At 32.6% G+C, this 72,089-nt stretch overlaps 3 long non-coding RNA genes across 3 annotated transcripts in view; 1 reads left to right on the top strand and 2 right to left on the bottom strand.

The window, feature by feature from the left end:
* Positions 1 to 21,906: 21,906 nt before the first annotated feature.
* On the bottom strand, positions 21,907 to 22,993 carry LOC143074703 (uncharacterized). Its single transcript, XR_012978017.1, has 2 exons — positions 22,781 to 22,993; positions 21,907 to 22,008 (listed from the first exon to the last, which is right to left on the bottom strand). It is a non-coding gene; the product is annotated as an uncharacterized LOC143074703 (long non-coding RNA).
* Positions 22,994 to 27,349: 4,356 nt separating this feature from the next.
* LOC143076322 (uncharacterized) lies at positions 27,350 to 46,372 on the top strand. Its single transcript, XR_012978615.1, has 3 exons — positions 27,350 to 27,503; positions 41,840 to 41,940; positions 44,664 to 46,372. It is a non-coding gene; the product is annotated as an uncharacterized LOC143076322 (long non-coding RNA).
* A 22,497-nt stretch (positions 46,373 to 68,869) lies between these two features.
* The window catches only part of LOC143076321 (uncharacterized), a 5,791-nt gene continuing 2,571 nt past the window's right edge, over positions 68,870 to 72,089 (bottom strand). The window contains exons 2-3 of the long non-coding RNA XR_012978614.1: positions 70,595 to 70,657; positions 68,870 to 69,487 (exon numbers count right to left, since the gene is read on the bottom strand). This is a non-coding gene — a long non-coding RNA (uncharacterized LOC143076321). The remainder of the gene's footprint in view (positions 69,488 to 70,594; positions 70,658 to 72,089) is intronic.

The raw sequence follows: 72,089 nt of genomic DNA, 5'->3' as shown, positions 1-72,089 counted from the left end.
AGTCGTTCATCTTTTGGCACTTTCTTACAACGTTTTGAGTAGAAGTGTTTTAAAATTCCATCTTCTAACTCAAAGTTGTAAGATTCTGCTACGACTGCCCTTGCAAGTTCTGGATTCGGTGGTACTCTTCCTGTCTGTTTGTAGTTAATGATATCGGTAAAATCTTTACATGCCTCTTGTTCTTCGGCTAGATTTGTTAATTGAATTTCATTGATTGTCACGGTTTGTAAACTGGAAATAACTGCATCTTCGTTTTCACCCTTATATATAAATGTTACTTCGGTATATTCTTTCGGTATATCCATGGAGCCTAAATGGTCTGCAAGTTCACTAGAGTCATAAGAAGCACTATTGTTAATTTCTAAATGTTTTTGTCTGGATAAGCAGTCTGCTGGGTTTTTAGACCCTGCGCGATGTTGAATTTTAAAATTATATCCTTGTAATAGCAAACTCCACCTACCAAGTCTTTCCTGACAATCTTTGATTTTCTGAAGGTATTTTACTGAAATATTGTCTGTATACACCGTGAACTCTTGATTTGCCAAATAATGTTTAAAATGTTGAACTCCTTCTACTAATGCTAAAGCTTCTTTGTCAGTAATATGCCACTTAAGTTCTGAACCCCTTAATTGTCTTCCATCATAAGCAATCACATGTTCTAATCCATTTTGAATCTGACTTAAAATATATCCATTTGAAAACTCGGAAGAATCTGTTGCTAAGATGAAAGGTTTGTCTAAATGAGGAAATGATAAAATTGGAGCTGATGTCAAACGGTCTTTTAAATTTTCAAACGCAATATCACATTCTGGTGTCCACTTGAATCTTTGATCTTTCTTTAGAAGGTTTGTTAATGGAGCTGCTATGTGGGCATAGTCTTTTACAAATTTCCTATAGTAGTTTGCCATTCCTGAAAAACTTTTAACTTGCTTTGCAGTGGTTGGTCTTGAGAAGTCCTTAACTTTTTCTGTATTTTCAGGATTGACGCGGATGCCATCTTTTGATATAACATGTCCCAGATACTTGATTGTTCTTGTCGCGAATTTACATTTTTCAGGATTAAGTTTCAGGTTTGCTTCACGTAGGTTTGAAAACACTTGTTGAAGGTGATTAAGGTGGTCTTCAAAGTTCTTTGAGAAAATCAGAATGTCATCGATGTAAACCAATGCAATTTTGAAATTTAAATCCTTTAGCACTTTTGTCATTAAACATTGAAAAGTTAATGGAGAGTTCATCATACCAAACGGAAGTCTATTAAATTCATATACACCTTTATGTGTAATGAATGCACTTTTATGCTTTGTTGTTGGGTCTAGCGGGACCTGCCAAAATCCTGACGTTAAATCGAGAGATGAAAATAGTTCTGGTTTTGAATCTGCTAAAGTGTCAAATATATCTGTCACAGTTGGAATCACTGCTGACATGGGTTCTGTTATACGGTTTAAAGCTCTATAATCTACACATACGCGTATACTTCCATTTCTTTTCTTAACAAGTACGACTGGACTATGCCATGGTGAAGTAGATTCCTCAATAATATTATTTCTTTCCATTTCATCAAGTTGTTTGTCTAGTTCTTTGCGCATTTGTGGAGATTGTCTATATGGAGCAGCACTAATTGGTTTTGCATCACCAGTATAAATTGTGTGGTAATGCAAGTTGGTATGTCCCAGTTCACTTAAATCCTTTGCAAATATGTCCCTATTTTCAATTAGAAAATTTTGAATTTGTTGTTTTTGTTCCACTGAAAGTTCTAAATTGTCTAAATTAAATTCTAGTTCTGAAAGTTCACTACAAAGTTGATTACTAGTTGTTTCACTAAGAGAGTTTATAGGAGCAGATGATCCTTCTGTGAACTTTGTAACACGGTTCGACTGTATAGTTTCAGCTTTCGCAATTTTAGTCCTCCTGGGAATGTAAACGGTTGAATTTGTAGGATTCATAAGTCTGTATGAAGCTATGCCTCTTAACACTGTAGAAATTGTCTTCCCTCTTGCTACTTGATGTTCAATGGATAAGTTTCCTTTAGGTTCTAAAATTACTGTTGTTCCATGTTTAAACTTTCCAACATGTACTGGAATTATGATTTCAGATTGCGGTTGTATTTCGACTAAATCCACTGTGGTTGCCATGGCAATCTGAACGTTGTCATCTATGAATGTTGGAACAATAACTGTAGACACCATGTTCTCCTTTCCTTTCAGTGTAGCACTGTCTTTTACTGTTACATTAGGCACAGATATTGTCATTTTTCCAAAATCCAAATTAACCTTATGAGTTACCAAGAAGTCCAAACCAAGAATGAAGCGTTTCAAAAATGTGAAAGTTCTGTAAAATTTTGTGTTCGCCGAATCTAATTTCCAAAATAGTTTTTCCTAGCACTGGGTGTACTTCTCCGCATACTCCAACTCCACTAAAAATTGATGATCTCTGTATGTCAGCTTGAGGTTTTAGTTGTCTTAAAAGATGTTGACTTATACAACTTATAGTGGCTCCACTGTCAATTAAGCACTTTTGATTTGAATTTTCAATGTTCAGGTACATAAAGTTTCTTTCTAAAGATGATTTAAATTCTATATCTGCTTCTTTTGCTGTAACAGTTGAAAGACTTGCACATTTTGATCTTTTGCAGCACCATATATTCTTAATTCTTTTCTTTCCAATGACTTCTACTAAAAGAATTTTGGCTATATTAGATAAAATATATTTACAGAATAAAAAGGCAATATGCTATATAAAATGTGTGTAAAACTACAAAATGTCTTAAATTTATTAGCAGTCTCAAAAATTTATATATATTCACAACTTTTCTTTGAAGAAACTTTTTGCTTTGATAACTAGCAATTTAATTTCGAGAATAATTATGAATATTATTATTTCAAAAGCTACTTATCTTTAGTCTCTGTAGTAGTTCTATTTTGTTCACACACTGCAGTTGTCTTTCTTCTCAAATAGTTTGCCAACTTTGGTACAGCAACTTTTAAAGTTGAAAACTGAAACTAAGCAAGATTATAATTAGACTTCTGTAAATGGTAGACTATGAAGAAAAATTCATTTGAATACCACCAATTGCTTTTTACAGATTTAAAACTAATTTTTATTTTTAATCTATTTAGATTCAATCTTGCACAATATTTGCTGAAACTGGAAAATTAAAATATAACTGTAAAGATAGAATAATAAATAATATTTCAATAAGTTACTTAGCTTCAATAGTTGATTCTCATTCTCTGCTGTTTCTTCAGTTGAATTTTATTTATGAAATTCCTTCACAAATTTTGTAAGTAGATAATTTAAAAGTAATTTTGAAAGCTGTTGCTAATAATAATGCCATGCCAAAGCTAACTGGATCGAAATGATGCCAACGGGCCCGCCACCAAATCTGTCACCAAGAGCCAATGCACGTCGAGTTTAAGGGGGACTATCGAACATGCACAGCCCAAGGCACAGGGGGTCAGTCTTTCACAAGACTTAAGCAATGGCAGGCAAAACTATAACGCAAGCAGCAAGTTGTAACAATTTTATATAGTAACTGGTCCAAATAATAATAATGATGCCGAAACAATTTACAAATAAATAAAGTTCAAATGTTCCAAATAATAAAGTCACTAATTTCACTAATTCACAGTTAAAGTTAAGTCCAAAATATTCGTAATATTCCAAATTGATGTTGTCTGGCTTGAATAGTTACTGTTGTGTTGAGCTGTCTTTTGAGTACGGGTTTCTCCTGAGTAGCTGAGCGTGGTTGGCTTTTGAAGCACTCCTATCTGGATCACACCGACGAGACTACACGGACGAATAACTGTTTGACTCCGATATTTAAGGCGAAAGCTGAAAACTACTCATAAAATGACAGACATTGATAATTTTGATAATTGAGATAATTTGAGTATTAATAATATTGTTTACAATGTCCAAAGGTGAAATATGAATAATGTCAATTAGAGAGATACAAGTTAATTACATTTATAATCCTAATTAAAACATAATATTGCTCAGATTAATTAATGACAATTGACAAGATACCAAAGTGTTGCTCAGAGCAATTATTTACAAGCGACATGTTTAACAAAATTTACCTGATTAATTAAATTCAAATTTATGATAAAATATTTCATAATTTCATATTTTCTAAAATAATATATTTTCTCAATAAAATTCGTTTTAAAAACTTTTACCTAAAAGAACACCTATGACAAATTCCCCCCTTCTCCAATATGTTTGTCTTCAAACATGAGAAAATATACAAAAACATTAAACGTGAAACATAAATAAATATATACAATAATCATGAAGAATAAAATGATATACACAAGAAAATGCCTAGATAAAGATAGCATTTTTTTTTTGCAAGCTTTAGACAAGATGAATATTTCAGTTTTTTGATAAAATTGCTAGATTAAGAAAATTGTCAGATAAGATATGAAAAGCAAGACTAAAATTGAAAAATAAGAAAAGACATATGCAAAGAAGAATTCTAAACTCAAAATTCCATAAAAACAAATAAAATTTTATGCTGTATGCTCCTTGTATAAGGTGGTCGGCCCTATACAAGTACAGGGTGTGGAGTTGAATGACCAGTCCAACTCCAAAGGGTTTAAATCATTGATCATTAATATCCTCTTTTAAAACAAAAATGTTGCATAAAAATAAAACAAAAGATACTAGCTAGTATTACAATAAAAATATAAACATAAAACATACAAAACAATATATTTACAATACCGGTATCTATCTTTTTACAATTCTATAACTCATTATTTGCCATGTGGCTATAGTCTATAATATTTTCATTTATACCAATCTATGTGGTTTTACTCTTTCATATTTTCATTTATACCAATCTACGTGGTTTTACTCTTTCATATTTTCATTTATACCAATCTATGTGGTTTTACTCTTTCATATTTTCATTTATACCAATCTATGTGGTTTTACTCTATTATATTCTTATTACCAATCTATGTGGTTTAATTCAAAAATCTATTCTTTGCCCAAAGTAAAATTTGTAAAAATAGTAGCTACAATTCATTATTTCAATCTATAAAACACTACCTTATTTAACTATTGTACATGAACTATTCACAAATTTATCTTCTCCTCATACTTATTTCTATCTTGTATTGTTGTTCTAACACATTTATAAAGTTATTTATTGACAGACTATCAAATGTATCCCACTCTGGTGCAATGACTGGATTCCTGTATCCCGATAAATATTCCGTTGTACCATCTATGTTGTATCTAATTTCATGTATTTTACCATCGGAGGCTATTTGAAAACTGCAGTCACGTTGATTTTCTTTTCCTAATCTTTTCTCCATAGTATATTGAATGTCTTGTTGTAAAAGGGCTTGTTTGAAATGTTCCTTGTGATTTATCAAAACTTGTCGTGCGGTATTTGGTACTGAAGTCATTGATTCATATTTTGTTGTATTTCCAGATTGAATTAGAAAGTATGGTCGATTGTTAACAATTTTCACAGCCAATAACTGTTGATGTTCATCTCCTTGATTTTGTTCACTTATAGTTTCAGTTTGTGTGCTTATTTCAGATTTGACTTTAGTTGATATATATTGTACATTATTAACAGCTGTATTTGGTTTTGTGAAAAATTTATGTTTATTCTGCTGTAATGGACGTTTTCTTTTCTTACCGCTCATTGTACGTTGCGCATGAAATTCTCGTATTAATTTTGCTGGAACCTTGCATGGAAAATACCATTCTGTGTTTCTTGATTTATCGGTAAGCTTAAGTTTATAGTATAATGTTCCGTTACCTCTGACTGATGATAGAACTTGGTGAATCTCCTCTTCTTTGAATGCTTTACACTTATTGTTCTTACAATCCTGACAAGATAGCTTGTTGTCTTTAACTGGTTGATTTACGGTTGAATCTCCTGAAGGGCTTGCACTTCTCTTTTTTGTTTCACTATTTTGTGCTGGTTGTTGATTTTGTTGTCTGTTATTGATTCTATCAACAGGAAGTTGTTGTTGGTTCTGAGTTGGCCTATTGTTGTTAATTACAGGAATAGGTGGTTGTTGCCTAATAATTCCATTGTTGTTGATTGGTGGCACAGGTTGTTGACGATTGTTCGGTAAAAGTTGATCACTATCAATGATGTTGTCATCTTGTATTTCTTCTGGATTCAGTTCTTCATTGTCATTTTGAAATTCATCTGGTAAATTAGTCGGTCTGTCTTTTGGATCGTAATATGGCTTCATTCGTTGCGCGTTTACCATCGACACAACCTCTTTGTTTGTTGCACAATTCCTAAGTTTGTAAGTACTATTTGGTCCAATGCGGGTTATATAATAAGGTCCTGACCATTTTCTATGTAATTTTGGTGCTTTTCCGACAGGAACTTTGGTACAATAAAGCCAAACACGTTGAGCTGGTTGAAATTCAGGTTCTTTAAATTTTTTGTCATATTGTTGTTTATATCTTTCTTGAGCTTGCCTGATGTTTTTAGCAGCTATTTTTCTTGATATTTCCAAATTTTGTAGAATTCTGCTTAGAAATATTTTATGATCTTGTGCCAATCGATCTTTTGGAATTAGTGCGGTGTCAATGGGTAATGTCATTTCTCGTCCATAGAGTAAAAAGAATGGTGAATAATCAGTCGATTGAGTTGCAGGTGTAGCACGATAAGCCATTAAAATTCCTGGTAGCACATCATACCAATCATCTTGTTGATCTCATGTATAGGCTCTTAACGCTTGTAAAATTACAGAGTTCATTCTTTCGCATGCGCCATTTGTCTGTGGATGGTATGAGCTTGTAAGATGTCTTTTAATATTGAAGAGTTCTGAAAGAGCTTTAACTAAATTTGAAACAAAATTACGTCCGCGGTCAGATAAAAGTGTTCTCGGAGCACCATAAGCTTCACCTGCTTCTTCAGATCTTAATGGAAAAGCTTCACACCATTTTGAATAACTATCAACTACGAGTAGAACATGTTTGTATTTATCTTTGGTTGTTGGAAGGCCACTTAAAATATCCATATGCCATCGTCCGAAAATATCATTTGTTGGTTGTGGTTGTAAAGGCGATGGTTTTGAATTAAAAGCGCGTTTGGACTGCTGGCACACTTCACACGTTTTTACATATTGATTAATGTCACTATACATCGATGGCCAAAAATATTTGTGTCTAATTGCAGCATATGTTCGTTCAAATCCTTGATGTCCTCCTCCGAGAATGCAGTCATGATAGACCTTGAGTATTGAATCACGGAGATTCCTTGGAACTGCAATCTGTTTGACAAGTCGTTCATCTTTTGGCACTTTCTTACAACGTTTTGAGTAGAAGTGTTTTAAAATTCCATCTTCTAACTCAAAGTTGTAAGATTCTGCTACGACTGCCCTTGCAAGTTCTGGATTCGGTGGTACTCTTCCTGTCTGTTTGTAGTTAATGATATCGGTAAAATCTTTACATGCCTCTTGTTCTTCGGCTAGATTTGTTAATTGAATTTCATTGATTGTCACGGTTTGTAAACTGGAAATAACTGCATCTTCGTTTTCACCCTTATATATAAATGTTACTTCGGTATATTCTTTCGGTATATCCATGGAGCCTAAATGGTCTGCAAGTTCACTAGAGTCATAAGAAGCACTATTGTTAATTTCTAAATGTTTTTGTCTGGATAAGCAGTCTGCTGGGTTTTTAGACCCTGCGCGATGTTGAATCTAAAAATTATATCCTTGTAATAGAAAACTCCACCTACCAAGTCTTCCCTGACAATCTTTGATTTTCTGAAGGTATTTTACTGAAATATTGTCTGTATACACCGTGAACTCTTGATTTGCCAAATAATGTTTAAAATGTTGAACTCCTTCTACTAATGCTAAAGCTTCTTTGTCAGTAATATGCCACTTAAGTTCTGAACCCCTTAATTGTCTTCCACCATAAGCAATCACATGTTCTAATCCATTTTGAATCTGACTTAAAATATATCCATTTGAAAACTCGGAAGAATCTGTTGCTAAGATGAAAGGTTTGTCTAAATGAGGAAATGATAAAATTGGAGCTGATGTCAAACGGTCTTTTAAATTTTCAAACGCAATATCACATTCTGGTGTCCACTTGAATCTTTGATCTTTCTTTAGAAGGTTTGTTAATGGAGCTGCTATGTGGGCATAGTCTTTTACAAATTTCCTATAGTAGTTTGCCATTCCTGAAAAACTTTTAACTTGCTTTGCAGTGGTTGGTCTTGAGAAGTCCTTAACTTTTTCTGTATTTTCAGGATTGACGCGGATGCCATCTTTTGATATAACATGTCCCAGATACTTGATTGTTCTTGTCGCGAATTTACATTTTTCAGGATTAAGTTTCAGGTTTGCTTCACGTAGGTTTGAAAACACTTGTTGAAGGTGATTAAGGTGGTCTTCAAAGTTCTTTGAGAAAATCAGAATGTCATCGATGTAAACCAATGCAATTTTGAAATTTAAATCCTTTAGCACTTTTGTCATTAAACATTGAAAAGTTAATGGAGAGTTCATCATACCAAACGGAAGTCTATTAAATTCATATACACCTTTATGTGTAATTAATGCACTTTTATGCTTTGTTGTTGGGTCTAGCGGGACCTGCCAAAATCCTGACGTTAAATCGAGAGATGAAAATAGTTCTGGTTTTGAATCTGCTAAAGTGTCAAATATATCTGTCACAGTTGGAATCACTGCTGACATGGGTTCTGTTATACGGTTTAAAGCTCTATAATCTACACATACGCGTATACTTCCACTTCTTTTCTTAACAAGTACGACTGGACTATGCCATGGTGAAGTAGATTCCTCAATAATATTATTTCTTTCCATTTCATCAAGTTGTTTGTCTAGTTCTTTGCGCATTTGTGGAGATTGTCTATATTGAGCAGCACTAACTAATTGGTTTTGCATCACCAGTATAAATTGTGTGGTAATGCAAGTTGGTATGTCCCAGTTCACTTAAATCCTTTGCAAATATGTCCCTATTTTCAATTAGAAAATTTTGAATTTGTTGTTTTTGTTCCACTGAAAGTTCTAAATTGTCTAAATTAAATCCTAGTTCTGAAAGTTCACTACAAAGTTGATTACTAGTTATTTCACTAAGAGAGTTTATAGGAGCAGATGATCCTTCTGTGAACTTTGTAACACGGTTCGACTGTATATTTTCAGCTTTCGCAATTTTAGTCCTCCTGGGAATGTAAACGGTTGAATTTGTAGGATTCATAAGTCTGTATGAAGCTATGCCTCTTAACACTGTAGAAATCGTCTTCCCTCCTGCTACTTGATGTTCAATGGATAAGTTTCCTTTAGGTTCTAAAATTACTGTTGTTCCATGTTTAAACTTTCCAACATGTACTGGAATTATGATTTCAGATTGCGGTTGTATTTCGACTAAATCCACTGTGGTTGCCATGGCAATCTGAACGTTGTCATCTATGAATGTTGGAACAATAACTGTAGACACCATGTTCTCCTTTCCTTTCAGTGTAGCACTATCTTTTACTGTTACATTAGGCACAGATATTGTCATTTTTCCAAAATCCAAATTAACCTTATGAGTTACCAAGAAGTCCAAACCAAGAATGAAGCGTTTCAAAAATGTGAAAGTTCTGTAAAATTTTGTGTTCGCCGAATCTAATTTCCAAAATAGTTTTTCCTAGCACTGGGTGTACTTCTCCGCATACTCCAACTCCACTAAAAATTGATGATCTCTGTATGTCAGCTTGAGGTTTTAGTTGTCTTAAAAGATGTTGACTTATACAACTTATAGTGGCTCCACTGTCAATTAAGCACTTTTGATTTGAATTTTCAATGTTCAGGTACATAAAGTTTCTTTCTAAAGATGATTTAAATTCTATATCTGCTTCTTTTGCTGTAACAGTTGAAAGACTTGCACATTTTGATCTTTTGCAGCACCATATATTCTTAATTCTTTTCTTTCCAATGACTTCTACTAAAAGAATTTTGGCTATATTAGATAAAATATATTTACAGAATAAAAAGGCAATATGCTATATAAAATGTGTGTAAAACTACAAAATGTCTTAAATTTATTAGCAGTCTCAATAATTTATATATATTCACAACTTTTCTTTGAAGAAACTTTTTGCTTTGATAACTAGCAATTTAATTTCGAGAATAATTATGAATATTATTATTTCAAAAGCTACTTATCTTTAGTCTCTGTAGTAGTTCTATTTTGTTCACACAATGCAGTTGTCTTTCTTCTCAAATAGTTTGCCAACTTTGGTACAGCAACTTTTAAAGTTGAAAACTGAAACTAAGCAAGATTATAATTAGACTTCTGTAAATGGTAGACTATGAAGAAAAATTCATTTGAATACTACCAATTGCTTTTTACAGATTTAAAACTAATTTTTATTTTTAATCTATTTAGATTCAATCTTGCACAATATTTGCTGAAACTGGAAAATTAAAATATAACTGTAAAAATAGAATAATAAATAATATTTCAATAAGTTACTTAGCTTCACTAGTTGATTCTCATTCTCTGCTGTTTCTTCTGTTGAATTTTATTTATGAAATTCCTTCACAAATTTTGTAAGTAGATAATTTAAAAGTAATTTTGAAAGCTGTTGCTAATAATAATGCCATGCCAAAGCTAACTGGATCGAAATGATGCCAACGGGCCCGCCACCAAATCTGTCACCAAGAGCCAATGCACGTCGAGTTTAAGGGGGACTATCGAACATGCACACCCCAAGGCACAGGGGGTCAGTCTTTCACAAGACTTAAGCAATGGCAGGCAAAACTATAAAGCAAGCAGCAAGTTGTAACAATTTTATATAGTAACTGGTCCAAATAATAATAATGATGCCGAAACAATTTACAAATAAATAAAGTTCAAATGTTCCAAATAATAAAGTCACTAATTTCACTAATTCACAGTTAAATTTAAGTCCAAAATAATGCCGAAACAATTTACAAATAAATAAAGTTCAAATGTTCCAAATAATAAAGTCACTAATTTCACTAATTCACAGTTAAATTTAAGTCCAAAATATTCGTAATATTCCAAATTGATGTTGTCTGGCTTGAATAGTTACTGTTGTGTTGAGCTGTCTTTTGAGTACGGGTTTCTCCTGGGTAGCTGAGCCTGGTTGGCTTTTGAAGCACTCCTATCTGGATCACACCGACGAGACTACACTGACGAATAACTGTTTGACTCCGATATTTAAGGCGAAAGCTGAAAACTACTCATAAAATGACAGACATTGATAATTTTGATAATTGAGATAATTTGAGTATTAATAATATTGTTTACAATGTCCAAAGGTGAAATATGAATAATGTCAATTAGAGAGATACAAGTTAATTACATTTATAATCCTAATTAAAACATAATATTGCTCAGATTAATTAATGACAATTGACAAGATACCAAAGTGTTGCTCAGAGCAATTATTTACAAGCGAAATGTTTAACAAAATTTACCTGATTAATTAAATTCAAATTTATGATAAAATATTTCATAATTTCATATTTTCTAAAATAATATATTTTCTCAATAAAATTCGTTTTAAAAACTTTTACCTAAAAGAACACCTATGACATATATATGTTGTTAGGGCCCTACCTTTCATGAGAAATATTTTGTTGATTATATTGAGTTTCACTGGAGCTGGCCCCCTTAGTTGGATCAGTCACCATCCCCCCCTTTATGAAAAGTTCGGGACCCACCACTGGGACACATTCTGTCGTTCAGCTGCATACAACTGCAGTTTGACATCCAGTCTAGTGAAGTAATAACAAAACAACATTTTTCAAGGTGGTGGGTTTTTTTTTACGACGAGGAATAAACTCCATGTAGCAACCCAAAAATTTATCTTTACAAATTTAAAATCTACCTCTCTGATGGATAGTCATGTCATAGGCAATCATACAAATCTTCCACACAGTGCTATATAATTTACCTTTTTATTTTTTAATATGTTGCATTTACCATGTTGATATAGAATAGATACAAAAGAATTAAACGAGAACAAGTACATGATGTTTTTAACATATTTATTATATATACAACATCAATTTTCAAATTACAATAATTTTGATTAGAATTGATACATGTACAAGATTCTAACCTTGCCCCCCAACCCCCAACCCCCTTTTTTTCCCATGGGAACAAACAAAAAGTTTCTAAACAAATGTCTACATGTATAAACCATGTTTTTTTACAAGAATAACTTGTACATTTTATATGGACCATAATTTGGTATTCGGCCTTTGGTTTCTTTTTGTATCCTTTTTTATAAGTTCTAAAACTTTAACTTTTATTCTGTGGGTTGTGTTGGTGTAAGAATAGTATTAATGGAACTGTCAACAATTGAGTTTTTCGAGAAAAAAATAATACATTTTGATTCACCGTTTACGTGACAGGAAACCAAACAGGAAACCAATCTTTATTTTCTTTATTTTGCACAATATATTTCAAAAGACATAAATGAACACCATTACTGGTGTTACTTGCTTCATGTTAATATTTAAAATCTATTTTCTATGTTAAATTAAGTTTTTTTCTATACGTGACAGGAAACCATAAGAAACCGAAAGCATTTTTTGAGTTTTATTTTATTGCAAAATCTGCTTAAAATAATCTGAACAGTATATTTTTTCTTAAAATCCATCTTAAATGTAACAGTATTATAAAACTCCTAAATATGTGCTTGTTTTGAAAACAATTAGTACAATTTATTCAGAAATTTCCATATTTTCTTTATTGATACAGGATACCATAATCGTTGTATCTTGATGTTTTAGCCAAAAAAAATGTATTTATATTTGGTTTTGAAATTCCAGTTATACATGTTATATACAATTTATTCCAAATCATTGGCAATGTAAAATTCTTTAAATCCAGCAAAAGAAAAAAAACTTTTAACTTGGAATTAAAATCTTTAAAATAGGCACCATGTGATATTTGTGACCTGTACACCATCTACATGGTTTCCACATTTTAACCTACTTTAGTGGGCTAAAATCAATAAAGTACTTCCTTTCAAGTCATGCATGGTAAAAGTTTACTTCAAATTTGACAAGTTTATTGCATTTCTGAAAAGTGTTTGCAGAACGTGATTAAAAAAATAATTATAAATTGTGACAAAGATACCAACTTTGTACATTCCAAGTGTAACGGTATATTAACATGTATATTTTATTAAGGTGGCTCGGGACTATTCGACTGCGCATAATTTCACGCATGAATTACAAAAGTATTTGTCGTAAATTCGATATAATTTTTTCAAATATTTTGATTGATTAGAAATGTTAAATCATTGTAGTAATGTGAATATTAGAATATTTTCGTTATAATCCGTATTTGTTAAAGAGTCAAAATGACATTTCACCCATTTTCACCATTTTCCCGCCAAAATTTGGGTTTTAAGGCAAAATATATTTTTTTCCTTATCGGTGACCTATTTTTTTTTATTTGCTCATTCTTTGAAGCTATATTTCAGCTTTTTATATTACAGTTTTGGACCAAGTGTCATAGAACGTTTTTTTTTGATAATCCGATAAAATATGTCAACACCTCTAATTTCCCTATCATTTCATTGAAAAATGGTCCCTTCTACATACCTGTTTAAAAGTAAAATTTTGAGCTTAAATGGTCCGTGACCCCCTATTTTTTTTCGACCAATTTGATTCAATTTCTTTAAAGAATAAAATAACAAAAATTACGGCACTTCTGATAGAAACTTTGAATATGCCCCGAGCCACCTTAAATTATCTTTATTCACCTAAAATATCCAGTTATATTTACTGTTGAAGCAAAATCAATTCAACGAGCATCGGCACAATGATAAGAAACGTAATGTCGATTGAATTTTCCAAGGACCCTTTTTCATCGTTATACGGAAACAAAGTGTGCTATTACGTCCGTCAAATCTGAAATCGATTTTATTTTCACTCAAAATCGTATGTAACATTATGCACATAGGAAAAATAATAGACCCCCGGCGCGATCTCTTTGAAAATTGTATTTTCCTTTTTTAAACAATATGAAACAAGTCTACAGAATATGCTTGCTAACATCCCGTTGGAAACAAAACCAATATTTAGACCTAGTATTTAATATATATCCGGCCGTAAGCGCATGATCACATGTTAGTCACATGTTTCAGGTATGACCGGAAATGACATGAATGATTAGAACTTAACGACAAAAACAATTTTAATAAAAAAAGGAAATATCTGGACTTCTGTTTCTTGTGAAATGTAACGCATAATGATTACGTCATTTTCTAACTTAATTATTACTAAGAACAAAACTAGAATGTAAATCATCTCTGATTTACCTGTTTGAACATCTCGCGAGAGTTCATATTTGCATATTGTTGTAAAGAATTCTTTTACAACAAAGCAGATTACACCATCTAAAATTTGCGTTACGAAATCTGAAACCAAAGTAACGCTAGTGTTCTTACACCTGCTACAGAAATACTTATAGTTCTCGACATTTTCTTCTGACTATTCTTATTGGTCGATGTTCTTTATTATTTGAAAGCAAAAGTTACGATTATCTTTAAATTTACCAGAATTACACACTTGCGGCGAAAATAACGCTAAGAAACGACACAGAAAAGCGGCCGGATAAATTGAAACATTTGTTTATTTCAAATTCTCTCTAGGGGAGAGTAGAAAGCACCTTTATTTTAATAGAAATAATAGCATTTGATGGTGGAGCAACAACTTCTCTCACCAAAATACAATATTTTATCACTTTCCTATCGTTATCGGAAACAGTCCCAATACCAAATTATGGTCCATATATTAAAACATTGTTAGTTTGACAGTATGCACCTTTAGTTCCAATACCCCAACTATTAAAATCTTATCTAGATTAGTATGTTTTGACAGAATTTTGTTTATTTATTTGTAGACACACAAGAAAAATGTATAATATGCAGAATACTTGTCTTTAAATTTTTAGTTGGAAAAAACGTTCATGCAGATCTAGACTAATATGATGCTATGACACACACATGGATTTCTTGTATTTGTAAGGCTTTTAAAAATTTAATGTTGAAAAGACCCCAGTGTTGACATTATATCTTGTCTGTATGGTGACACATGTACTTTCTATTTCAAGAAAAAAAGAATCCAACCGGAGGGTTAACACAGACTAGAAGGAAGTAGGGGCCTTGTACACCTGCTATTCAAATTAATTGTTTATACTCATGAAAGACTTCAATTATTGAAAGTAAGCTATAATTTTGCATTTTAAATTAAATACATGTACCATGGTGTAAAAAGTGGGTCTCATTGGGGTCTAATCGTGACACGGGATTGCCGATTTTTTGTAAGCGTGACATGTGAAGGTCAAATTATTGTGTTGTGAACATGGGAAATGAGGTCTAGTGGGACCCGGGAAATGACAAAATAAGGAGAATTGCTTACGTGCATAGTGTAAGTGGGCTGTGGGAATTATATATTCATCTAACAAAATAGTAAGCATCGGAATATCTAAAAGTATTATTAAATTTGTTTATCAGATGTTGTTTCGATGGGTCTTTGTATTTATAACCAACCAAAGATTAAGGAGTAAATTTTTTTTATTTTTTTCCAATTTAACTACTAATATAAATCCATAGATCTAACAACTGGCATGGCAAATAAGCATACAGAATGACACAATGATTTAAGAAAGACCCAACAATCATGGTTATATGTCTCTAGGGTTCCAAAAAATATAGGAGCCAATGCAATCAGACATACATTGTATTTTTTTCATATTTCTATTTACTTCATATGGACCAAAGTTACAAAATGCAGTCCTGGTAATCAGTTGGGCATCACATAAACAATGATTGACATAAAGATACATTGTTGTGTACGTAAGCTTAAATTTTGATATGAATTTGATGTTCTGACTTACACTTTCAAACTGACTTATATCTGGGATAAATAGCTGCCTGTGAATTTTTATTTCTTCAAATATTGTCAAACAAAATCTATTCTTTAAATATAGAATGCAAATTTTCCGTATACTGGATGTTGATTTTACAATGGTGAAATACATATACAAAAATGATATGTAATATCATGTCCGTTTATAAAGCAAGATTAAGTTTTAGGCAGCTTCCATATAAGAAAGTAAAAAACTCCATTAACTTAATTACATGTATGTTTGGCATTAATCAACACCATCATGCAATTTTTGAACCTGATTAGGAATACACGTCTTACTGTTATAAAAAAGACTTATTCACAGTTCACAAAAGATAAATCTATACACATATAGGACATGTGCAATCATAAAAGAAAGACATACATTTTGACAAAAAATTCTTCAAGTTCTTATGTCATGTATGTTATCAACATGAACTATCCTGATAGCTTGACTTCAGTATTTTTAAGGACTACATGTATATGTTTTTCTTGATCTGTCCCAACATTACCCCAAAAAGTAAGGCATTCTAATATTACATTGTAATACACGTGTAGCTTTTAAAAAAAAGTTTATTTTGGAATTGCTATACACTTAATAATTGATAGACATATATTTGTTTGTATGGCCCCGCAAGGAAGTTGTCCGTGCCTTATAGTTTTACCCTTGTCCGAAATTCCGTCAGCTCGGCACAACACAAGTAAATACAATTTAAAAAAACAACTGTTCTGAGAGTCGGGTATGTCTGATTCCTGCATGTCTCTGGACTTTCCTATAATTAATTGTCCACTCAAATTCATACTAGTGCCTTAAATTTAATAATCATGGCCTTAAATATAAGTTTATCATGTTTTAAATAGATCAAATCAATAAAAAAAGCCCCACTTGTCCATCAGTGTTTCTGCTAATTTTTTTTTAAACAGAAGGGATTTATTGTTAGGAGATATAGCAAGTTTGGTTCTGATCTCATTGTGATTCTTGCTAACCACTGTTTGTAATCTAATATAGTGTTGTTCTATTTTCGCCTGTATTGAGGTATTATCAGGACACCGCTCACATTTTTCCTTTGCTTCAATGTATAGCTTTACATCAGATATTTCGCCTAGCAACATTTTAATTTTGTCCAGTTCTGTCATTCTTCTTTTTTTTAGCTCACGTGGCCCGAAGGGCCAAAGTGAGCTTATGCCATCACTTGGCGTCCGTCGTCGTCCGTCGTCTGTCGTCGTCTGTCGTCGTAAACTATTTCAAGAATCTTCTCCTCTGAAACTACTAGGCCAAATACTTCCAAACTTTAACTGAATGTTCCTTAGTGTATCTAGTTTATAAATTGTATCCGAAGTTTTGATCTATCAACAAACATGGTCGCCATTGCTAAAAATAGAACATAGGGGTCAAATGCAGTTTTTCGCTTATAACTCAAAAACCAAAGCATTTAGAGCAAATCTGACGGGGTAAAATTGATTATCAGGTCAAGATCTATCTGCCCTGAAATTTTCAGATGAATCGGACAACCCGTTGTTGGGTTGCTGCCCCTGAATTGGAAATTTTTAGGAAATTTTGCTGTTTTTGGTTATTATCTTGAATATAATTATAGGTAGAGATAAACTGTAAACAGCAAAAATGTTCAGCAAAGTAAGACCTAAAAATAAGTCAACGTGACTGAAATGGTCAGTTGACCCCTTTAGGAGTTATTGCCCTTTATAGTCAATTTTTAACCATTTTTCATAAATCTTAGTTATCTTTTACAAAAATCTTCTCCTCTAGAAATTAAACTAAACTTGGCCAAAACCATCATTGGGGTATCTAGTTTGAAAATTGTGTCCGGTGACCTGGCCAACCAACCAAAATGGCCGCCATGGCTAAAAATAGAACATAGGGGTAAAATGCAGTTTTTGGCTTATATCTCAAAAACCAAAGCATTTAGAGCAAATCTGACATGGGGGTTAAATTGTTTATCAGGTCAAGATCTATCTGCCCTGAAATTTTCAGATGAATTGGACAATCCATTGTTGGGTTGCTGCCCCTGAATTGGTAATTTTAAGGAAATTTTGCTGTTTTGGTTATTATCTTGAATATTATTATAGATAGAGATAAACTGTAAACAGCAATAATGTTCAGCAAAGTTAGATTTACAAATAAGTCAACATGACCGAAATGGTCAGTTGACCCCTTTAGGAGTTATTGCCCTTTATAGTCAATTTTTAACCATTTTTCGTAAATCTTAGTAATCTTTTACAAAAATCTTCTCCTCTGTAACTACTGGGCCAAATTAATCCAAACTTGGCCACAATCATCTTTGGGTATCTAGTTTAAAAAATGAGTCGGGTGACCCGGCCATCCAAACAAGATGGCTGCCACGGCTAAAAGTAGAACATAGGGGTAAAATGTCAAAAACCAAAGCATTAAGATCAAATCTGACTGTGGTTGAATTGTTTATCAGGTCAAAATCTATCTGCCCTGAAATATTCAGATGGATCGGACTTCACGTTACTAGGTTGCTGCCCCTGAATTGGTAATTTTAAGGAAATTTTGCAGTTTTTAGCTCACCTTTCCTAAAAGGAAATGTGAGCTTTTCTCATCACTTGGCGTCCGTCGTCGTCGTCTGTCGTCGTTAACAATTTTTCAAACATCTGCTCCTCTGAAACTACTGAATGGATTTGGATGAAACTTAGCATGTTTGTTCCAAAAATAGATTATCCTGCACAAAGTTTGTGCTTCGATTTTTGATCCGTCAAAAACATGGCCGCCGTTACTTAAAATAGAACATAGGGGTCAAATGCAGTTTTTGGCTTATATCTCAAAAACTAAAGCATTTAAAGCAAATCTGACATGGGGTTAAATTGTTTATCAGGTCAAGATCTATCTGCACTGAAATTTTCAGATGAATCGGACAACCCATTGTTGGGTTGCTGCCCCTGAATTGGTAATTTTAAGGAAATTTTGCTGTTTTGGTTATTATCTTGAATATTATTATAGATAGAGATAAACTGTAAACAGCAATAATGTTCAGCAAAGTTAGATTTACAAATAAGTCAACATGACCGAAATGGTCAGTTGACCCCTTTAGGAGTTATTGCCCTTTATAGTCAATTTTTAACCATTTTTCGTAAATCTTAGTAATCTTTTACAAAAATCTTCTCCTCTGTAACTACTGGGCCAAATTAATCCAAACTTGGCCACAATCATCTTTGGGTATCTAGTTTAAAAAATGAGTCGGGTGACCCGGCCATCCAAACAAGATGGCTGCCACGGCTAAAAGTAGAACATAGGGGTAAAATGTCAAAAACCAAAGCATTAAGATCAAATCTGACTGTGGTTGAATTGTTTATCAGGTCAAAATCTATCTGCCCTGAAATATTCAGATGGATCGGACTTCACGTTACTAGGTTGCTGCCCCTGAATTGGTAATTTTAAGGAAATTTTGCAGTTTTTAGCTCACCTTTCCTAAAAGGAAATGTGAGCTTTTCTCATCACTTGGCGTCCGTCGTCGTCGTCTGTCGTCGTTAACAATTTTTCAAACATCTGCTCCTCTGAAACTACTGAATGGATTTGGATGAAACTTAGCATGTTTGTTCCAAAAATAGATTATCCTGCACAAAGTTTGTGCTTCGATTTTTGATCCGTCAAAAACATGGCCGCCGTTACTTAAAATAGAACATAGGGGTCAAATGCAGTTTTTGGCTTATATCTCAAAAACTAAAGCATTTAAAGCAAATCTGACATGGGGTTAAATTGTTTATCAGGTCAAGATCTATCTGCACTGAAATTTTCAGATGAATCGGACAACCCATTGTTGGGTTGCTGCCCCTGAATTGGTAATTTTAAGGAAATTTTGCTGTTTTGGTTATTATCTTGAATATTATTATAGATAGAGATAAACTGTAAACAGCAATAATGTTCAGCAAAGTTAGATTTACAAATAAGTCAACATGACCGAAATGGTCAGTTGACCCCTTTAGGAGTTATTGCCCTTTATAGTCAATTTTTAACCATTTTTCGTAAATCTTAGTAATCTTTTACAAAAATCTTCTCCTCTGTAACTACTGGGCCAAATTAATCCAAACTTGGCCACAATCATCTTTTGGGTATCTAGTTTAAAAAATGAGTCGGGTGACCCGGCCATCCAAATAAGATGGCTGCCACGGCTAAAAGTAGAACATAGGGGTAAAATGTCAAAAACCAAAGCATTAAGATCAAATCTGACTGTGGTTGAATTGTTTATCAGGTCAAAATCTATCTGCCCTGAAATATTCAAATGGATCGGACGACACGTTGCTAGGTTGCTGCCCCTGAATTGGTAATTTTAAGGACATTTTGCAGTTTTTAGCTCACCTTTCCTAAAAGGAAATGTGAGCTTTTCTCATCACTTGGCGTCCGTCGTCGTCGTCTGTCGTCGTTAACAATTTTTCAAACATCTGCTCCTCTGAAACTACTGAATGGATTTGGATGAAACTTAGCATGTTTGTTCCAAAAATAGATTATCCTGCACAAAGTTTGTGCTTCGATTTTTGATCCGTCAAAAACATGGCCGCCGTTACTTAAAATAGAACATAGGGGTCAAATGCAGTTTTTGGCTTATATCTCAAAAACTAAAGCATTTAAAGCAAATTTGACATGGGGTAAAATGTTCAATAGGTCAAGATCTATCAGCCCTGAAATTTTCAGATGAATCAAACAACCCATTGTTGGGTTGCTGCCACTTAATTGGTAATTTTAAGGAAATTTTGCAGTTTTTGGTCATTATCTTGAATATTATTATAGATAAAGATAAACTGTAAACAGCAAAAATGATAAGCAAAGTAAGATCTACAAATAAGTTAATATGACCAAAATTGTCAATTGACCCCTTAAGGGGTTATTGTCCTTTAATGACAATTTTTCACAATTTGTTCATCATATTTGCTAACTTTAAAAAATCTTCTCCTCTAAAACTACTCAACCAAATTCAACCAAACTTCATTTGAATGATCAGTAGGGTGTATAAAATAAAGTTTGTGTTTTATTTTCTATTTCGTCAAAAAACATGGCCGAAGGCATTGTTTACCAGGTGAGCGATTCAGGCCCTTGAGAGCCTCTTGTCTAAAAGATAACAAATATCAAGTAATTCCCAGAGTTATCGATCTTTTGTGGATTGATGTGAAACTTTTGACATAAATCAATTTAAGGCTTTGGCTATAAAAGAACCCTTATTTTCTATTCAAGAAAACAATATTATTTCTTATCAGTGATACATGGAAGAGTCCATTGTCAATTAGCAACAAATATGACTGCTAATAAATCTTGAAAAAATATATTTTGGCTTGCCTTCCTGTAGCATCAGCTTAAAAAAATGTACAAAATGAGCACTTTCTTAGAGTTTATAACCATATAGGATTTAACACCTTTTAAGGAATTTATAAGTGTATGAACTTGCAAACAAATAAAAGATTTTTATGATATGTTTGTTGGTAATTGACAAAATGGGGGATGAAATTTGGTATCTTGTGAAAAAAGAAACTAGAAATAGTTGCCTATCATTGAAAGGAAATGTTGGTGATTATTATTTAAACACCAAGTGAATACATATTTTAACGTTATAGCTTATTTCCTACTGCTTGTAGCCTAAAGGTTTGGTTGACTTGCTCTGTTTGTATAAACATAAGCTCAAGCATTGTTATTAAGATTTACATCTGCAAACAATAAAGACCGGCAAAGTTAAACCTATATATATATTATATTTAAATTTGATTTAATGTTATCCCAATTACAATTGTAGAATAAGCAAGCTAACCAAAATCCTGCTCTACAATTATTTGGAAATTAGCTGTAAGTACAATTATTTTATTAACAAAAGGTGGGTTTGTGTTTCTATCACCAACATCTTTGTTAAGATTGGCTACCAGAAGTAGCTATATATGTAGTCTGTCTACTATTTAAGACTGATTTCGAGAATCAATCAGGTATATAACCTTAAAACCATCATAAATGGAATGGTTATAGTTAAGTTTATTTATTACTTTAAATAATTACCTCTAGACAAACTTACAGACTGCACATAAGATAGCATTCTTTCCATCTTGTTAACATTTTGTAATTTCTGCACATTCTGTATAGATAGCCCATGTTGTCTTGCTGCAAAAGAAAAATTCTGGTAAATATGTGCATAACATAGAAAACATTATTATATGAAAGCAAAATTCATGTAGTTGTTAAATAATTATCTTATCACTGTTATTTTGATGCACTATTTAGACAAGAACTTAATAAGTGTATGACTCTTTGAAAAAGGTCAACAATGTTGAGATTAATTTTGGGGTTATCGTCCTAACTATTCAGGAAAAAAAAGAGCAAAGAACAAGTAATTTTGATGTTTAGGACAATGTGTATACAAGGGTACGGCTCTCTGTGAAATCAATATTCAAAAGAAAGATTGGGATTGATTTAAGGAGTTTTTGTCCAAACCATTTAAGAATAATAGACTAAAGTGCGTAGTGTTATGCGTTTACTTTTCTACATTGGTCAGAGGTATAGGGAAAGGGTTGAGATCTCATAAACATGTATAACCCTGCCGCAGTTTAGTAAGACATCCATTATCACTGAACTAGTTTACATATTTTTAAGGGGCCAGCTGAAGGACACCTCCGGGTGCGGAAGTTTCTCCCTACATTGAAGACTCATTCGTGACCTTCGGCTGATGTCTGCTCTATGGTCAGCTTGTTGTCATTTTAACACATTCCCCATTTCCTTTCTCAAATTTATTTTAAGCAAGGACAGAAAAAACTTGGTTTCTTGACATTGATTGGAGTATACATACACTGTTAGTCTATGGATATCTTTAAATGGTACCTCAAGGCTCCATATGAAGGTTTAAATGGATTTTCTGTGTTATTTCCCTAAAATTTACCTGTTTCATTCTCCACAAATAATTTTCTTTTCACTTTTTCAACTGTCAAACAAGGTCTTTTCCTTGGTAAACTAGTATTCTCCTTGTCAGATACATCAACATTTAATTTTATCAGTTTTCTCTTGCTGCCTGTTGATACAGAAGAAGTTAATGTTAACGATATTTCAGTTTGAAAACATAAAACGTAAACATTACAATATTACAGTTTAATTTGGATTGAAAAACTTCAACAAATTCCTCTTGAAGAAAGTAGTTAATTTTTTTTTAATTGCTTTTTTGTAGAGTCTGCTACTTTTGTTGCAAAAGCAAGTTATAGCAATTCTACATATTTTCATTGGCATCGGCAAAAGTATGGCAAGACCTAGGTTCTTTGGAACTGTTACAATTTCTTTTATTTATGAAATTTGTAGCGGCTTTGTTTTTTAGGGTCGACACTATGGAAAAATATAATAAATAACTTGTAAAATAACGTACACATATTTTGGGGTATGTGTCACCAAGAGCCAATGCACGTCGAGTTTAAGGGGGACTATCGAACATGCACAGCCCAAGGCACAGTGGGTCAGTCTTTTGCAAGACTTAAGCAATGGCAGGCAAAACTATAAAGCAAGCAGCAAGTTTTAACAATTTTATATAGAAACTGGTCCAAATAATAATAATGATGCCGAAACAATTAACGAATAAATAAAGTTCAAATGTTCCAAATAATAAAGTCACTAATTTCACTAATCCAATTCACAGTTTAAAGTTTAAGTCCAAAATGTTCCAAATATTCTAAGTTGATGTTGTCTGGTTGAACGATTACAGTTGTGTTGAGCTGTCTTTTGAGTACAGGTTTCTCCTGAGTAGCTGAGCCTGGTTGGCTTTTGAAGCACTCCTATCTGGATCACACCGACGAGACTACACTGACGAATAACTGTTCGACTCCGATATTTAAGGCGAATCCTGAAAACTACTCATAAAATGACAGACATTGATAATTTTAATAATTGAGATAATTTGAGTATTAATAATATTGTTTACAATGTCCAAAGGTGAAATATGAATAAAGTCAATTTGAGAGATACAAGTTAATTACATTTATAATCCTAATTAAAACATAATATTGCTCAGATTAATTAATGACAATTGACAAGATACCAAAGTGTTGCTCAGAGCAATTATTCACAAGTGACATGTTTAACAAAATTTACCTGATTAATTAAATTCAAATTTATGATTATTATAAAATATTTCCTAATTTCATATTTTCTAAAATAATATATTTTCTCAATAAAATTCACTTTAAAAACTTTTACATAAAAGAACACCTATAACATATGACTATGTCGGAGTGGGCTTGTCGCCATAAAAATTGAAAAAATTGTAAAAACATTAAATTTATTTATTCACAAATAACTTAAGAGCAATTACATTTAATTAACATAATGAAAAATTTATAGTTACCTCGACTATTTCTAGTTTTTCTTGATTTCTCATCCTGTACAAATATCTTATATTTTTCTTTAATCTGAATGTTATTTTTTTCTTGCAACTGGGTATCTAAAATAAAAGTTATCTCATTTATATTTTCAGCTTATTTTCCTGCCATAAAAGCAATGCCATATGCAATTAAAAAGAAATAAGTTGTCAGGTACCTGTTTGAAGTATGAAGACTCTCAAATTTTCTTGATCAGGTATGTTCTTTTTCCTTGACCTCATTCTCATGTTTATGTGACTTCTTAATAAAAGGCTATTTTTTTTTATTGTCATTCGAAAACTCTATTATTACAAGATATCTGTACCTTAATGTTACATTAATTTAAACAGCAGAAATGTACACTTACAATTTATGGCATCCTCTTCTGTTTCAGTGCAATTTATCTCCCTTGGAAATTCATGTACAATGCTGTTTCCATAACCCGATCCTGTGTCATCGTCTGAAAAAGTAAAGAAAGAAAATTTATTATCAAAGGTACATGTATATCGTAATATTGAAATATTAAAAGAGAGATAAAAAATATCAAAAGTATACTTTAACTCCAAAAAGCAACAGACAACCCAATGGGAAAACAAATCTTCACAATACACAACATAGAAAAAACACTATGGTAATCTGGACAAAATAAAAAGAATATCTGTTTAAACGAAATTATCAAAATTGAAAAATGTAGCCCTTTCATCTGCTTAGTGTCATATGGCTATTTCAAAAGTAAAGTTAATTAAACAAAAATTAAATACCATGTGCATTGCTCAACTTTATATCAGGGCATCTACCATGTCTACTATTCTGTCTTTCTGTTATTATTTCTTCAGGTCCACTTTGAGCTTCATCCACTGAAACAAAGAATGAAGATTAAAATCTCTTGCAGGTGAATGTATTTTATATGGCATTTAAAAATAAGAATTAAAGGAGAGAATGGAGGATGATGGATTATAAGACATTTTCCATTACAATCAAATTTTGCAAAGTAAATGCATTATTGTATTGTGTGAAAACATGTTACCAACCAGTTTAATTGATTTGAGTGAAGACAAGGAATCAGTTCTTCTTTTAAAATTTAGAATGGAAATGGGGATTGTGTTAAAGAGACAACCACTCGACCATAGAACAGACAACAGGGGAAGATGACCAATAGGTTGTCAATGCAGGGAGAAATTCCTGCACTCGGAGGTGACCTTCAGCTGGCCCTTAAACAAACAAATACAAGTTCATTGATAATGAATGTCTTACTCAACTCCAAATTATCCACAAGAAACTAGAATAAGTAAAAATAATACAAGACTAACAATGACAAAAGGCTCCTGTTAAATATGTTTCATTGAACTAGTTGTACATGTATCAACATTTTTCATATAGGAGCATTATGTTTTTCGTGCAAAGCATCTGTATGTTGCGCTTCATATTAAATTTTTAGTCAATGTAGTTTTTAAAGAAGTTGAAATCCAATCATCTTAAAACTTAGTACACTTGTTTCATGACATACGATCTTTCTAATTTTAATGCCAATTTAAAGTTATGACCCCAAACTTCAGGTCCACTGAGCATAGTGTGTGGGTGTACTATTGACACAGTCTTGTTTTCTCTTATTCACATCAAACTTTGTTAAGAAAAAAGTCTTTTATTTTTTAGACTTTAATTTAAATCAATGTATTATTGTGTTATATTAATTCAAAACAGTAGAAATGTATACTTACAATTTATGGTGTCCTCTACTGTTTCAGTGCAATTTATCTCCCTCGGAAATTCATGTACAATGCTGTTTCCATAACTCGATCCTGTGTCATCTTCTGAAAAAGTAAAGAAAGAAAATTTATTATCAAAGGTACATGTATATCGTAATATTGAAATATTTAAAAAGAGATAGAAAAAATACCAAAAGGACAATTAAACTCACAAGTTATAATAAAACTGACAACCCAATGAGGAAAATTGAAAAACAATGCGCCAAAAAACTACTCAAACACAACATAGAAACACGCTCTGGAAATCTGGACATTATTTTTTGGAATTGATATTGCAAATCATTATAATTAATTAAGGTAGATTTATGGTATACCCCAACTTTGATTGTCCAATCACAGTACCAACTCTGCAAATTTGGGGACCGATTTGCAATTTAATGGTTAGATGGCTTAATTATATAAAGAAAACTTGGTGATTTATTGTATATATGTTCCGGACCGTATGAGTATTTGGACCGTACGCGTACGGTCTGGACCGTATGCGTACTTTTTCAAAATACTCATACGGTCGGACCGTACGCGTACGGTCTGATTAATATCATTAAGAAGTTGCTTAAGTTTATAAGTTACAAATGCATGTAAAGTTCATGTACAGATCAACATAACTTAACTCTCAAATTAATATGGAAAAGTTCAATTGTAATTGGAATGAAAGCTTTATTTGTTAACTAATAAAAAAATTCACGCTTATTAAATCTATTAATATCTTGTATTTAGTATGTCGATCAGTAATACATTAATTGAATTATGATCATAGAAATTTACGATATCGGAAGTAAACATGATGTGGGACGACAATTTTAGAATATTAGAAACTTTACAAAAAAATGCAAATGCAAAGGAACATGAATGAACTGCAAACATGTTAATGTAAAAACTATATCATTAATTGTGGTAGTAAGTGTCACCTTGAGCGAGAGTACCAAACTAGTATTCAGATATACAATTAAACAAATATTTAATGTCAATTGTTCAATTGTTCATTTTATCCATCTAAAAGTGATTGTAATGATAACAATTTATAAAACTAAAAATAAAGATTGTGATAAATGGTTATCTCGTACTGGACCATACGCGTATACTCATACGGTCCGACCGTACGCGTATGGTCGGACCGTACGAGTATACGTATACGGTCCGGACCGTACGCGTACGGTCCAAATACTCATATGGTCTGGAACATATATATTATGCCAAATATTTAAACACATATCATTTTAGTTTGTTTTAAGAATCATTTTTTCAAAGGAGTCTTTTAAGGGGAGATAACTCTTTTAGTAAAAAAAATATATTTGACTAATAGGTATTTTTTTTTTACTTGTAGCAAAAATATGCGACCACTACAAAAGTACAGTTAATTGGGGAAAAAAATAAATACCATGTGTATTGCTCAACTTTATATCAGGGCATCTTCTATTCTGTCTTTCTGTTATTATTGCTTCAGGTCCACTTTGAGCTTCATCCACTGAAACAAAGAATGAAGATTGAAGTCTTGCAGGTGAATGTATTTAACATGGCATTTGAAAATAAGATTTAATGGAGAGAATTTATTAATAACTTTCTTAAACTATCCTGGATTTCTACCAAACTTGGACAGTTCATTTCTGTTTTTAGCTCACCTGGCCCAGTGAGCTTTTCCCATTACTTTGCGTCCGTCGTCGTCGTCCGGCGTCGTTAACTTTTACAAAAATTTTCTCCTCTGAAACTAATGGGCCAAATTAAACCAAACTTGGCCACAATCATCATTGGGGTATCTAGTTTAAAAAAATGTGTCCGGTGACCCGGCCAACCAACCAAGATGGCCGCCATGGCTAAAAATAGAACATAGGGGTAAAATGCAGTTTTTGGCTTATAACTCAAAAATCAAGCATTTAGAGCAAATCTGACGGGGTAAAATTGTTTATCAGGTCAAGATCTATCTGCCCTGAAATTTTCAGACAAATCGGACAACCCGTTGTTGGGTTGCTGCCCCTGAATTAGTAATTTTATGGAAATTTTGCAGTTTTTGCTTATAATCTTGAATTTTATTATAGATAGAGATAAAATGTAAACAGCAATAATCTTCAGCAAAGTAAGATTTACAAATAAGTCAACATGACTGAAATGGTCAATTGGCCACTTTAGGAGTTATTGCCCTTTATAGTCAATTTTTAACCATTTTTCGTAAATCTTAGTAATCTTTTACAAAAATCTTCTCCTCTGAAACTACTGGGCCAATTTAATCCAAACTTGGCCACAATCATCATTGGGGTCTCTAGTTAAAAAAATGTGTGGCGTAACCCTGCCAACCAACCAAGATGGCCGCCATGGCTAAAATAGAACAGAGGGGTAAAATGTAGATTTTGGCTTATAACTCTTAAACCAAAGCATTTAGAGCAAATCTGACATGGGGGTTAAATAATCTATTAGGTCAAAATCTATCTGCCCTGAAATTTTCGGACAAATCGAATAACCTGTTGTTGGGTTGCTGCCCCTGAATTAGTAATTTTAAGGAAATTTTGCAGTTTTTGCTTATTATCTTGAATATTATTATAGATAGAGATAAACTGTAAACAGCAATAATGTTCAGCAAAGTAAGATCTACAAATAAGTCAACATGACCAAAATTATCAGTTGACCAATTAAGGAGTAATTGCCCTTTATAGTCAATTTTTAACCATTTTTCTAAAATTTTAGTATTCTTTTAAAAAATCTTCTCCTCTGAAACTACTGGGCCAAATTAAAACTTGGCCACAATCATCATTTGGGTATCTAGTTTTAAAAATGTGTGGCGTGACCCTGCCAACCAACCAAGATGGCCGGTGTCATATGGTATTTTGAACCCCCTAAAAAGTGAACCCGGGGTCAAAATACCATGCGGTAAAATGACCCCGGGGTCATTATACCGCATGGTATTTTGACCCCGGGGTCATTTTTCACATATGGTATTTTGAACTCCCCTGCGGTATATTGAACCCCCCTGTTTTTGATAAATAGTATTGCAGATAATCTAATTTACAATGTATTGGCTATCATTTTTTTAATTTGTGCTTTTAAGTAGGGGGTTCAATATACCGCAGGGGGGTCAAAATACCATGGCTAAGTAAAATTTTCAAAATATCTTTTCCAGTATATCAAATACATACAAACTACTTATTGGAGTATTATAACTATGTTAATAGCTTGAATTTTTGAAATTCAAGGTCTATAGTAGGGGGTTCAATATACCGCAGGGGGGTCAAAATACCATGGCTAATTAAAATTTTCAAAATATCTTTTCCAGTATATTAAATACATACAAACTACTCATTGGAGTATCATAACTATGTTAAGGAGTTAGAATAGCTTGATCTTTTGAAATTTAAGGTCTATAGTAGGGGGTTCAATATACCGCAGGGGGGTCAAAATACCATGGCTAAGTAAAATTTTCAAAATATCTTTTCCAGTATATTAAAAACATACAAACTACTCATTGGAGTATTATAACTATGTAAAGGAGTTGGAATAGCTTGAATTTTTGAAATTTTAGGTCTATAGTAGGGGGTTCAATATACCGCAGGGGGCTTCAAAATACCATGGCTAAGTAAAATTTTCAAAATATCTTTTCCAGTATATTAAATACATACAAACTACTTATTGGAGTATTATAACCATGTTAAGGAGTTGGAATAGCTTGAATTTTTGAAATTTTAGGTCTATAGTAGGGGGTTCAATATACCGCAGGGGGTCAAAATACCATGGCTAAGTAAAATTTTCAAAATATCTTTTCCAGTATATTAAATACATACAAACTACTCATTGGAGTATTATAACTATGTAAAGGAGTTAGAATACCTTTAATTTTTGAAATTCAAGGTCTATAGGGGGGTTCAATATACTGCAAGGGGGTCAAAATACCATGGCTAAGTAAAATTTTCAAAATATCTTTTCCAGTATATTAAAAACATACAAACTACTCATTAGAGTATTATAACTATGTTGAGGAGTAAGAATAGCTTGAATTTTTGAAATTCAAGGTCTATAATAGGGGGTTCAATATACCGCAGGGGGGTCAAAATACCATGGCTAAGTAAAATTTTCAAAAGATCTTTTCCAGTATATTAAATACATACAAACTACTCATTGGAGTATTATAACTATGTTGAGGAGTAAGAATAGCTTAAATTTTTGAAATTCAAGGTCTATAGTAGGGGGTTCAATATACCGCAGGGGGGTCAAAATACCATGGCTAAGTAAAATTTTCAAAAGATCTTTTCCAGTATATTAAATACATACAAACTACTCATTGGAGTATCATAACTATGTTAAGGAGTTAGAATAGCTAGAACTTTTGAAATTTAAGGTTTATAGTAGGGGGTTCAATTACTTCAATATACCGCAGGGGGGTCAAAATACCATGGCTAAGTAAAATTTTCAAAATATCTTTTCCAGTATATTAAAAACATACAAACTACTCATTGGAGTATTATAACTATGTTAAGGAGTTAGAATAGCTTCAATTTTTGAAATTCAAGGTCTATAGTAGGGGGTTCAATATACCGCAGGGGGGTCAAAATACCACGGCTAAGTAAAATTTTCAAAATATCTTTTCCAGTATATAAGATACATACAAACTACTTATTGGAGTATTATAACTATGTTATTAAGGGAGTTAGAATAACTTGAACTTTTGAAATTCAAGGTTATAGTAGGGGGTTCAATATGCTGCAAGGGGGTCAAAATACCATGGCTAAGTAAAATTTTCTAAATATCTTTTCCAGTTTATCAAATACATACAAACTACTTATTGGAGTATTATAACTATGTTAAGGAGTAAGAATAGCTTGAATTTTTGAAATTCAAGGTCTATAGTAGGGGGATAAATAATCGCAGGGGGGGGGGGGGGGCAAAATACCGTGGCTAAGTAAAATTTTCAAAATATCTTTTCCAGTATATTAAATACATACAAACTACTTATTGGAGTATTATAAATATGTTAAGGAGTTAGAATAGCTTGAACTTTTGAAATTCAAGGTCTATAGTAAGGCGTTCAATATACCCCCTTCTATACCTTGAATTGCAAAAATTCAAGCCTTCTTACTCCTTAATATAGTAATAAAACTCCAATAAGTAGTTTGTATGTACTAAACATGCTGGAAAAGATATTTTGAAAAATTTACTTTGCCATGGTATTTTGACTCTCCTGTGGTATATGGAACCCTTACTATAGACCTTTAATTAAAAAAATTCTGGCATTTCTAACTCTTTTATGTTGTATGAATACACCAATAAGTAGTTTGCATGTATCAAACTTGCTGGAAAAGTTGTTTTGAAAATTTTACTTTGCCATGGTATTTTGAACCCCCCCCCCCCCCCTGCGGTATATTGAACCCCCTACTCTAGGCCTTTAATTTCAAAATTCTGGCAATTCTAAACTCTTTTATGTAGTTAGAATACACCAATCAGTAGTTTGTATGTATTAAACTTGCTGGAAAAGATATTTTGAAAATTTTACTTTGCCATGGTATTTTGACTCTCCTGCGGTAAATGGAACCCTTACTATAGACCTTTAATTCAAAAAATTCTGGCAATTCTAACTCTTTTATGTTGTATGAATACACCAATAAGTAGTTTGCATGTATCAAACTTGCTGGAAAAGTTGTTTTGAAAATTTTACTTTGCCATGGTATTTTGAACCCCCCCTCCCCTCCTGTGGTATATTGAACCCCCTACTCTAGGCCTTTAATTTCAGAAATTCTGGCAATTCGAACTCTTTTATGTAGTAAGAATACAAATATAAGTAGTTTGTATTTATAAAACTTGCTGGAAAAAATATTTTGAAAATTTTACTTTGCCATGGTATTTTGACCCCCTTGCAGTATATTGAACCCCCTTCTCTAGGCCTTTAATTTCAGAAATCCTGGTAATTTTAACTCTTTTATGAAGTTAGAATTTATGAAGTTAGAATACAACAATAAGTAGTTTGTATTTATCAAACTTGCTGGAAAAGATATTTTGAAAATTTTACTTTGCCATGGTATTTTGACCCCCCTGCGGTATATTGAACCCTCTTCTCTAGGCCTTTAATTTCAGAAATTCTGGTAATTTTAACTCTTTCATGAACTTAGAATACAACAATAAGTAGTTTGTATGTACTAAACTTGCTGGAAAAAATATTTCGAAAATTTTACTTTGCCATGGTATTTTGACCCCCCTACGGTATAATGAACCCCTACTCTAGACCTTTAATTTAAACAAATCTGGCAATTCTAACTCTTTTATGTAGTTAGAATACACAAATAAGTAGTTTGTATGTATTTAACTTGCTGGAAAAGATATTTTGAAAATTTTACTTTTCCATGGTATTTTGACCCCCCTGCGGTATATTGAACCCCCTACTCTAGACCTTTGATTTAAAAATAATCTGGAAATTCTAACTCTTTTATGTAGTTAGAATACACCAATAAGTAGTTTGTATGTATCAAACTTGCTGGAAAAGTTATTTTGAAAATTTTACTTTGCCATGGTATTTTGACCCCCCTGCAGTATATTGAACCCCCTTCTCTAGGCCTTTAATTTCAGAAATCCTGGTAATTTTAACTCTTTTATGAAGTTAGAATTTATGAAGTTAGAATACAACAATAAGTAGTTTGTATTGATCAAACTTGATGGAAAAGATATTTTGAAAATTTTACTTTGCCATGGTATTTTGACCCCCCTGCGGTATATTGAACCCTCTTCTCTAGGCCTTTAATTTCAGAAATTCTGGTAATTTTAACTCTTTCATGAAGTTAGAATACAACAATAAGTAGTTTGTATTTATTAAACTTGCTGGAAAAAATATTTTGAAAATTTTACTTTGCTATGGTATTTTGACCCCCCTACGGTATAATGAACCCCTACTCTAGACCTTAAATTTAAACAAATCTGGCAAATCTAACTCTTTTATGTATTAAGAATACACCCATAAGTAGTTTGTATGTACTAAACTTGCTGGAAAAGTTATTTTGAAAATTTTACTTTTCCATGATATTTTGACCCCCCTGTGGTATATTGAACCCCCTACTCTAGACCTTTAATTTCCAAAAATCTGGCAATTCTAACTCTTTTATGTAGTTAGAATACACAAATAAGTAGTTTGTATGTATTTAACTTGCTGGAAAAGATATTTTGAAAATTTTACTTTTCCATGGTATTTTGACCCCCCTGCGGTATATTGAACCCCCTACTCTAGACCTTTGATTTAAAAATAATCTGGAAATTCTAACTCTTTTATGTAGTTAGAATACACCAATAAGTAGTTTGTATGTATCAAACTTGCTGGAAAACATATTTTGAAAATTTTACTTTGCCATGGTATTTTGACCCCCCTGCGGTATATTGAACCCCTACTCTAGGCCTTTAATTTTAGAAATTCTGGCAATTCGAACTCTTTTATGTAGTTAGAATACACCAATAAGTAGTTTGTATGTATCAAACTTGCTGGAAAAGTTATTTTGAAAATTCTACTTTGCCATGTTATTTTGACCCCCCTGCAGTATATTAAACCCCCTTCTCTAGGCCTTTAATTTCAGAAATCCTGGTAATTTTAACTCTTTTATGAAGTTAGAATTTATGAAGTTAGAATACAACAATAAGTAGTTTGTATTTATCAAACTTGCTGGAAAAGATATTTTGAAAATTTTACTTTGCCATGGTATTTTGACCCCCCTGCGGTATATTGAACCCTCTTCTCTAGGCCTTTAATTTCAGAAATTCTGGTAATTTTAACTCTTTCATGAAGTTAGAATACAACAATAAGTAGTTTGTATTTATTAAACTTGCTGGAAAAAATATTTTGAAAATTTTACTTTGCTATGGTATTTTGACCCCCCTACGGTATTATGAACCCCTACTCTAGACCTTCAATTTAAACAAATCTGGCAAATCTAACTCTTTTATGTATTTAGAATACACCCATAAGTAGTTTGTATGTACTAAACTTGCTGGAAAAGTTATTTTGAAAATTTTACTTTTCCATGATATTTTGACCCCCCTGTGTTATGAACCCCCTACTCTAGACCTTTAATTTCCAAAAATCTGGCAATTCTAACTCTTTTATGTAGTTAGAATACACAAATAAGTAGTTTGTATGTATTTAACTTGCTGGAAAAAATATTTCGAAAATTTTACTTTGCCATGGTATTTTGACCCCCCTACGGTATAATGAACCCCTACTTTAGACCTTTAATTTAAACAAATCTGGCAATTCTAACTCTTTTATGTAGTTAAAATACACAAATAAGTAGTTTGTATGTATTTAACTTGCTGGAAAAGATATTTTGAAAATTTTACTTTTCCATGGTATTTTGACCCCCCTGCGGTATATTGAACCCCCTACTCTAGACCTTTGATTTAAAAATAATCTGGAAATTCTAACTCTTTTATGTAGTTAGAATACACCAATAAGTAGTTTGTATGTATCAAACTTGCTGGAAAAGTTATTTTGAAAATTTTACTTTGCCATGGTATTTTGACCCCCCTGCAGTATATTGAACCCCCTTCTCCAGGCCTTTAATTTCAGAAATCCTGGTAATTTTAACTCTTTTATGAAGTTAAAATTTATGAAGTTAGAATACAACAATAAGTAGTTTGTATTGATCAAACTTGCTGGAAAAGATATTTTGAAAATTTTACTTTGCCATGGTATTTTGACCCCCCTGCGGTATATTGAACCCTCTTCTCTAGGCCTTTAATTTCAGAAATTCTGGTAATTTTAACTCTTTCATGAAGTTAGAATACAACAATAAGTAGTTTGTATTTATCAAACTTGCTGGAAAAAATATTTTGAAAATTTTACTTTGCGATGGTATTTTGACCCCCCTACGGTATAATGAACCCCTACTCTAGACCTTCAATTTAAACAAATCTGGCAAATCTAACTCTTTTATGTATTTAGAATACACCCATAAGTAGTTTGTATGTACTAAACTTGCTGGAAAAGTTATTTTGAAAATTTTACTTTTCCATGATATTTTGACCCCCCTGTGGTATATTGAACCCCCTACTCTAGACCTTTAATTTCCAAAAATCTGGCAATTCTAACTCTTTTATGTAGTTAGAATACACAAATAAGTAGTTTGTATGTATTTAACTTGCTGGAAAAGATATTTTGAAAATTTTACTTTTCCATGGTATTTTGACCCCCCTGCGGTATATTGAACCCCCTACTCTAGACCTTTGATTTAAAAATAATCTGGAAATTCTAACTCTTTTATGTAGTTAGAATACACCAATAAGTAGTTTGTATGTATCAAACTTGCTGGAAAACATATTTTGAAAATTTTACTTTTCCATGGTATTTTGACCCCCCTGCGGTATATTGAACCCCTACTCTAGGCCTTTAATTTTAGAAATTCTGGCAATTCGAACTCTTTTATGTAGTTAGAATACACCAATAAGTAGTTTTTATGTATCAAACTTGCTGGAAAAGTTATTTTGAAAATTTTACTTTGCCATGGTATTTTGACCCCCCTGCAGTATATTGAACCCCCTTCTCTAGGCCTTTAATTTCAGAAATCCTGGTAATTTTAACTCTTTTATGAAGTTAGAATTTATGAAGTTAGAATACAACAATAAGTAGTTTGTATTGATCAAACTTGCTGGAAAAGATATTTTGAAAATTTTACTTTGCCATGGTATTTTGACCCCCCTGCGGTATATTGAACCCTCTTCTCTAGGCCTTTAATTTCAGAAATTCTGGTAATTTTAACTCTTTCATGAAGTTAGAATACAACAATAAGTAGTTTGTATTTATCAAACTTGCTGGAAAAAATATTTTGAAAATTTTACTTTGCTATGGTATTTTGACCCCCCTACGGTATAATGAACCCCTACTCTAGACCTTCAATTTAAACAAATCTGGCAAATCTAACTCTTTTATGTATTTAGAATACACCCATAAGTAGTTTGTATGTACTAAACTTGCTGGAAAAGTTATTTTGAAAATTTTACTTTTCCATGATATTTTGACCCCCCCTGTGGTATATTGAACCCCCTACTCTAGACCTTTAATTTCCAAAAATCTGGCAATTCTAACTCTTTTATGTAGTTAGAATACACAAATAAGTAGTTTGTATGTATTTAACTTGCTGGAAAAGATATTTTGAAAATTTTACTTTTCCATGGTATTTTGACCCCCCTGCGGTATATTGAACCCCCTACTCTAGACCTTTGATTTAAAAATAATCTGGAAATTCTAACTCTTTTATGTAGTTAGAATACACCAATAAGTAGTTTGTATGTATCAAACTTGCTGGAAAACATATTTTGAAAATTTTACTTTGCCATGGTATTTTGACCCCCCTGCGGTATATTGAACCCCTACTCTAGGCCTTTAATTTTAGAAATTCTGGCAATTCGAACTGTTTTATGTAGTTAAAATACACCAATAAGTAGTTTGTATGTATCAAAACTTGCTGGAAAAGTTGTTTTGAAAATTTTACTTTGCCATGGTATTTTGACCCCCCCCCTGTGGTATATTGAACCCCCTACTCTAGGCCTTTAATTTCAGAAATTCTGGCAATTCGAACTCTTTTATGTATTAAGAATACAAATATAAGTAGTTTGTATTTATAAAACTTGCTGGAAAAAATATTTTGAAAATTTTACTTTGCCATGGTATTTTGACCCCCCTGCGGTTTATTGAACCCCCTTCTCTAGGCCTTTAATTTCAGAAATTCTGGCAATTTTAACTCTTTTATGAAGTTAGAATACAACAATAAGTAGTTTGTATTTATCGAACTTGCTGGAAAAGATATTTTGAAAATTTTACTTTGCCATGGTATTTTGACCCCCCTACGGTATATTGAACCCCTACTCTAGACCTTTAATTTAAACAAATCTGGCAATTCTAACTCTTTTATGTATTTAGAATACACCAATAAGTAGTTTGTATGTACTAAACTTGCTGGAAAAGAAATTTTGAAAATTTTACTTTTCCATGATATTTTGACCCCCCTGTGGTATATTGAACCCCCTACTCTAGACCTTTAATTTCCAAAAATCTGGCAATTCTAACTCTTTTATGTAGTTAGAATACACAAATAAGTAGTTTGTATGTATTTAACTTGCTGGAAAAGATATTTTAAAAATTTTACTTTGCCATGGTATTTTGACCCCCCTGCGGTATATAATTTGAACCCCCTACTCTAGACCTTTGATTTAAAAAAAATCTGGAAATTTTAACTCTTTTATGTAGTTAGAATACACCAATAAGTAGTTTGTATGTATCAAACTTGCTGGAAAAGATATTTTGAAAATTTTACTTTGCCATGGTATTTTGACCCCCCTGCGGTATATTGAACCCCTACTCTAGGCCTTTAATTTTAGAAATTCTGGCAATTCGAACTGTTTTATGTAGTTAGAATACACCAATATGTAGTTTGTATGTATTAAACTTGCTGGAAAAGATATTTTGAAAATTTTACTTTGCCATGGTATTTTGACCCCCCTGCGGTATATTAAACCCCCTTCTCTAAACCTTTAATTCAAAAAAATTTGGCAATTTTAACTCTTTGGTGTAGTTTGAATACACCAATAAGTAGTTTGTATGTATTAAACTTGCTGGAAAAAATATTTTGAAAAATTTACTTTGCCATGGTATGATGACTCTCCTGCGGTATATTGAGCCCCCTACTCCAGGCCTTTAATTTCAAAATTCTGGCAATTCTAAACTCTTTTATGTAGTTAAAATACACCAATCAGTAGTTTGTATGTATTAAACTTGCTGGAAAAGATATTTTGAAAATTTTACTTTGCCATGGTATTTTGACCCCCCTGCTGTATATTGAACCCCCTTCTCTAGGCCTTTAATTTCAGAAATTCTGGCAATTTTAACTCTTTTATGAAGTTAGAATACAACAATAAGTAGTTTGTATGTATTTAACTTGCTGGAAAAGATATTTTGAAAATTTTACTTTGCCATGGTATTTTGACCCCCTCCCCCTTTTTTACCATGAAAAATCAAAACTGCCTTTATATTTATATATACATATGTTATAATTACAAATAATTAAAGCATTCAAGCTACATATGGTCTAGTTATAATTTGTCAATAAGTATTTTGAATGACATTTTGTTGGTAAAGACTTCAGAGCACTTATACCAAGCAAAGATATTTCTTTTAATTAAGCATGGAAAATGTACCTCCCCTTCTTGTATGAATGATTTTTTAATCTATGATAAGCTTTAGAATAATGTAAAATGTTCTAATAATCATCTAGGATGAAAAAAACAGGGGGGTTCAATTTACCATGGGGGTTCAATTTTCCATACAGGGGGGGTTCAATTTACCATGGGGGGGGTTCAATTTACCATAGCGGTATTTTGACCCCGGGGTCAATTTACCATGGGGTTCAAAATACCATATGACACCGCCATGGCTAAAAATAATACATAGGGGCGAAATGTAGATTATGGCTTATATCTCTGAAACCTAAGCATTTAGAGCAAATCTGACAGGGATTAATTATTTATCAGGTCAACATCTATCTGCCCTGAAATTTTCAGACAAAACAGACAACATGTTGTTGGGTTGCGGTCCCAGAATTGGTAATTTTATGGAAATTTTGCAGTTTTTGGTTATTATCTTGAATATTATAATAGATAGAGAGAGATAAACTGTAAACAGCAATAATGTTCAGCAAAGTAAGATCTACAAATAAGTCAACATGACCAAAATTGTCAGGTTACCCCTTAAGGAGTTATTGCCCTTTATAGTCATTTTTTAACAATTTTCATGAATTTTTGTAAATTTTTGTAAATTTTTAGAATATATTTTCCACTGTTATTACTGGGCCAAGTTCATTATAGATAGAGATAATTGTAGCAAGAAGAATGTCCAGTAAACTAAGATCTACAAACACATCATAATCACCAAAACACAATTTTGTCATGAAGTTGTCTGTGTGGTTTAATATTGTCAAAGACCAAGGTGAGCGACACAGGCTCTTGAGAGCCTCTAGTTTACTACTAATATAAGTTTTCATGCCAAGAAACATTACATTCACTCTGTGGTTACTAAAATTTTAATAACTTTCTTAAACTATCCTGTATTTTTACCAAACTTGAACAGAAGCTTCTTACAATGAAAAGATAGTATCGAGAGGAATATTTTTTTTTTCTTTCCCTCATTTATGTTGAATCTTGGATTTACAGCAAAAGTAGGCGAGACACTGGCTTCTGCATAACCTTTGCAATCTCATTTTTTTAGAAAAAACTTTAAAATTTTGTATATTCAACTTTTTATTTAAATTATATATATTATTCTTTAAATCAATCAGTCAGGATTCTACTTCGTCAAAATTCTCCAAATTACGCCAGTTCATTTTCACAATCGTAGAAATGGAAGCCATTGTAGGTATGACGCGCTGCCAATTTTGCTCTTGAAAACCGATAAATTTATCCACATAGCACCATTAAGATCCTTATATGTCAGTTGTGTTTTAAAAAAACCAAATGTATCTACTAGCCAATGAGCATCAGTTAATTTTTATACGACCGCAAAAATTTTAATTTTTCGTCGTATATTGCTATCACGTTGGCGTCGTCGTCGTCCTGCGTCGTCTTGCGTCGTTGTCACAAGGTTTATGACCATAAAAGGAAGGTTGGGTTTGATTTTGGGAGTTTTGGTCCCAACAGTTTAGGAATAAGGGGCCCAAAAGGGTCCAAAATTGAACTTTGTTTGATTTCATCAAAAATTGAATAATTGGGGTTCTTTGATATACTAAATCTAACTGTGTATGTAGATTCTTAATTTTTGGTCCCGTTTTCAAATTGGTCTACATTAAGGTCCAAAGGGTCCAAAATTAAACTTAGTTTGATTTTAACAAAAATTGAATCCTTGGGGTTCTTTAACATGTTGAATCTAAAAATGTACTTAGATTTTTTATTATTGGCCCAGTTTTCAAGTTGGTCCAAATCGGGGTCCAAAATTAAACTTTGTTTGATTTCATCAAAAATTGAATAATTTGGGTTCTTTGATATGCCAAATCTAACTGTGTATGTAGATTCTTAATTTTTGGTCCCGTTTTCAAATTGGTCTACATTAAAGTCCAAAGGGTCCAAAATTAAACTAAATTTGATATTAACAAAAATTGAATTCTTGGGCTTTTTTTGATATGCTGAATCTAAACATGTACTTAGATTTTTGTTTATGGGCCCAGTTTTCAAGTTGGTTCAAAAAAAGAGGGACGAAAGATACCAAAGGGACAGTCAAACTCATAAATCTAAAACAAACTGACAACGCCATGGCTAAAAATAAAAAAGACAAACAGAAAAACAATAGTACACACGACACAACATAGAAAACTAAAGAATAAACAACACGAACCCCACCAAAAACTAGGGGTGATCTCAGGTGCTCCGGAAGGGTAAGCAGATCCTGCTCCACATGTGGCACCCGTCGTGTTGCTTAAGTGATTACAAATCCGGTAAATAGTCTAATTCGGTAGGTCATATTCATGAAAGGGAAGGGGATTGTAGTTACGACGTAAGGAACATATCCGATATCATTTGTGAAACGGTTATTCCATAACGGTCAACCAACTCGTGATGGCGTCCGTAAAATTTACGAAGGGATGATTTCAACTTCACCATTTGGAACTCTTGGTTTAATAGCTTCCTTGTGAGCAGCAAACCTCTATCAAGAAAATCATGATAGGAAATGCAAGCACGGGAATATCGTAAATCAGGATCCAAAATTATTATTTTAAGTATTGTGCAATAGCAAGAAATTTTCAATTGCACAGTATTCAGCAATAGCAAGAAATCTTCAATTGCACAGTATTGTGCAATAGCAAGAAATTTTCAATTGCTCAGTATTGCGCAATATCAAGAAATCTTCAATTGCACAGTATTGTGCAATAGCAAATATTTTCAATTGCACAGTATTGCGCAATAGCCAGAAATATCTAATTGCACAATATTGTGCAATAGCAAGAAATTTTTAATTGATTGGAGTTATCTTTCTTTGTCCAGAATAGTAGTCGAGTCAACTTAAATCATTGTTTTATACAATATACAATATATATTCACTTTTACTACCAACTGATAAATTAAAACAATCTTTACCATTCAGTGATAACAAGCACCTTTTGTTACATTTTAATATTTTATGATGTATTTAAATGAGTAGTTATTGTTGCAAACTCCATTAGAAATTTGAATTGAGATCAGTTTTGGAAAAAAGGGAAAGGGGTATGTGAAAAAAAAAATGTGGGGGGGGGTTAAATTTTTCTCATTTCAGATTTCATAAATAAAAAGAAAATTTCTTCAAACATTTTTTTGAGAGGATTAATATTCAACAGCAAAGTGAATTGCTCAAAGGCAAAAAAAATATTTTAAGTTCATTAGACCACATTCATTCTGTGTCAGAAACCTATGCTGTGTCAACTATTTAATCACAATCCAAATTAAGAGCTGTATCCAGCTTGAATGTTGTGTCCATACTTACCCAACCGTTCAGGGTTCAACCTCTGCGGTCGTATAAAGCTGCGCCCTGCGGAGCATCTGGTTGAAAATTCTTAAACATTTAAAAAAAAAATGTTATTAAATATTTCGTGGAATGGCATACAAAAAATTTTCAGTGGTTGAAGATTATAAACCCTAGTTATCATGCACAAAAAAATTAGTTTTTTCAAAGATATGCATTTTCATTATCCAACTTAAAAGACTGTCATCAAGAACTTTTAGTAAAAAGAAATAGCTATTCAAACACACCTACTCTGTTTTTGTGATTCATTAGATAGGTACTTCACTTGCAATGTATTATTGTGTTATTTTAATTCAAAACAGTAAGAAATGTATAATTACAATTTATAGTGTCTTCTGTTTCAGTGCAATTTATCTCCCTTGGAAATTCATATACAATGCTGTTTTCAACACTCGATCCTGTGTTGTCTTCTGAAAAAGTAAAGAAAGCAAATTCATCATCACAGGTAAGTCAGTTTAGGGGAGGTTATATCTCTAACACATATTTAAGCCCAGCTACATTCTTTATGTGTCTGTCCCAAGTGAGCAGTCTGTAGTTCAGTTGTTGTTGGTTCATATGCATCATATTTATTTTTTCATAAGTTTTTTTTTTTAAGCCTTTATATCTGACTATCTGGTATATTTTTCTTTATTTGACCTTTGGAAATCATACCACATCTCTTTATTGTTATATAAAAACAAGAATGATGTCCTACGTTTCTGAAATTAGGGTTAACAATCTAATTTGAAAGTAGAATTTGAAATTAGAATAAGAAAGATCATATCATACATTTTAAGCTCACCTGGCCCGAAGGGCCAAGTGAGCTTTTCTCATCACTTTGCGTCCGGCGTCTGTCGTCGTCCGTCGTCGTCGTCGTCCGTCGTCGTCCTGCGTTAACTTTTACAAAAATCTTCTCCTCTGAAACTACCAGGCCAAATTAAACCAAACTTGGCCACAATCATCATTGGGGTATCTAGTTTAAAAATTGTGTCCGGTGACCCGGTCAACCAACCAAGATGGCCGCCATGGCTAAAAATAGAACATAGGGGTAAAATGCAGTTTTTGGCTTATAACTCAAAAACCAAAGCATTTAGAGCAATTCTGACATGGGGTAAAATTGTTTATCAGGTCAAGATCTATCTGCCCTGAAAATTTCAGATGAATCGAACAACCTGTTGTTGGGTTGCTACCCCTAAATTGGTAATTTTAAGGAAATTTTGCTGTTTTTGGTTATTATCTTGAAAAATATTATAGATAGAGATAAACTGTAAACAGCAATAATGTTCAGCAAAATAAGATTTACAAATAAGTCAACATTACCGAAATGGTCAAATGACCCCTTTAGGAGTTATTGCCCTTTATAGTCAATTTTTAACCATTTTTTGTAAATCTTAATTATCTTTTACAAAAATCTTCTCCTCTGAAACTACTGCGCCATATTAAACCAAACTTGGCCACAATCATCATTGGGGTATCTAGTTTAAAAATTGTGTCCGGTGACCCGGTCAACCTACCAAGATGGCCGCCATGGCTAAAAATAGAATATAGGGGTAAAATGCATTTTTTGGCTTATAACTCAAAAACCAAAGCATTTAGAGCAATTCTGACATGGGGTAAAATTGTTTATCAGGTCAAGATCTATCTGCCCTGAAAATTTCAGATGAATCGAACAACCTGTTGTTGGGTTGCTACCCCTAAATTGGTAATTTTAAGGAAATTTTGCTGTTTTTGGTTATTATCTTGAAAAATATTATAGATAGAGATAAACTGTAAACAGCAATAATGTTCAGCAAAATAAGATTTACAAATAAGTCAATATTACCGAAATGGTCAAATGACCCCTTTAGGAGTTATTGCCCTTTATAGTCAATTTTTAACCATTTTTCGTAAATCTTAGTTATCTTTTACAAAAATCTTCTCCTCTGAAACTACTGCGCCATATTAAACCAAACTTGGCCACAATCATCATTGGGGTATCTAGTTTAAAAATTGTGTCTGTTTACCTGGTCAACTTATTAAGATGGCTGCCATGGCTAAAAATAGAACATGGGATAAAATGCAGTTTTTGGCTTATAACTCAAAAACAAAAGCATTAAGAGGAAAACTGGCATGGGTTAAATTGTTTATCAGGTCAAGATCTATCTGCCCTGAAAATTTCAGACGAATCGATAGTCAATTTTTAACAATTTTCATAAAATTTGTAAATTTTTACTAACACTTTTAACTGAAACTACTGGGCCAATCATTATAGATGGGGATATATGTACGCAGCAAGAATGTTCAGTAAAGTTAGATCTACAAACATATCACCATCACCAAAACACAATTTTGTCACGAATCCATCTGTGTCCTTTGTTGAATATTCACATATACAAATGTACCAAGGTGAGCGACACAGGCTCTTTAGAGCCTCTAGTTCATAGGTAACATGTCACAGACATGTGTTTCTAATTCTCCTGAACACCCTTTATTTAATACTAAAGAGTTTTTTAGGGATCCCCATGCAAACTTTTATATTTTTCAATTTCATAGATCATGCCATTTCCTGTTTGTTACAGACCATTCTGCAGTGTTTGAAGAAGAAAAAAACATACCTTGTGTTTTTTATTTTAGTGAAATTACTCCTGTGTATATTAATCTTTTTACCAAATGATATTGTGTTTAATTGGCATTTTAGCAATGATCAGATTAAAAATGTAATAATATCATTAGTTTTTAAGAAGGTATACCTCACTAAGGCAGCAATCTAACTTAAAAAAAACAATAACTTAATATTTAAAATCCCTTTACTGTACAGTCCAACAGTAACCCTACCTATAAAAGTCGAGCGAGTCCTATTATTAAAATATCTTCTGACCAGAGCTCTTAACTTTCAAGGAGAGTTTTTTTCTAATTCATTACAGATTTTCAATCTGGAATACTTTAAAATAGGAAAGAAAACAACAATTAATTTGTGTTGTTATAAAAATTGATAATTTGGCCATATATAAATAAGAAGACTATATATAGACATTTGAATGGATTGCCTGAATTTTTTTCAAGGTCCAGGTTTGTGTTCAGCACTGATGTTATTTTTCCATTGACATCATAGATTTTTATTTTCATGCAAGGTACTGCAAACTTGTTAGTTGTTACTTTGTCTATGATATTTTTCCATTTTTCATCTAAATATGCATACTCTTTTTTCAGATTAGATGTACTGAAATGATGTAAATTAGGTCCACAGTCTTGTGAATGATTTTCATGTGGGCCATCTAAAAATTTAACATGACCTTCTGATATCTTCCACCATACATTGATACCAACTACAAGAAAATCAGAAATTCTTTGACAGTGTGCCTGTATTAGACGGTGTCTGGAAGCAATAAACTGACCGGGAATGATAGAGTTTCCTCTAGGAGGAAGCAAACGAGATTGCTGGCTGATGGCTGAATCCTGATGTTCAAAAGAATCAATTTGGTCTTCACTGTCCTGCTTTGCTAAAAATCTCAAGACACAGTTATCAACAACATATTTGGCTTGTCGGTTACTGGTTCTGACAGCGATAGATCTAAGATCTCCAAATGTCCTTTCCTGGTTTTCTGGAAGAAGGGACCTTAAGCAAAATAGTCGATACATTTCAGGAAAATGAACTGTGAAGCTGTGGAAGTGTGAGCCATAAAATCTTCCTTTTGTAAGTTTTTTAGGGTTGATGATGACATATTTGATCAAAATGGCAAAGAGAAAGCATTGGTTATATAATCTTAAAACCTGCTTTTGTGTCCTTTCATTTGAACGACTGTAACAAATGGTAATGATTTCTACAAGGCTGTTGCAGATTGTCAGGATGTCAGCATTAACAAGACCATTTTCGTAATTCATATTAGTGAAGTGAGCTCGCTTGATAGCGTACAGGCGTGCATTGCTGGCTTTCAATTCATTTTTGTCACCCACAGTAACTTCAAAGAACCTCAGATATTCTTTTTGAATGTTGTCATCAAGGTGGGTATGGCAATTCAGTTATCAAGTTTTTAACAACATTCACAATGTCGTGAAGTGGCTCACAGTTGGAAATTTTGTATTGTTCTAAATTTTCGGTGGTACATGTATTTGTCTCAAAATTGGGACAAAACAAGGCAGGTGGTCTCTGTATTCCATGTAGTGTCTCTGTGAGAAGTGTTTTCAGTTCAGGTTTTTTTAAGTTGTAAATATCAAGGTTTCTGTAATCTAGCTCATCAGTAAGGGTTTCCTTGGTTAAATTTACAAAGGGGTTGATGTTGTTCTGCATGTTGAAAGTTTTCCACAGAGTACCACCATTAAAAAGATCAAGATGTTGCTGTAAAGATTGAGTTTTCTGGATAAAAGCCGCTTCAAAATTTGAGTGGTTCACTGCAGCTAAGCCACAGATACATCGGTAATTGCCTCCCCTTTGCTGCCCACACTCAAATTGTCGGGCAGGATTGTCCCCAGTGAAAATCCTGACTGTGTCATAAACCTTTAAACCATCGGGAGCAATTGATGGAGTGCTTAGATCTTTAAGGTCCTCCACCCTTGTAGTACTGTATGACATCTGGTCAAAATCGCTACTCTTTGACTGACCAAATATGTAGAGCTTTGGCTTTTCAACAATGCTTTGTACATCAATAGCTTTTTGATCAGGGTATTTTTCAGTGTATTCCTCATTTGTAAGATAAATATTTTCATCGAACAAACAAGAAATCATTATCAAAAAGTATGGCCTACTCAATATGCCAGAATGGTCATGCCACAATTTCAAATGACGATGGATGGTGTTGGCAGACGCCCTGAAAAAACCCATTTCAGACTGTTCATTTGTCAGCTTCTGACATAACTGGTGTAGGGGAAATTTTCTGCCATAAACTGTCACAATCTTTTCTACCAATTCACCATTGGTCATGTTGGTTGTTATATTATTTGATTTAAAGACTTTAGGAGCAACTGCTTTGATTTAAAGACTTTAGGAGCAACTGTAACACCTATATCCAAGTCGCCAGTCTGTAAGAGTTCCCTTACTTCTTTCTTAAGTTTTTTGGCTGGTCTTGGTGTTGGTGTTGATAGACCATGTAGACGTTTACATAATATGTGTTTAGCCCTACAAACTCGCCTAAAGTAATCCCTGCCACTTATTCTTTTTGTATCATTAAATTTGTTAACTTCAACTCCTTCAGATTTGGCAAATTGGTATAAAACCTGACCTGCATTGAGTGGAAATTGATGATAAGAGTTTTTGACCTCATATTTTCTGGATAATTCGGTCCAGTTTATGTTTGATTTAGCAGGAAGTGATTTGATTTCATTAATGAACTTCTTCTTGTCGAATTCATAATTGTTTATGTTTCCTATACCTTTTCTTTGTTTTTTGGGCCTCTTCTCTGAATCTTTTAGCTAGGTTTTGTTTTGCTTTGGACTTGCTAATTAAAAAAGTTCCCAATCCTTCTCTTTCATATTCACTATATGATTTTGATGATGCTAGAAAGTTTTTTATTTTATTATCTGCATTTAGTAGGTTGGACATTTCTTCTTTTTGTTTTGACAGTACAGATTTTATTTCTTTTTCTTTTTCTCCTGAAGTCAACTTTGGTGTTAGTTTATAATTTTTGCAAATTACGTCTGTAAAAATACTTCCTGTTTTCTTTTCTATGTACGGGACAATTGTTTTCACTACTTTAATCATTTTGCCATCATTGTTAGTTTTTGAAGTGTTGCAAACTGTTGTTGTAAGTTCAGTATATAATTGATCAATATCATTTGTTGTTTGTGGTGCACTGGCAGCATGCAGAGACGTGTGGAAGGCATCGGATTTACAAATATTACAATCTTGTTGCTGATGGCCTTTTCTTTCAATTTCACTGAGTTTACACCAATTTTTCAGGTTATATTTTTCAATAAAGAGAGTTTTTTCGCCTGATTTGTTACAATTTTTCCAATATTTTGTCTTTGTAAGATAAATTTGCACCCGAGGGACTCTAGATTTGAACTCGGCTAATGGTTTATACATTTTGGGATATTTGTTCATTATTACATGATAATTGTTATATCTTTGAAATACACTTATGCTTTGACTATGGTTAGGCACTGTTGTATAAATTGAGTTTTCTTTAGAATTTTCAACTTGTTTATTGTTCCACCATTTCAGATTATCTGGGTCTTTGGTTGATCTAGCCAAGATCACCTTAGCATAATTACACATATTCATGTTTGCAGGTTATTTGTCCATCAGAAAGATTGTGTCAAGTTTTAAAATGTGTTGTGTCCTCCATGATGATTTCAGCTATTTTTTTGTTTATAGATTATATTTATATATGTATTGAATCTTATAAAAAGAATGTTGTGCATTTTCACAGAAATAAAAATAAAACTGATCAATGGCATTCTTCATGTATTTTATTTCGTTAAACAAGAATTTAGAGGCTAGGAAACATCAATTTGACAGCATATTTTGGAGGAGGAAAAAACAATTTGAACCAGTCAGGACACTTATATTACAATTGTGAAACAAAAATGATGATCAAAATTAAAAAATAAAAATTATAAAAAAAATCTTTAAAAAAGAGCAGCATAAAAGAAGTGCAACATGAACCGACACAACTTTTAAACAGAACTTTACATGAACACTATACATTGTATAATTAAGGGTCTATATTGATAGATTGGTAGTCTTGTCTGTGAACGAAAAATTGTGACAAAGTATTTTGCAGTATTGTATTTATTTCAAAACCATGCAGTTTCATTCTTTTGCAAATGATTTGTTATATTTTTCATACAAGGCATTTGATAGTAAAACTTTGAAGTTGGCAAACATCATTTAAAACAAAAAGTACCAAAGACACGATAAAAATAGTGTTGGAATCTTGGTCACACTTTTTTGGAAAGAAAGCTTCAAAAGATATTGGATTTTCTTGGGTACACATTTTCTTTTGTTATTGTGTATTGGCATGTTGACAACAGTAAATGGAATAGTAGAAGTAGGATATTATATTGTAGAAGTAACTCAAATGAGTAACTGAGATTATGAAGACTTCTAGTGAGATGTCAGAAAATATTTGGTTTAATTATCAAGGAGGGTATTCATGATGTGTTGGAAGTGAAAATTAAAAAAAAACTGTCAGAAGGGTATATGATTCCAATACTAAATGTCAAATATCTGCTATTGCAAAATACAAGTGAATCACTAACTTATATGGAGAGAATTTACAAGTGGACCATGCAGAGTGTTTTGATTTACACAGGTAGGATAAAAAGAACATATAAAGGTGGGGATCTAGAAAGAAAGAAAAAAATATTGCATGTGGGTTTGGTGGAGAATTCTAAAAAGACACATGTATAAATAATGGATATCTTGATTTGTTTGAATATGTTTTGAACTAAAGAGCTTATAAATATCAGAAACCCGTCTAAATTATATTATATCATAAAAGTTTAAATAATTTTAAAATATTTCATCATAAAAGTTCATGTGTGGCCACTAAGCAATCTGCCAACTTTGCACCAGCATATCAAAACATTAATATAGCTTAGGGAGAGAATCGAACCCTCGTACATGAACTTTTATGCTGTTTTTCTTAATAATTATAAAGACATAAACCCCCCTTTTTTTCTCAAATCAAGATACCCGATTTACATGTCAATATTTTGAGTCTTCGTGGATGAAGGAAAGCAAGGTGTAAAGAATGCCCGATACCATTTGTCATAAATATTAATCGGCAAGCAAATAAATGACAAATCAGCATTTATAAAAGTAAATCGTTGTTTTGAAAAACGTGGCGTATTTACTTCATCAGGGGAAATAATCCAAATAGTCCTGATCAACTGAATGTTTTATTTGTGTAGAAACATGGATATTTGTGTGATTCGCGTATAAAAACGCATTGGCGCACCCCGTTAATGTTCGATTTCCTTTTTAAAACTTTGCACACCCCTTCTAATGATGATGATAATTAACAATATTGCTGTTTCTAATTTTAAAACTTTGCGATAAGCATTGCAAATATTCAACGACTTCAACATGTTCAATGTTTGATGCTTTTTTGGTACAACTTCAGTTTGTTTTTGTAAATAATAAACGAACCTGTTCAATTTTAAACGAAGAAACAGCAAGCATATGAAAGATGAGACTTTAATGAACAAAACACAACTTTATTTTATGAGTTGCGTGTAGGTCTTCGGGGTACAGGCTCCTGACTTGGGACAGGCACATACATAAATAATGTGGCGGAACATGTTGGCGGGATCCCAACCCTCCCCCTAACCTGGGACAGTGGTATAACAGTACAACATAAGAACGAACTATAAAAATCAGTTGAAAAAGGCTTAACTCATCAGATGGACAAAAATACAGGTAGACGTGGCCAGGTACTTATACATCCCGACAAAAAATGACTTAATGAACAGATCTGAGAGTACTCGCAGTTATCTGACAGCTAGTTCAAAGCCACTAACAACTAATAAAAAATCATGCATCTAAGACTAAACAATCAACCCGTACACATCCAACATCCAATGGATTTAGTGTAAAGACGTCATAAACAGCCAGAGAAAAACATGACCTTGTGCAATGCCAAGTTACAGGTATCGACAGATTGTAGATCCATGAATATGTATATATATATGTATATAACATACTAGTAATATTTAGTTAGCTTTTAATTTACTGATAACAAAATCAATATTTATACCAATAAAACAATATTCAATGATCTTACTACAGTGTTGAATAGGTAACCTTTTAGAATAAGTTTATTTAAAGGAGCGACAAGTTTACATGGATCATTTTTAAATTTCCGGGTACGGTTAACAACATTTCCGTAAAAATGAGGATGTGCTATCTCGGTTGAAATAAGTTTTCTACAGGTACAACCTAACTTCAAAACCAAATCTTTATATCTATGGAAAAATTTAGTATATTTGTATATAATGATACAAAATGATAAACTAACCTTTTGTTTGAACCAGTATTTCTATCTTTCATTAACATGATTTAGAAAGAATCTTACCTGGACTGTTTTCTTGGCCGTGCAATGATGAAATAACCAACCCAACGGGTAGGGTCTTTCGCCTACTTTGTGGGAAAGTGAGGTACATATGTTGGTGTAACAATACTCCAATTTATAAAAGACGCGTCCGGGTCTGCATACTTAATTGAGCTATTGTTTATTTACAAACTGTTAGAATGGAATGTACCCATGATGCTTTGTATTGTTATTAAATATGTAGTTAGACTGGTTCCCGATCGCAATATTCAGTATGTGAGAGAGTATGGCTAATAGCTAATACCTGGAACGTAGTACCGGGAACCAGGATAATATGTAGTTCAACTGTCTTTCTATCACTCGAAGCCAAACTTGATACATGGTGTCAGATGTGCCTAAAGACGATACAAATCATGGCAATTTAGAAGAAATAAAAACATTCCGTCATTTGGAATCAGGGAAGTACCCACAAAAGCAAAACACTGTCCCTAAAACATAGAAATAAACAACACATTCAAGTCCCGCTAAAAACCACGTGCGTTTACTGGGAACAATGGATAAGCTACGGGCACCGGAGAAATTTAATATTGAAGCTAGAAACCTCGCTGATGCGTGGAAAAGATGGAAAGAAGAAGAACTGTACATTGATTTGACAATGGACGCAGAAGATGAGAGAGCGAAAGTTAAAATGTTCCTTTATCTCGTAGGAAACCAAGGTAGAGAAGTTTATGAAACATTAGGGGTCATCCATAATTGTCAACCATTTTCCAAAGTGTACAAAACGTACACTTGGGGGGAGGGGGTTAAAAAATCAACATTTTTACCGTACGCTTTTTTTTTCCAGAATTTATTTCGTTTCCGTAGGGAAGGTCGATGTATAAAATCGAGAATTGGCTTGGGTGTGTTTCTCTTATTTCTTCTTTATTATTTTCACTTGATGATATTTATTTCGATATCATATTTAATTCTTCTCAATCCGGATTGAACGATTAAAAGATCAAATCATTTGAAAACTAAATCTTTCAAAAATGTAAACTTGTAAATTTTTTAAACAAAAAGTTTGCTAGCATTTCTCAGAACCCCCGATGGTCAATTTCGCCATATCGTTATCGTTTCACTCTGTTTAATAAACAAAACTGATGGAAACACTAAATTCTTTGAATGTTTTGATTTTGACAAGACACCATTTTGTGAAAAGATTTTATTTAAACTGGTCCTTCGATTAATTTCCTTGTAATGTATTCCAAAACAGTAAACCAATAAACCGGAAGTAAACTTATTTTTCTTAGTATAAGCCTCCTGTAATTAGGAGCACCCCCCTATGAAGTTTAACCTTAACCTTAAAAATTATCCAATATATGTACACGTTACAGTATATACATGTATACACAAACGATAATAGTGCCATGAATGGCATATTTACAGGGACTTTTTAAATAGAAATACAGGCGGGAAATTAAAAAACTTAAAATGTTTTAAAACATAACACTTTTATTGATTGCTGTCTTAAGCTCTGATTCCATCAACAACTGTCAGTCCATACTTTACCAATGCAATATAACCATATTTCCCTTTCTTTGATTCTTAGCAAAGTTTATGTGCCCTTTTGTTAATCTTTTGCATGTTCTAGGTGCCCTTTTTCACTGGAGTTCCCACTGTGTGATAGGGGAAACACTAATCTTTGAACTCTTTATTCTAACAAAACACAAGCATCACAGATAGATGTCATCAAATAAAACAGTCAGATATGTTTTAGTTTATTTTCAATGCAAATTTCTATATTAAACTAAAATATAATAAACAGGATCTTCTTTTTATTAAGAATGATTGATTGCTCTCTTGAAATCTGAAAATGGTTGATGTACACTTTTGAGGGAGGGTGGGGGGTCTGAAAAAGTGTACGTTTTGTACACTTTGGAAAATGGTTGACAATTATGGATGACCCCTTAAGGTTCATCATAAGGAATTTAAAAATATGGCCGTGTTTACCCCTCAAAATTTACTATGAGTACAGAGAAAATGGTACATCTAGGAAAGTTTTAAGGCATGGCAGGAACTAGATATATAAAAGTTACATAAAGTATACGTTTCAGATAATTATAAATTTTTCTAGATTTTGCTTTCCAGTTTTTTTTTCGTTCCTGCAGAAGGTGCCAAAATAAACAAAGTCGGGAAAGAGGTTTGAGAATATCCACTTATATAATACATGTTGTGAGTAGTATTGATTTAAATGGACAATAGATGGACAATTGACATCTGCAGACAACAGGTGATTTAAACTGTGTAAATGAGTGGAACGTATCAAACGAAACTCGGGTGTTTGTTTATTTTGCTATCTTCTGCAGACTGGAAAAAACTGGACATCAATATCCAGGTAAGTTTTTAATTTTCTGAAATGTATACTTCATATAACTTTTATATATCTAGTTCCTGCCATGCCTTAAAACTTTCCTAGATGTACCAGTTTCTCTGTACTCATAGTAAATTTTGAAGGGTAATCACGGCCATATTTTTAAATTCCTTATGATGAACCTTAACGTTTGAACATCCACCAAATGACAGAACATTTATACAGGTTCTTCAAGCATTTGAGAACCATTGCAACCCGAAGAAAAACGAAACTGTGGAAAGATATATGTTCAACATGAGAAACCAACGACCAGATGAAACCTTTGACAAATAGGTATCCGGTCGTTCCGGCCCCAAACCGATCCGGTCCCAAGTCAATCCGGCCCAAAGTCGATCCGGCCCAAGTCGATCCGGCCCACGTCGATCCGTCCCCAAGTCGATCCGGCCCATAATAAAATATGAATTAACTAGATTTTGGAGGAATTTGTCTCAAACTTTAACAGTATAAATAGAATTTGAAAAAAGTGTCCGATCGATGATGGATGACAACAGGTCAGTGAAGTATTGGAGTACCAGTTAACGAACTATTTTAAATCCATACGAAAATTAGTGTTATTGTGTCTGTTTGTATCGCAGTTTCTACATTTTTAAATTATGAAGTTATTTTCCATGATAACTTTTACTTTGAATTTCATGGCAATTTTTATTTTATTCAGTTCACACACAGAATAGCTAAATAAATATTTACAGTCCAATGGACCTATAAAATTTATCGCATAATAATGACTTGTTTAATCAAATCATTAGTCTATAATTGGTTTGTTTATTCAACAGTTGTTTGATGATTGTGAACTAAGGTAATGCCACTCGTAATCACTTAATTCAATCCAATACTGATTAATTAAAGTTACGTAATCTGTTTTTCAACAAGGTCTTTATAGTTTGAATATAATATTTCCATGGTTTGATAAATTTTTGATGCCTTAATGACTGACCTTTGTTAAAACATCAAAAATATATATCTTGATATATATATATATATATATATATATATATATGATTAAATGATAGCTTCAGACACTTGTGATGTAATCAAGAAGCTGATTATTTTAACCAAGTTATATATATTAAAATCTGTCTTTTTTCACCTTTTTCATATATAAGGATTAATTAACACCAATTAATTGTGCAATTTGATTTGATATCTTAAATTTTCTGAAATTTAGGGTTTGTCCTATAATATTGTTAACTAATGCCAGATTAATTATTAGAAGGTAAGTCTAAATAACTTCATAAGTCATTATTTAACTGAAGTCTAAACAGATGACTCAACTTTCCCTCTAATTCTCCCTCTATTTTTGAAACCTGCATACCAAATTAAAGGGCATTTGCTCCCCTTGACCACCATTTGGCCCCTTCCCTGTCATTTCCCTTTAAATTTGCTCAAAAGTCATACTTTTAGTCCATTTACAGTAATGGCTGATTTGTGATTTTACCATCTTAACTGCAATTTTCATATTGAACACATTTGACCATTCAGTATGAGTTCCCATGTATTTTTGTCTTATATGAAGGAGGTTTTAGGTCATGTTTTTCTAAACACCTTATTGCTATTTGTCTGTCTGGATAGTTAAAACCACAAAATCAAATATCGATGAATATGCAAGTTTTCAACAATCCAGGAGAATTGACATCCACGAAAAATATCGGAATCCACAGTAAGATAACTCCCCTTTAGGTTTTGATAACGAAATTTTGGATATGACATTAGGAAGTTATAAAACTTTATTCTATGAATATGTTTCAAGCATATTACATGCATGCTCAGCACTGCTTTTTATCAGGAATTTTATAATTTATGTCTTAAAATTCGGGTTTTATCCATTCTAATAGGTGGATTTTCAAGTTAATGAGAAAAATGCTTTGTTCACTAATTCAGCAACTGTTGTGAATGTGAGCTCCCTTCAGCTATTATTAGAATCTAGATTTACATCATTCATTTTCAATGTAAGTGTTCTCCTTTCATTCAAAAGGTAGATTTCCATGTTTGCTGGTCACTTGAAAAGAAACTGCATTCAGTGATATTGTTGGTCTCAATTTACACCTGAATTTCAGATTTTTCCTAATTACCAATCACTAAAATAAAAGTCATTTGATACGTAATAAATACATGTAGTATTGTATGTAACTATCATATTCATGTTTTTATTTGACATTATGAAAGTACTATTGAGATCCAGGATTCTGACTTCGTGAATAAACAGTGTTTGTAATACACATGGTTTTTTTCCGTTTCTTTCCCTTCCCTTAAAAGTATCTTTCAGTTTGAAACTACCTAACAATCATACTGAGTTCACACCTAATTTGAATTGGATTGACATTAATTAATTTGAATTAGTTTAATTCACATTTGAAACAGTTTACATTAACAAACACATAGTTCAAATGCGAATCGAATGCAAGTGAATTGTTTGTCTATCTATGGTAAACATGTTGGGGTATGACTATAAACCACTTTTACCAATTTTAAGAAACATTGTTGAATTCTATTTATGGAATCTTAATTACTTTTCATTTATATAAATTTAAGATTAATATTTCTGAGATGTAGGTTATGGATTGTCTCTACTTATAAAGTGGGAGGATTCCCAGTTATTTAATATATTTAATTAAATTGTATTCAGGCGCGTAGCTCCCTATACGCCAACACGTAGTTGCGTGCACATCAATTCAGCATGCAAAAAAAAATGTCAAAATAAAATTTATAGCATTCGGCATGCAAAAAAAAAAAAATGTCAAAATAAAAATTTAAAGGAAACACAAATATGTTGTTTATAATAAACAAATCATTTAAAAATTGTATGTTTTTAGAATATTATAAATACAGTTGTGAAAATGAATAATCAGTCCCTTGCTTTTATGAAAATGAAAAATCTTGCTTCAATAGTGCAGAAAATGAATAATTTGTCCTCTTAGATTACAAAAATAAATAACCGATCAAAAACAAATCCTCCTGCCCCCCCCCCCCCAGAATATCAAATGAGCGACCCCTAAGTCTATATATAGGATTTTTTTTCTGCGACAAGTGCCTCAAACCATGTATTAAGATTTTGGATAAAGGACCACAATAGGTAAAAGTCCAATTTAAAATTAAATGTTTTAAGTTCTTAGACTACATCCATTCTGTGTCAGAAACCTATTCTGTTTTGACTATTTGATCACAATCCAAATTCAGAGCTGTATCAGGCTTTAATGTTGTGTCCATACTTGCCCCAACTGTTCAGGGTTCGACCTCTGCTGTAGTATCAAGCTGCGCCCTGTGGAGCATCTGGTTTATTTGAAGGGTAGATGTTCCCGACCTGTTTATTAGTGGAATTGTGAATCAGGCCATTACTCTTCTCAATTGTATTAATGCATACTTTTCATGTTGGGACAGTTTCCCTCATTTTTGAAGGCTGTATTGTTGCCGATAATTGCTTTGTCATTTGAACATTTGTGGGTAGTAAATGTCTTATTGGCAATCTTATTAAATATTTTAATTTTTATACGTATTCATCCTTCAGAAAAGTTGTTCCAAATGTAATGAATCCCCTCCAGACTTGCCTTCATCTTCCTTTATCTTCATTGGAACAATTTTTTTTTGTGGGGGAGGGTTCCAAACCTGTTGTTTATAAGTTGCAAATCAGGCCATTACTTTTCTTAATTTAATTGTTGCTTACTTAACATGTCTAGACTGTTTTTTTCTCACTTTTTAAGGCTGTATGGTTGCCTATAATTACTTTGTTATTTTAACCTCTGGAAAGCTGTCTCATTGGAAATTATACCACATATATATAGATTTTTATATGGATTGTAGACCTGAAAAAGATGTTCAAAGTTGAATATCCTGCAAACTTCAAACAACCTACTACTTATATATCATGCATGTTTATCATGAAACTTTTGATCAGAACTATATATTAGTGATTTCATCATTTCTTCATATGTGTACCGCTATCAATCAACAGAACAAATGCGAATAATGTTTTTAATATTTGCATATGTTTTCCTTTATTTTTTCACATCTTTTTTATTTGAATATAGGAAAATAAGTATTATTTATATAAACAAATCTCATGTCGATATATAACATGTAGTACAACAATCAAACATCAACCCACACCAAACTGGCTGTAGTTGAAAAACATCAAAAGGGAAAATACAGTGAAATTTGGAGAATTTATATTATCACATGTACATGCATTTGAATTATTTAAAATATTTTTTTTTCAAATTTTTTAGTTTTAGGTTCCACCTAGCTACCATATTAGAAAACTGGGATTTAAACGCTAGTCTATTAGATGGATATTTCCAGTGGCGAATCCAAAAATTTTCATAAGTGGGGGCCCACTGAATGCCTAAGAGAGGGCCCACTCCGGTCATGCTCCAGTGGTTCTCTAAATAATCAACCATTTTTTTCCAGACAAGGGGGGGGGGGAGGGGCCTCTTAAGCCTTTGATTTCATTGGTTGTAATTTTGGAATTTTATTTTATCATGAATCAGATTTGAACACGACTTGGGGAATGAAGGTAAAGACCGAATGTCAGTTTTAGTCTTAAATATGTGCTTTAATTTTAGTCTACATGTATATATGTGTACATATATCACTGATTCAGTGGCGATGGTGAAAAGCTATATATAGACACTGACAGCTCTTAGTATGGAAATTAGTATGGCGTTCATTATCACTGAACTAGCATATATTTGTTTAGGGGCCAGCTGAAGGATGCCTCTGGGTGCGGGAATTTCTCGCTACATTGAAGACCTGTTGGTGACCTTCTGCTGTTGGTTTTTTTCTATGGTCGGGTTGCTGTCTCTTTGGCATATTCCCCATTTCCATTCTCAATTTTATTAGATAACATTTTATAGTTTTGAATGTTTCTTCATTAGTTGACTAAAATTAGGTGGAGGTATGTTTTTATTTCCAACAGAGGGGCACTCATGCTCAACCTATATCAATTTGTGCATGAAGCGATTGATAGTTGCCAGACACTGAATGATTATACCACAAATTTGTGAAAGTTTTAACCTATGCATATATACTTTAAATACGATAAAAAAAAATCATGTCTTTTTCAGGACTTCTGATCCAACCATGTAGTATGGCATGTTATTGAGATATGGTTCTGGTTGATGGATGTTCATGAAGGACCTGTAGTACAATGTATATCACTGGATTGAGCTCTCTGTCTAAGTGTATTATTAAAGTGCTTTGCTTTGAGCTCGGTTCATTGTTATGCAATTCATTCTTTGTGAAATAAAGATTTTACAGACAACTCTCATGTACAAGGATGTCTCAAAGTATTATCATTTCTATGTACAATGTAAGTAACAGGGAGATAAAAGCATTTTATTTTTTGTTTGAACCAAACATTATTTGTCCATTGACCAAATTTAAAAAAAAAAGAACAAATTTACACAACAATGCTACTCCCGCTACTAGCAAAATGATGCTAGGTTGTACTAATACATCTGTAATGCCTACTGATGACTCGGTCCTGAGTGTAAATGGTCATTCAATTATGTTAAAACTTAGACCAAAATTTATTAGGCCTATCTGCTTAATTGATTTCTGAAACTATATTTCATTGTACATGTTCAACATTTTTCACTCGTTTATTTCCTGTGAATTAACATTGTAACAGTAAATGTTAATTACAACAGTAACACTTTCATACCACAACAAATACTGTATTGGTATCACTTATATTTGTATCCACTTATTAACAAAAAAAAAAGGAAAAGAGAATAATTTTGCAATACCATTTTCATATTGAATACTATAACTTTTTAGATATTTGGACATATTAAGGAAATGTTTATAATATCCACTTGACATGCTTGAAATTCTTTCAGATAACTTTTGGAGCAGTTATGAGTCTTTGAAGCATGCTCACAAAGGTTCTTTCGGAGATATCATTTTCATATTGGTCAAAACTTTGTTTTGCTTTCACCAGCTTTGAAGGAGATATTATCAAAGAATTGATAGAAAACAGCACAGAAGCTTACTTTCTAGCTCATCAGGCCCAAGCATCATGTTAGGCATTGTCATTGCTAAAAACCAATAAATGTCTTCTAATCTGAGGATCAATTCAACATTTTAAAGTGTTTTACTAATGATACTGACAAGCCACCACAAAGATATATAAATAGAACCATACTAATAGTTAGCAAATACATATAAAAAAGATGTGATATGATCGCCAAAGAGACAATTCTCCACTACAGACCAAAATGACATAGTAATTAACAATTACAGGTCACCGCACAACCTTCAACAATGAGCAAAGCTAATACAGCATAGTCAGCTATAAAAGGTCTTGAAATGACAATGTAAAACAATTCAAAGGAGAAAAATAACAGGCTTATTTATGTACAAAAAATAAAGAAAAAATGAATATGTAACACATAAACAAACGACAACCACTGAATTACAGTCTCCTTATATCATGTTCTCAGATATCATCTCTCAATTTAAAAAAAATCACGAAAAATTGAACCTATTATGTGTTGCTCTCCTAGCTATGAAATGTATCCAAAATCAAAGATGTGGAACATATTCTATCATAATCATTTGGTAACTAATGCAATTAGTGTCTCTTCCATGCCTGTCTTGAACATAAAAACTAAACTAAATATAAAATATTATAAACAACACTCCTAATGCTCAGGTTGGTTGTCATCGTGTAACACAGTTAATAACACATATAGGAAAATCATAGAACTACATTTATCATAAAACACTGTCAAACATCCAAACATACTATCCACACTCATCTGTGTCCACACTTGTATCATTTACAATATATATATATATATATATATATATATACAACTCGTCTAAACATCAACCCAACAATGTTAGATCTGTAAATTTGCTTTCGCAAATTTTTGGTTCTTCCCTCGCCAGGATTCGAACCCATGCTACTGTGATATCGTGACACCAAATCGCCTGCACTGCAGCCGTCCCGCTAGACCACACGACCACCTGGGCTCTCAAAAAAAGAGCTTTCCCTGGCCGTGTGTTACCTTTCCACGTCAGTTTTAATCTAGCGGCGTACTGCAGTACATGATATATAAGGCATGAAGATGTTATTGTTACAGATCAGCTAAATTATCTATAGTAAAGGATCCTACAAATGAATGTAAGATACAGTCACAGAAAATAATTATATTTATAAGTACGGACTCCGTCTGAGTCCGTGACAACCCAGGTGGTCGTGTGGTCTAGCGGGACGGCTGCAGTGCAGGCGATTTGGTGTCACGATATCACAGTAGCATGGGTTCGAATCCCGGCGAGGGAAGAACCAAAAATTTGCGAATGCAAATTTACAGATCTAACATTGTTGGGTTGATGTTTAGACGAGTTGTATATACATTATGTACACAGCCATGTATCACCATCATTGATGGCGATCCGATGGATACATCTGTTGTAGGGTTGTCACTGACTCAGACGTACTTATATATATATATATATATTTTATTATTATGCAAGTTATGCATTTTCAATTCTCTAGTCAAAGTTCATTATTTCTAGTCAAGTGAAAATTTAGAGTTAACTGTAATTTTATTTAAAGAAGAAAGGATGTAACAATACTCCAATTTATAAGACGCGTCCGGGTCTGCATACTTAATTGAACTATTGTTTATTTAGGGAGCTACCATTTGATTTTTATGGGGGGGCTAGGATGAAAAATTTTGTCCTGCATTTTTTTTTAGTTGTAATCTCTGTCCTGCCTTTTTATTTTTCACTCTATTCTGTCTTGCTTTTTTTTTTTTTTTAGTTTATCCTGACTTTTTTTTACCTAAATTGTCATCCTGACTTTTTTTTTGCAAGTGTCTCATCCTGCTTTTTTTTTAAATCAAAATTCCTGTCCTGCCTATTTTTTTTTCAAATTTCATCATGGGATGTTTTGGAACTTCGATTATCAAAGAAATTGTTTATAAAATCAGCAACTACACCATGTACACTGTCACAATTGTTTTACTAACTGACAAAAGCCTATGTTTTTTTTGTCATCAAACTCAGTACCGCGTTCGACACCTTTCTTTGAAGTATAATATATTTATAGAACTTATAAACAAATCGTAGGTCAGTTTGTTAATAATCACGTTGATTCTGTTAAACTTACTAATTTATATAATTCTTTGAATGTTAACATATGTAATGCGACGACATTAATTTTTCGTCGTCTGTTCACATACTTTATTGAGCTGAGGACAACCAATGCTTTGTTAATATTTTTAGAGGGGGCACACGTCCGCCAAGCCCTCGCCTTAATCTGCCCCTGATTATTCATCTATGATGTCTTTTCTTTTCGACGATTTACACGTTACGTAAAATGCCTCATATGGAGAACGGGTCCAGGAACAGATTCATACCGTCAGTTTCCATTTAACGTAATAATTCTAATCTTTAATACTTTTATATAACATGGTAAATCAGAACTATCAGTAGAAGAGTTTGTTATGATATTGTAATTATTATGTTTATTTATGTTGGCCTAATTTGTGTTGTATGGCCTGATAGTTGTTTACCAAATAATCTTATAACTGTGCAGTTTAGGAATCACTGGAACAATCACAGAATGATTGGAACTTTCTAGAATGATCCTTATAAAAGATGCGTAATTTAAACTTCTACGTTATTCCAGAAACTTCCGTTGTAACTTTCCAGGATTTTCCACAATGTTCCATTATAGAGTGTTCTAGAATTTTCCATGACAACACTATATATACAGACACTAAAGTTAAACTCTCATAATTAAACTTGGACTTAGACATTGATAGACATTAGTATTCACGGCATTTGGATTGACACTTTTATTCTACAAACAACATCATACTGGATTGTGACCTTAGTAGTGAACATAATATTCAGATTGGATATCCGAAAGATTTCCGGATACAGATAAAGATAAAAGAGTGGACTCATATTTTGACAGTTAAGTTATCAGTAATATTTGTAAAATACTTCTTATAAACTTTTGTATAATAAATATTGTTAAATTTTAGTATTGATTTGTGTCTTTTGTTGGCTACAATTTAAAGGCGATTTCTGGCCGTAACAGAAATTGGGGGCTCGTCCTGGGATCTTAAAAATATTTTATTCAAAATTTGTTTAGTATTTGTATTATAACTAGCCAACAAAATTCTACAAAATGGCATTTGATGCCGGTAATTTTTTGAAAACGCCTGACCTGGAGAGTTTTGATAATTTAAAGAAAGAGGAATTAGTGTTGCTTGCTAAACATCTGAAATTAGTTTTTAAAGTATCTATGAGAAAACAAATTATAAAAAAATTGGTTATAGACAAATTAGTGGACGCAGAAATTTTAGGTGAAGAGGCTCTTGATCTTAAGGTCGAAAACGTTGACGCCTTTAAATTAAAACAGCTTGAATTAGAACATAAACTTAAATTAAAAGAACTGGAAATGAAGGAGACAGAGAAAATAAAAGAACTTGAAATGAAGGAAAGGTTGGAAATGGATAAAAAAGAAAAAGAAGATGAATTTAAATTAAAAGAACTTGAAATGAAGTTAAAAGAACTTGAAATGAAGGAAAGGCTAGAGATGGAGAAAATGAAAATTGAAATGGCCAAGGAAGAAAGCAACACTAAAGTCCAGCCGAAATCAGAATATTTTGATGCAGCAAAAAATATACGTTTAGTTCCCAGATTTTGTGAAAAAACAGTCGATAAATATTTTCCACAGTTTGAGAAAATTGCTCATAATTTGAATTGGCCAAAGCCATATTGGACTACAATGCTACAAAGTGTTTTTGAGGGTAAGGCCGCTGAAATATACTCAGCACTTCCATCAGAAAAAAGTTCCGATTATGACATGGTGAAACAGGAAGTTTTGAAAGCTTATGAGCTAGTACCAGAAGCATATAGACAGAAATTTAGATCTTATAAAAAGTTTGATTCGCAAACCTATGTGGAATTTGCTCGGGAAAAAGAAGATCTATTTGATAAATGGCTTACTTCAAAGAAAACAGATAACAATTTTGATCAACTAAGACAATTGATGTTATTAGAAGAGTTTAAACAATGTGTTCATTCAGAATTAAAAACACATTTAGACGACAAAACTGTTGAGTCAATACATGATGCGGCTGTAATTTCAGATAATTATACTCTTTCACATAAAAGAAGTTTCAAGAGTCAAAATGTTAATACTTCCAGTGGAAATTACAAAAATCAAAGCACTGAGCGTACTGATAGTAAGCCTGTTCCACAGAATAAGAGTCAGTCCAGTTATAATATGTCTAGTCCAAAATTTGATACTTTTGAGAAGAAGTCACTGACTTGTGCTTATTGTAAGAAGATTGGTCACCTGATGGCTGATTGTTTTAGACTCCAGAAGAAGAATGAACGAGATAATAAGCCGAAGACCAGTGCTTGTACGACACCTTATATTACCAGTACGTTGGAATGTCCTGCGAGTCAGGCTTTTAAGTCCAGTTTTTGTGATTACATGGAGGAATATAAACCCTTTATGTCTGATGGGTTTATTTCTATTGTTGATGATACCACTCTTCAGCCTATTAAGATTTTACGGGACACTGGAGCTTCTCAGTCTTTATTGTTAGAAGGTGTGTTGCCTTTGTCCGAGAAGACTTCTGTTGGTGCCTCCGTTTTGTTACAAGGTGTAGAGTTGGGTTGTATAGATGTTCCTCTCCATCGTATTTATCTGAAGTCAGATTTAATAACTGGACCAGTTGTTGTAGGTGTTCGTCCTAATCTCCCTGTTGAGGGTGTTACCTTATTGCTAGGAAATGATCTAGCTAGGAACAAAGTGGTTGCTGAACCAATTGTTACCAGTGAACCGGTGGTGGCTGTTAAATCACCTGAAGATGATGCTGAATTATATCCAGCTTGTGTTGTTACTAGGGCGATGGCTAGAAAACAACAAGATGAGAATTTGCAAACAGACAAGTTTGATTACATGGACCTTTCTGACACTTTCATAGCTGACATTGAAGGTCCTGGTAACTCAGAAAAGGCAATTATAAAACCACCTAGTGTTAACAAAAATGTTATTATGCCATGGCCAGATGTAAACAGCCATTCATTAGACCGAAAGAATTTATCTGAAGAACAACATAAAGACCCTGAGGTTCTTCAGCTCAGCCAGAGAGCTCAACCACAGGAGGAAGCAGACAAAGTGGCCGAATGCTATTACCATCAGGACGGCATTTTAATGAGGAAGTGGAGGCCTCCTGATGCTACCCCAGAAGAGGAATGGAGAGTGGTATACCAAGTGGTGGTGCCTAAAGTTTATAGGCAAGAAATTATTGGTCTTGCCCATGACACCCCCTTGGCTGGACACTTAGGTATAAGAAAAACTTGCCTTAAGATCTTGCAGCATTTCTACTGGCCAAGACTTAGAAATGATGTTGCAGAATACTGCAAATCCTGTCATATATGCCAGGTTGTTGGTAAGCCTAACCAGAAAATACCACCAGCACCACTTCTGCCTATTCCAGCCTTTGACGAACCTTTCAGCAGAGTTCTAATTGACTGCGTTGGACCTTTACCAAAAACCAAAACTGGAAATGCGTATTTATTGACGATCATGTGTACATCTACACGCTTTCCTGAGGCTATTCCGCTAAGAAATATCAAGACACCTACTATTGTCAAAGCACTCATCAAATTTTTCACATTAGTAGGACTTCCTAAGTCTATACAGTCCGACCAGGGATCAAATTTCATGTCAGGTTTATTTCAGCAAGTCGTGTACCAGTTAGGGATTGCTCAGTATAGATCAAGTGCGTACCATCCAGAATCTCAAGGTGCCTTAGAACGTTTTCATCAAACATTGAAGAACAAGATTAGAACTTTTTGTCTTCAATTTGACAGAGACTGGGATGATGGAGTTCACTTTCTACTTTTTGCAGTCCGAGAGGCTGTTCAAGAATCCCTTGGATTTAGTCCCTTTGAGTTGGTATTTGGCCATACTGTAAGGGGACCGTTAAAATTGATTAAGGAAAAGTGGCTTACTGAACATACTGACTTGAATCTTTTAGACTATGTATCTAGATTTAAAGAAAAATTGTATACTGCATGTCAAATTGCTCAGAAAAACTTAAAAAATGTACAGAACAAGATGAAAATTTGGTATGATAAAGATGCCAGGGATAGAGTTTTTGAGCCTGGTGATAAGGTACTTGTATTTTTGCCAGTCCCTGGACATCCTTTACAGGCTAAATATTGTGGTCCTTATACAATAGAGAGTAAAATCAATGATTTGAATTATATTGTAAAAACTCCAGGTCGGCGTAAACAAAACAGAGTGTGTCATATTAATATGTTAAAACCATATTTTGAGCGTACTAATGAATGTGAGAGTAAACCAGTTGCCACTTTAGGCATGGTTAAATTTGAGAACAATCATGACAAACCAGATGTAATTGAACCACCTTTTAGTTCTAAAACTATGGAAGAGACAGTTAGATTAAAAAATTCTGAAATTTTATCAAATTTAGACTCAAAACTTGCACATCTGTCTTTTGATCGTAGAGAAGAAATAAAGACTTTGGTATTTTCTTTTAAAAATCTTTTTCCAGATGTGCCAAACAAAACCACTGCTGTTTGTCATGATGTTGATGTAGGAGATGCTTCTCCAATTAAGCAACACCCTTACCGGCTCAATCCACTCAAACTTGAAGCTATGAGAAAAGAAATTAAATATATGCTTGACAATGATATTATTGAGCCGAGTAACAGTGAATGGAGCTCTCCTTGTCTCCTTGTGCCAAAACCAGATAAAACCTTTCGTTTCGTGACTGATTTCAGAAAAGTAAATTCAGTCTCAAAATCTGATTCCTATCCGATTCCAAGGATAGACGATTGTATTGACAATATTGGTCAAGCAAAATTTGTGAGCAAATTTGATTTATTGAAAGGTTATTGGCAAGTTCCATTGACACAGAGAGCTCGTGAAATATCAGCTTTTGTTACACCAGATGGCTTATTTCAATATACTGTAATGCCATTTGGCATGAAAAGTGCTCCAGCTACATTTCAAAGAATGATCAATAATGTTATAAAAGATTTAGACTGTTGTTATGCTTATATTGATGATCTTATTGTATGTAGTGATAGCTGGGAACAGCATTTAACACATTTATATGATACTTTTGATAGATTGTCAAAGTCAAATTTGACTGTTAATCTTGGTAAAAGTGAATTTTGTCAGGCCACTGTTGATTATTTAGGGCATACAGTTGGCCAAGGTCAAGTAAAACCTAGTATGGCTAAAGTGGAAGCTATTTCCAAATTCCCACCTCCTACAAATAGAAAACAACTTATGAGATATTTAGGCATGATTGGATTTTACAGAAAATTTTGTTCAAATTTTGCTACTGTTGTTCAACCATTGACTCATCTTTTACGGAAAGATTCTAAATTTATCTGGAGTGGAAATTGTCAAAAAGCTTTTGAAAATAGCAAATCACTTTTAATTAATAGTCCAGTTCTGAATACTCCAGACTTTGAAAAACAATTTAAACTTGCCGTTGATGCAAGCGATGTAGGAATATGAGCTGTTTTATATCAAGAGACAGATGATAATGTTGAAAAACCTATATCATATTTTTCTAAGAAATTAGATAAACATCAGAAAAATTATTCAACTATTGAAAAAGAGTGTTTTGCAATGTTGTCAGCACTTCAACATTTTGATGTGTATTTGAATCCCACTGTATATCCTATTCTTGTTTATACTGATCATAATCCTCTCACCTTCATGCATAAAATGAGAAACAAGAATCAGAGGTTGACTAGGTGGAGTTTATTGTTACAGGAATATGATGTAATTGTAAAACATATTAAGGGTAAAGATAATGTAATAGCTGATGCTTTATCTAGAGCTTATTAAATCACTTTGTATATATTATGTATTTTTGTTCATATTATTCATGATAAGTTTTTGTTACACTAAAACTTCTTTTAAGGGGGGAGGTGTTATGATATTGTAATTATTATGTTTATTTATGTTGGCCTAATTTGTGTTGTATGGCCTGATAGTTGTTTACCAAATAATCTTATTACTGTGCAGTTTAGGAATCACTGGAACAATCACAGAATGATTGGAACTTTCTAGAATGATCCTTATAAAAGATGCGTAATTTAAACTTCTACGTTATTCCAGAAACTTCCGTTGTAACTTTCCAGGATTTTCCACAATGTTCCATTATAGAGTGTTCTAGAATTTTCCATGACAACACTATATATACAGACACTAAAGTTAAACTCTCATAATTAAACTTGGACTTAGACATTGATAGACATTAGTATTCACGGCATTTGGATTGACACTTTTATTCTACAAACAACATCATACTGGATTGCGACCTTAGTAGTGAACATAATATTCAGATTGGATATCCGAAAGATTTCCGGATACAGATAAAGATAAAAGAGTGGACTCATATTTTGACAGTTAAGTTATCAGTAATATTTGTAAAATACTTCTTGTAAACTTTTGTATAATAAATATTGTTAAATTTTAGTATTGATTTGTGTCTTTTGTTGGCTACAATTTAAAGGCGATTTCTGGCCGTAACAAGTTGTAAGGGGCCTTAAAGCTACGGCGGTTTTGTTACAGCTCCTACAAAAAGTTGATTTATTTTGTGTAGAATGTCGTAAGACAATTAGTTTTTTGCTGAGACGAAGTTATATATGAATTTTGAAGAGTGTAGAGCAGTTGGAGAAGTCAGTTATGTTGAATTCTGAATATATTTCAAAAGAAAACGTAGAAGAAAACAAAGACAAATCCAATATGGCGGACACCAGTGAACAGGGTGAGACATATTCGTCTATTTTACAAACACATAACACCCAAAACTATTACGATATTGAAGAAGTTAAACCAGTCTTCATACTAGAAAATGATTTGTTTGGCAGCAATAAGCCAAGTAGAGATCAATTTTTAACACACTTAGAATTGTACAGAATAATTGATGCAACAGTTTGCCCAGGAAGCCATTTGAGAGGGCTGCAGAGAGTGAGAGGGATGTGGAGGATCTATTTAGATTCAGAGACAGATAGAGAGTCCCTGATAATATCTGGCATTTCGATTCGAAATAAATTAATACATGTGTACACAAGAAACCCAAGAATAACTCAAAACGAATATCCAGAATACATTAAAGTTAGGGTAAAAAAACATTCCATGTTCAGCAGAAGATGGACAGATAGAGCGCTGTCTTGAGTTTAATGGATGTGACATCTTTAAATTATATAGAGAACGTTTGAGGGTAGATGGTCTAGTAACCAATTGCCAAACTGGCGACAGAATTGCGATAGTCGCGCCACTTAGTAAACCCTTACCTAGAACACTACTTATAGGCAAATACAAAGCTTTAGTTTTACATCAAGGGCAAAACAATCATACAGGACAATATGAAATATCTTGCAATAAATGCCTTCAGAAGGGACACAAATATGCACAATGTCCTAACGATTGGGTGTGTCGTCAATGCCATAAAGAGGGACACCGGCAGGCAGAGTGTGATTCTCCTCTTAGTGAAGTTGACGATACACATGACCAAAATTCTGATGGCGATGAAACTGGAGTAGATAATCAAGAGCCACAATCCAAATCTGTACCGCAACCAGACGAAAACACAGTCAGCCAAATATCTATGGTTCCACTAGAAAAAAAACAAACATCCACAAACATAAATACCAGTGTAGACGAAAGTGAAAAAGAAAAAAAAAACAACTGCAGAAGAGACTCTAGGTGAAAAAAATAAAGGGCCTAAAAAGAAAGTCGGGATAAGAAACCCAAGAAAAAATGCACCACAAGGAGGTATTAGCCAATATTTCCATGGAACACCTGGTACTGTACACCCTGAAAATCATACGCCTACAAATAAGACCGACAAAAGAAATGCGACGACCCCCACAGATGAATACCACAAACGTACAGGTCCTGCACAAAAGACAAGTAAAAAGTAGTGCAAGACTGTATCATATTATAGTTGTATCAAAATTTATGCATTATAATATTTAAAAAACAAATGTACAAAATGTATATAATTTTTATTATTTTTATTATAATTATTGAAAAAAAACAAAAACATGAATGTGATGTGATTACAGATTGCATACATCCAAAAAGAAATGACAAATTGAAAGTCAAAGAAATGTTTGTTGTGAAAAAGGAAATTATTCCTATATGGTATATGTATGCTATAAAAAGCACAATAGAATCTTCTTTTTCTGGCAAAAACATAATTCTTAATATGAAGTTGATAATTAATCATTTTTTCCAATACTTATTATTCCTTGTGAAAATAATTAAAATATTCACTGAAAACGCATTTGTTATCAAATGTGATAGCATGTATCGCAAATCTTCGCTATGTGCAAGATGTATAGCAAGGGAAAGTCCAATTCTATTTTTAGCCAACCACTGGCCATATATAGTAACACGTGTTCACACAGTTCTAGTATTCCAATGTAAATCCATGAATAATACGTGCAGATTTAAAGTTTCCAAAACACATGGATTACGTATTTTTACACATCCACTATCACATAAATTTTCTACCAGGCCAATTAAGAACTTCATGTGGCATTTAAATTCCTCACAGGTGAAATTGGGTCAACCTATTTTTAAAGGCAAGGTCGAACACCGACTGAAAATAGACAATAAAACAACAATTAGTACAATGTCACAATATTATGAGATACACATTAATAGCATAGTTTACAGTTTGTATATGGATTGCTTACATAATGAAATATTTTTTATTAAATTAACAAGTATATGTAGAAGGTGTATAATATATGGATTTACAAAAATGCTTATTGACTTTGAATATATTATTATTATGTTGTTAACATTAGATTTGGGTAAACATTGTATTATTATTAAAACACTTATGACAAATAATGAGTGAAACTGTACATATATGTTCATTGAATTGTCAGGGACTAGGATCAAAAGATAAAAGACAAAGACTTCATATGTGGATGAAGCCTCAACATTGTAATATTTTATTTATACAAGAAAGCCATTTCACTGTTAATTTAGAGAAAGATTTGAATGAAGAATTCAAAGGTGATATATATAATAGCTATGGTAATTCACAATCAAGAGGGGTGTCAATTTATATTAATGAGCAAATAGAATATAAATTTATTGATAAATTTCAAGATAAAGAAGGGAGAATAATTTTGCTTAATGTAGAAATTAAAGATAGCATTTATACTTTAGTGAATATTTATGCTCCAAATTTACCAAAGAACAGAAATGTTTTTTTCAAAAAAGTAAAGGATATGATATCAGAGAATAGCTTAGGGATGGTAATTGTTGGTGGAGATATGAATGATACGCTATCAATTATTGACAGAAAAAAATACAGCACAAATAAAAAAACACAAAAACCAGTTAACAGTTTAAAAAATCTAATTAAAACACTAAAGTTGATAGACATTTGGAGAGAGACACATAGTAACAATACACAATTTACATGGAGACGCAAAAACAATATAAATGAAGCCTCTCGCATAGATCTCTTTCTTATATGCCCAGAAATAAGATCACATATATACTCAGCAGATATAAGACCTGCACTTATATCTCACACAGACCACCAAGCTATATCACTAAAGTTGAAAGGGAGATCACAATCAAAAGGGAAAGGATATTTTAAAATTAATAACAGCATTTTGGATAATATTGAATATAAAAACATAATAAATGGCCTAATTCATAAATATAAAAACAATCCAAAACTTACCAAAAATATTGGACACCATTGGGACTTATTCAAAATTGAGGTCAAAGAATACACCATTGAATACTGTAAAAGAAAAGCAAAACAGAATATAAGTGAAATACATGTATTGGAAAATAAAATTAAAAAATTAAATGAAAACATTAATAAACATTGTAAAGATGAGGTAATAAAGCATTTTCATGAAGAATTAATTAACAATGAGAATAAATTAAAGAAAATATATGAAATAAAAACAAAAGGAGCTCAAATCAGGTCACGAATGCAATGGGTAGAAGAAGGGGAAAAAAATACTAAATTCTTGTTAGGTTTAGAAAAAGCTAGACAAACAAGAAAAACTATAACTGCACTAAGAGATAAAGAAGGAGTGATACAAACTGACTCATCCAAAATTTTACAATTAGAGACAGAATTCTATAAAGATATTTATAAAAGTACAAATCCAGATATAAAATCTATAAATGATTATATTAATGATACAAATATTGATCATAAATTAACAACACAAGAGAGTGATATTATGGAAGGAAAATTAACTATAGATGAATGTACAGATTCACTATTTAAGATGAAATTGAACAAAGCACCTGGAATTGATGGTTTAAGCGTAGAATTTTATAGAACATTTTGGGAAGAATTAAAAGAATTCATTGTATCCACATTTAATTTTTCATATAAAAAAGGGGAGTTAACAACTTCTCAGAAATTAGGAGTTATCTCTCTTATCCATAACAAAAATGATCCACTGAGTTTAGATAACTATAGACCAATTACTTTATTAAATATTGATACAAAATTAATAGCATATTCATTAGCTCAGCGCATTAAAAATGTCTTACCAAAAATTATCCATGAAGATCAAAATGGGTATGTTAAAAATAGATATATAGGTTATAATATTAGACAGATCCAGGATATAATTGATTATGCAGAAAAATTTAATATAGAAGGAGCATTATTATTTTTAGACTTTTCAAAAGCATTCGACTCTTTAGAATGGGATTTCATGTTCTCAGCATTAAAAAAATTTGGCTTTCAAGATTCTATGCTCAAATGGATAAAAACTATGTATACAGATATTAAAAGCTCAGTGATCAATAATGGGTGGATATCTGAACCCCTCAACATTTTTCGAGGGATTAGACAAGGATGTCCGTGCAGTGCTTTAATTTTTGTTATTGCTGTCGAGATATTAGCATGTAGAATAAGACAAGACAATAATATTAAAGGATTTGAAATCAAAATAGATGGAAAAACACATTCTTTAAAAATCAGTCAACTTGCAGATGACACCACACTTTTTTTAAAAACAAAACAAGACATTTCAAAAGTATTAAACATGATTGAAATTTTTGGCACTTTGTCAGGGCTTAAATTAAACAGATCAAAAACAGAAGGAATTTGGTTAGGAAAACACAAACATTGCAAAGAAAAATATGAAAATATAAACTTTACAAACAAACCAGTGAAATGTTTAGGAATTTTTTTCGGTTGTAAC

This window comes from Mytilus galloprovincialis, chromosome 5 (assembly GCF_965363235.1).
Source record: "Mytilus galloprovincialis chromosome 5, xbMytGall1.hap1.1, whole genome shotgun sequence".
NCBI lineage: Eukaryota > Metazoa > Mollusca > Bivalvia > Mytilida > Mytilidae > Mytilus > Mytilus galloprovincialis.
Note: the sequence above shows the minus strand (reverse complement) of the source record. Positions and strands in the feature narration are given on the sequence as shown.